Consider the following 63,956-nt stretch of genomic DNA (forward strand, 5'->3'; position numbering starts at 1 on the left):
CTCTTCATCTGTACTGTGCTTGGCCACCCAGACCCTCATGCAGTGGGATTTGTTTGCTTGTAGACTAGGTCAATTCAGAAAGGGGAGAGATTATAGTCTTTTTTTCCATTACATTCTCCAACTTAACTTGCTTTTAAGGTAATACTAAAAGTAACAAGTAATTAGGAATGTGGAGAAACACCTCGAGGTAGTGTCGGAGCTCTGATGTAGCTCGCTTTCCAACCTGAATGGACATGTGGCTCCTCAGGATGCTTCAAGCGGGGTAAACCTCCACACTGCAAAGTCTCTGTTGAACAGGACTGTGTCTGGTAATCTGCATTTCCATTTCTTTGTCTGTAGTGGAAGTGGGTTTAGGCCAAACCTGCTGCTTTTCCCTTTGCATAGAGTACATCCAAGCAAAGGGCTGAGGCAACCCCCAGGGTCCACTGAAAGCCAATTCGGGCCTCCGTTATCCTGAGTTGACTTTCAGATCCATGCTTCGCACGCTTGAGTGCGTCACAGCACCCTTCATTAAATCACGCACCACCACACGCTCAGCCTGCTAGATGACGCCAAGCAGCCACAAGGCCCGTTCTTAGCAGACCCTCCAGCTCCATTACACAGGCGGATGGGACCGGGGCAGCTTCACCTCCGATGACAGTCAGTATGAGACAGGTAGAGGCAATAACCTGCGCTTACCCCTCCAGACCAGGCGATACTTGAGGGTAATGGATGTAAACCCAATGGGAGGGTTTCACAATGCTATCACATCTAGTATAAGATCACACAGTGAGGCTATATTCTAACTAATGCAACCAATACCTATGTTACGTGTTCTTTTCATTTGGCTTTATGCTTCATACATAAAGTGGGAGGGTTGGGTGGGTTTTTGTTTTTTTTTTTGGTGCAGTGGCAGTGCTCAGTTGCTTGCAACTGTATCAAAACCCTGCCTTTGCCCACCCTCCCTGCCTGCCCTTCAGCACCTCTGGTCTCCCCAGCCCCTAAATCAGCCTTACAACCGAGGGATGCAGCTGTCCCGTGACATGGGACAGGTACCATGGCATATAAATCAAAGGACATTGGGGTAGTGATAAACTTCCAGACAGTACATGGCTATAGACTGCCTTTTTTTTCTTGTGCATATGTCCTGGTTTCGGCTGGGATAGAGTTAATTTTCTTCCTAGCAGCAGGCATAGTGCTGTGTTTTGGATTTAGTAGGAGAAGAATGTTGATAACACGCTGATGTTTTTAGTTGTTGCTAAGTACTGCTTATGCTAGTCAAGGACTTTTTCAGCTTCCCATGCTCTGCCAGGCGCACAAGAAACTGGGAGGGGGCACAGCCAGAATAGTTGATCCAAACTGACCAAAGGGCTATTCCATACCATATGACGTCATGCTCAGTATAGAAACTGGGGGGGGTTGGCCGGGGAGCAGCGATCGCTGCTCGGGAACTGTCTGGGTATCGGTCGGCGGGTGGTGAGCAATTGCATTGTGCATCACTTGCTTCGTGTATCATTATTATTATTACCATTATTATACTGTTACTATTAGCATTACTATTTTACTTTATTTCAATTATTAAACTGCTCTTATCTCAACCCAGGAGTGTTTCTCACTCTTACTCCTCCGATTCTCTCCCCCATCCCATCGGGGTAGGGGGAGTGAGCAAGCGGCTGCGTGGTACTGAGTTGCTGGCTGGGGCTAAACCACAACAGCATAATAAATAACCAATCACTGTAAAAACAGAGTATCTGCCTAATTAGCACGGGAGCAGAAACCCAAGGGAAAAAAAAATCAGGCTTATCTGTCTCCACAGCCAAGGCATGTAAAAAATCTGAAGGTCTGCACTGTTCCTTTCCTCCCCTGCTGCTGTTTTGGCTGGGCAAGGACAGTGCCATGGCACTGCAGAGCTCTTGCTAAGCCTGCACATTCAGCCGGTAAACCCGGAGGTGAGATTTACTGATACTTTGTTTAAGTAGAAACAGTTTTAGTAGGCTAAGCTGACCTACAAAATCTCATGTTTTTCCTATTTTTTTTTCCTTAAATCAACTCCAGAAATTGACATTTTAATAATACACTAGAACAATAGATAGTTAAAATTGATATTTAAATGGCATTTGCTTCCATTTTTCTTTTTAAAAAGGAAGAAGTTTTACAAAGAAAGAGAAATGATGTTACCATTTTTCAGGTGGAGAACCCGAGGCACGGAGAGATGAGGTGATTTCGCTGATGATGGCAAAGCTGTGCTGGCTGCCAGGCCTGGCTGGCGCCTGAGCAGGGCTTCCATCCCCGAAGCAGCTCCCTGCGGTGATGCACGAGCTGCGCGCAGAAATGAAAAGCACCCCGGGCTGACGCTGCGGGCAGTGGTGGGGTCAGTCACTGGCAGCTTCTGCCTCGTCAGCCAGCTGGGCCAAGCAGCGCGTGCTTCCATCGGCCCTCTGCCTTTCCCCCATGGCTGTCAGGCAGGAAAGCTCGTATCTGAAATGCTCTTTTTGGGAGTTAACGAATTCAGCACCAAGACTGGCATTACAGTGCTCCTGTTTTGTAATAAGCTGGCTTCTCCCCTCTGTTCTCTCCAGCCACAGCCAAGAAAAAAAAGGTGATCCATCCACCCTTGTTCTCCAGAAGTAGAGATAGCAGCTCCCTCATCAACGACTGAAGCCAGCGCAAAAGGAGGTCAAGCTGGCTGTGGGTGCTTCACCCTTCTGCCTTCAATTAGGAGTTACCAGTGCCAAGGTGTGGATCAAAATTCTGATTTGTAGATGTTTCTGGATAACTTTCAGTCCACTGCACTTAAACGGTTTACTGTGCAGAAAAGCAAGGAGCCACTATACTCACTTCTATACTGAAGAGCTCACATAGCATCACAAAGTTGAAAGTACACATTAGTTTTTCTAGTTTGAGGTCATTCTTGGTATTTCCTAACTGCCCTTTCCCAACAAGCAGTATCTGCGAAATCAAAATTAGTTTTACTTTGTGCAGTGCCTGGACAGGATGGAGTTAACTTTCTTCATAGCAGCCTGTATGGGGCTGTGTTTTGGATTTGCAGCTAAACCTGGGCTGATAACACAGCAGTGTTTTGGCTAGTGCTGAGGGGTGCTTGCACTCTCTCAAGGCTGTTCCGTCCTCTCACGCTGCCCCTGAAGTTGGGAGGGGACACAGCTAACCCAGGGCTATTCCATGCCATATAACATCGTGCTCAGCAACAAAAATGGGGGGGGGGTGGGGTGGGGTGGTGTGTGTTTCTTAATTTCCATACTTTGCTCTCATTTTTTTCTGAAGGCTTTTGTCTGTAAGGAAGCAGTTCATAGCTGCAAGACTGCACCTAAAGTCCTAACTTTGCTGCTAGACTTTTCACAAGGTGTATGAAAAAGGATGCATTTGGTAAAATGATCAGCATTACACAGCTGGGTGTGAGGCAAACAAATTCAAGCAGCAGCATTTAAGCTGAACCAGAAGGATCGCAGAAGAGCTGAGGTTGGAACAGCTCTCTCAAGGCCACCCCCCCTTCCCCCCCAAAAAATATCATTATCTTTATAAATGTTTGAAAATTAGAAATATGAAGATGGCAAGAGTACACAGGATTAGGAAAAAATAAGGCACATCAGATTAAATTTAAGAGGACCTATTTGTTTTAGGGCAGTTTAGTGTATCTTTCACCAACAGGAGGGATGACGCATGCTACAAGTGTAGCAATGGCAGGCTAGTTCTGTCACACCATACAAAGGAATCTTGCATTAATATGCAGTGGGCTGACGATAAGCAGTACTCACGGCTTGCATTTCAGAAGTCTGATTTTTATTGCTAATCTTGCTCTCCTTTTCCTTCACCATATAGGACTCCTTTAGAAGTCAACAGAGGGAAGGCTGCTCCTCTTGTATAATGGTACCAGGGGTTTAATTTAGGTGCTCTGCATCCCATTTTCCCTCTTCCCTCTTTCTACCCTCTCTTTGCTGCCTATGTCAATGGCCATCTAAGGCACTTCAGGCATTTCACAGAGGTGACTGCAGGCAGCTGGTGTGCCCTTCCTCCAGGAGTTACACAGGGTTCATGGGAAAGCTGAAACTTCATCTTTCTACAGTTAGACTGCAGTGCCAAGCTCCAAGGACCCAAACATCAGCTCCTTGCTCCCTGCAGAAGCTGCGTGGCTGCTCTCTAGTGGGCAGTCATGCCTCACGACAAGGCATCGGTCTGCAAGAGAGGGCAAGCTTGCACATCCGCACCTGGACTTCCAAGTTCCTGGCGAGCAAGTTAGGTAGACAAACAGCTCTCCACCTGCCCCGGCAACAGAATAGCTCCAGCTGCCAGCCACTTGCTCCTTCAATCTCCTATTCTGTAGACCAGAAGGAAGCTAGCTAATTAAAATATAGCACTGATAAAGGAATGGCAGAGATGTGCATTACCACATTTTTATACTGACTTTGGTACCAGAGCAGAAGCACTCAGGTCAACTTTACAGTTGGTATATTCTGACTCTAATGCTTCATTTCTATTTCAGGAAGGAAAAAAACCAGAAAAGAACCCAAACCATAAAACTACCTACACATCATCAGAAAATAATCGTATTCGCTATTCCACAGTATGGGTAACATGTTAGCTGTGCCTGTCCTTTTAAATAGGTGGCCACTAATCAGACAACGAGCTCCTGAGGAATACATCCACATTTTAAGTGACTTCAGGATCTCAAAACCAACATATTGTAAAGCTGAAAATTTCAAAGCCGAATGTCTCTCTACAGTATTTTTGTACCGTGAAAACAGACAATTGAACTTTTAACTTCATAATATAGAAAGGAAAAGAAGAAAACATCAAGGGGAAGGAAAATCATTAGCAAACTGAAAATGTGATCCTGCTGTTGAAAGCAATAGTCAGAATATATTTGGAATCAGAGCTTTGTTTCACTTTAGTGATGCTGAATTTCCATTTTAGGTGTTTTACATCATCACCACAAAATAAGGTGTATAGCTTAAATCAGGGATAAGGAAACTAAAAGTTTGTCACAAGTGATCCAATAATTACCAACTGCTTGAATAGTCAAATAGTGTCTCTCCTAGCAGATCTCCTCCCTGCAAGGTGTTTTTATCATGCCCTCTTCCACTGTGACTAATAGCCTTGAAGAAATTAGTTATTTTTAGACTGAGAATTAATATCAGTTTCAAAATAAACCACATCAAATAGGTATTCATGTCTTCTGAATATCTGTACCTCATGCTCATCTCTCCACAGTTTTAGAAAGTATCTGTTAATTTATTTCACATACGTGTATTTACATTGGAGGAAATTCACAACACTGAAAATACAACATTTACACATTCACAGATATACAGTTTTGCACCCTCTCCCCTGTTAAGACCAGGCACTCAGCTTTTCTATCCTTGCAATAGTGACAACATCAGTTCTCAGTAGATCAAAAACCAGGTAGGTGTGGTGGATTTTATGTACGTGGTGGTTATATTCTTCAAGCTATTAGATGGCAGGTTATTTCACTGAAGAAAAATGCCTCTTGCATGGCATTTGCATAAGCTTCTATAAATCATAAGCATATAGGGTTATCTGTTTCTGTTTTACCATGCTATTGGTGATCCTTACTCTATAGAGTTCAGTTATCCTTGTAGTAGTTGTTAAAGTTGATTCGCAGTAGAAAGTCCTCCAAATGTGGTTGGTATCCTCTATTTACAAGCTTTGTTACCACTGGAAGAAAAACAAAAATGAAAAATAAAATAAGCTTCAACTAAGATTAATATTCTAAAGTCAGTCTTGACAGTATCTGTGCATTTTAATTTAAAAAAAAAAAAAAGAAGCCTAATGCAGAAATTTGAAAACAATGAAACACATGTCTGTTTGTGCATAAGAAAGGTCCAGTATCTCTTTCTAGAATTACAAAGTATTTCAAAGAAGATGGAAGAGAAGGATTACATGTCAGTTCTAAGTGAAGCTGCATTATTCTAATAAAGAAATGCTTTCTCAAGCTGCTTTCACAGTAAGACAGTATGTTCCTATCATAATGTCAACTGACCAGGAAGCATGTTTAGGTCCCCTGGTGACCTCTGTGAAAGAAGAAGCTCTGGTGAAGTCTTCTTGAACAAAGTCCATTGTGAGAAAGAAAAAACAAAGAGGAACTCCTGGGACAAACCCCTCAAGCTCTATGAATGAACAAACCAACTGCTCTAAACATCCTTAGTAACAAAGGAAAAAAGGCAATAGAAACTCCCTAAGCTCATAAACATCCCATGCACCAGTATAAAGGGAATTAGCAAGCAGCAGTAACATGCAAGGAAGAAGGGAAAGTGTACAGTTAGAAGTTAGGGCCTGAGCCAAAGCCATTGAAGTCCAGACTACTTTGTATTGGCTTTCAATGGATTCTGGATCAACCCATTGTGAAACAGAGCATTTTAATACACGGTGACTGAAGGAACAAGTGTAGATGAACAAGCACGCATTTGTTTTGTGGTGCTTAATAAAGAGGGTGTAAAGAACTAGGTCACTTGGCAAATTTCCTTACGGAATGGTCTATTAATCTCTGTCCATGAAGCAACCATAGATCTCGTAGTATGGGCTTAGGTGGCTCCCAGTGGTGTTCTGACTTCCTGTAGAATTTGGAAGCAGCCATTCTAACTCATCCTGAAATATCTGGTTTTGGTCCTTTGACACCATTTTTGGACACCCTTAAAGAATAAAAAGGGCAGCTGATTTCCTGAAGAATATAGTCTAACTAGAAAATACTCTAGAAAATAGACCTAAGGAAAACAGTTGCACTTCCTTCAGGATTTAAGGGATTTTAAAAAAAAACACCAAACCCAATCCCCATGAACCACCTTTGTACTCAGGGGAACAATAAGTAACTTCTACTAAAAACACAAGCAAGATCTGAAAGAGAAATGGAGAGGAAAGACAGATCAACCATTTCTTCACATTACAGGCTAAGCTGACAGTGCGAAGAAATTTTATTGTGTTAAGGAAAGAACATTTGGCAAATGATCTGTGCAGCTGAAAAACACTTGCCTGGAGCACTGGATATAAGCTCCAATTAGTGCTAAGAGGCTCTCTAAGCTCTAGTCCAACATGGGAATCAGAATTTTCAAATCTCGTAACAATGGTAATATCAACTGATGCAGATATATCTAAAATTACTTCTAAGTGGTATCTAACTATCTCTCATTGCGGCCAATAAAAAGTTCCAGAACTCAATTCCAGAGAAAAGTAAAATGTAAGCACATTTGCTAGAGCTACATACAAAATACTTGTTTTGCAAAGTAGCAAAAACTTATGGTCAGTTTGGGGATATCTGTTAGATTTCTTGTGTGGACATTTTAATTCATGGATATGCAGATCTTTGCAAACCACAATAATGCAGTTTCATTTGGGAACTACATTTTCTAACACATGCTAAGGACACACATCTTCCTACTCTTACGTTATACTTCTAAAACCTCTTTGTAATTTTTTCAGTTGTCAGTTGACTTTTTCTTCTATCTAGAATGTATGCAATTTCTTACCTTTGAATAAGAAGTGGGAGTAATACTTGAAGGTATTGTATGACTGCTGCATCAGACCAAAGTTGGGATGAACAGCCATTTGCTTCCCTGCATCGAAGCTCCATGACTGAGAGATCAGCTGGCTGCGGAACTTCAAAATGAGGCTGAAGATGCTGTGTATAATGTTCATCACCGGGGCTGCCTTCTCTGTCAACAGACCCCTAACAGAACAAAAACAACTTTAGAAATCTAGTTGACATAGTTTATTGGTTGTAGGAAGAAAAATACAAAGGGGTGACAATACTTTAGGTTTCCTCTTTAATTGCTTTAAAAAAAAAAAAAATCCCCAAGATTGCAGCCAACTGTAATAGTGATTTTAAAAAATGTGCCTAAGCCTAACATAATTTGCTTGCACTTCCAAGAATCTGGTATTTGCTTTGGTGTATCTGATTTCTAGAATGACATCTGCATTTGCAAAAGAAATGATGTTTAAAAACATTATGATGCTCTGGGTTTCCTTAAACTTTAATCCCCTCTCATTGCATCACCTGGTATCCAAACAGCAGCTTTAGCCAAGTTTTTTCTTATTAAAACTGAAAGACGGAGACATGAAACAACAGATTTCTTTTCTTGTTTATAATTTCTGTTCTTCATCATCTCTTCCCCTCCATCTCCCCACTTTATCATTCCAGTGCATACTTTTTAAGAAACCAAATAAACCCTAGCTTCTCTCCTCTTATTCACACCACCCTTCTGCCTCATATACAGTAACCAAAGGGCTAAGAGCTTATGATTCCTAAAAGACAGATATCTCTTGCACTGTTCATAAATCTGGACAGAGGCATCAGGTCACATTTGTTCCTTCAAAGTCCAGTCCTAGTCACTGCACATATATTAAAGGTATATATAATGTACAGAAGAAGCATTTTACAATCCCTGAGCTAGGCTTACTTGTGCACACTACTCATGCCGAACAAAACAGCATTCATTTACAAAGGCTATGACAAGGATGGGGTGAAAGAAAAACAGAACTGCAGCAAGTGCGCCCTTAGTCTTCAGGTTAGAGCTGTCCTGAGTGGACTTGAAGCTTGCAGAGGCAGGGTGAGCAGGAGCTGGAAGCAGCTCCAAAGGAGTCTGGGGAAACGAAGAGGCTAGGTAGCTGAGGAAAAGCATCAAAGTGTGGACGTCATAACGTGCCATGAAGTTTGTTTCCCTTACATAAGAACACTCATATGTAAAGACTACTTATTATGTCAGGTAGAAGTCACTTTTGCACAAATATGTTAGGCTAGACTGGCAGCTCCATTAACCTAAATATTTGAAGCAAAAATAAGTATGGTAGCTTGCCTGAAGATTGCTTTGTTGAGGTATTCAGCATGTGTTCTGTGAATTTCTTCCAGGTTGCCTACAGAAGACAGTTTGTTTCCAAATTCACACCATGTAACATGAAGAATCTGGTTAGCAATGTAACCTTGAATAACTTTCACAAAATGCTGCATTTCATGTTTATACAGTTGGAGCTGTCGAAACTGAACGGAATTTGATGCATGACTCACTAAAGCTGAAAACAAAACCAGAAATATATTATCATCAGCACCCATGGAGACTGTCTAAAATCAGGATTTTTAAAGGTATGAGGTTTTTGTTAGCAGAGTCTGTTTAAAATGCCAGGAAGTTTCTTTAAAAAATTGTGGCTTTTGAAGCTTGACATGAATGTTCGTAAGCAATTGTCTAGCACAGCATGCTAAAAGCATTTTAAACAGGATGCTCTCTAGTTCACTCATTAGACTTACCAGTGCGTTTTAAGTGAAACCAAACATCCTTGAGAGTCCACACCATGTGCTTCAGCTGAAGCAAAAAGGAGAAGATCTTGTTGTATTTATTCATGCAGCTCTCAGTAATGACAATGTTCAGAGGCCAATCAACCTAAAAGAAATAACAGTACTGATCATACAACATTTTTGTGCTAGAAATTATAAGAATATTTCAGATACAAGTATTTCAGGGACATACAAATTAATATATGTATTTTAATAATCTAATGCAATGGCCAGGCTAAGTAAAACCGGTAATTTCCATTACGTAATGTTTTGACTCCATTCTTAAAGGTATTCCATTATTAAGAACATATTCATTCTACCACAGTACGTAAGAACCATGGCATAATTGCAGTACTACTACCATTCTCCATGCTTTCTTACCTTGTACCTTAGCTCTAAGCAACTCAGAGCATCAGGCGCATTGGGCTTGAACACTTCTGGAAGGTACTTGAGGGCAAAAGAGAGATTGGAAGCAAGCTGGGTGTCACCATGAAGGCTGTACTGTAATGCTTTATTTAGGATAGAATTAAGAACCAGTGGGTTCAGCAATTCACCAGGTGTTTGTCCTGATCCAAGCTAGGGGTAAAAGAAAAAAAAAAATCCTAATTACACAGTATAAATAGTCTTGGCTCCTGAACACAGGTGAATTAAAGCAGAATGGTAAAGTGGTGACTATCCCACCTTGCTCCACCATTCTGAGTGGAAGTTTCTACTTCTGCCGTAGGGACACATAAAACGGCATAAGAAGCAACTTCTGAACTATTTGCTATTGACAGCATGAAGGTAATCTCACACCTGTACTGATTTATTTTGATACGTTGCACTGCAGTTTGCTGTGGTTCAGGAACTGCTACACATCCCTACTGCAGGGAATACAGCCTTTAGGCCTTAGTGGGGCAGAAAGCCAGCGACAGGACTGGTACTATCTATCTGACTCCGATCCGCCTATCTCATCAACTCAGCACCCTCAGAGGTTTACAAATAAAGCTATTCATCGAGTCTAAACCCCCAAGTGCTCTCCCCAGTTGGGTCTAAAGCATTAACTATCCTACAGCCACGTATCTCCACTGGCAACACAGGCTATCCTGCCTACCTTGCTGTTTTCCCCACGAACACAGGGGTAAGTAACAACAATACAGTTTCATCAGGGGGGCCCAGCACTCTCTTCAGATGCTCTCCCCTCTGCTCTACAGGATATTTGAGGTAAGAGTAGGTATTTTGCAACACAGGCCTTTCCACTGCATTTTAGCAAATGGCAACAGGCTCTTCCAGGCTTGCTGCCAGCAGGTGGGAGGGGACAGAGCAATAGTGCAGCAGTTTTCACAGGGAAGAGTGAAATACCCTTCCATGACTACTTATCTGTCACAGTCTGAAATTATTATCCCCAATGTGCCACATCCTTGTAGTCTCTCTATTGCTGGCATTAGCAGTAGGAAATACTACTCTCTTCCTTGGGACTTCCTTGGGCATGGGCATCCCCTCCCAGCAACGACCTTCTTTTGCCTCAGTCCTTACAACACTAACAGAGTTCCTTGCTACAAGACTTCAAGGAAAACAGCACAAGCCAGGATTCTAATTCACACCATTCCCTCATTCCCATCTAAATTAATCCAGAGGTGTCAAGCAAAAGCAGACAACCCAAAAACAAGGGTTAAGACAAAGCAAATACCTTCTCAAACAACAGGTCACTGAGTGACTGAGCAAACTCCCCGTCTTCCATTAACAAAAAGTGTCTCAGTGCTTCAAAATGCTTCTCTACATTCAGTTCCACAAAGTAGTAATCAACTATTGCTTTGTTCACAAGAGAAACACTAAGAATAAAAACACAAAAAAGGTATTATTCTTACAAGCAACTCCTTCCTTACTGTTAACGTTCAGCTGTGGCTACATCAGATTAATGCTCCAGTACTTAACTGATATCCAAGACAGGATGATATTCACATAAGCAAAAAAAAAAAAAAAAAAAAAAAAAAGAGAGACAAAAAAAGCCTTCATCCAAAACATACCAGAATTAAAACCTACCACTTCAGATAACTGGGTTTTGAATGGTACTGTGGAAGTATTTTAAGACTGGCTACATATAATGATCTTTAGAACATGCTGCTGGGCCTGGAGCAACATTTTATCAATAGTCTTCTGTCTTATCTCTGTCACCTACACAAACAGATTAAGAAAGACTATTAAATCCCTGAGAAGAATATCCTAATTGGTAAAACTCTAACACTAGATATTGAGGGCAGGTCTACACTACAGTTTGCAGTGTAGTGTAGGTATTCAAACTAGCTCTAAATAATTTAACTTGCATATCAGGCATAGGCTAATTCTGCCAGTACGCAACTCAGGCTCACTTACTTTGCTTTGCTGAATACATGAATCTGTATACAGATTGTTCTGGTAGCCAATCTGGATGTTTAAAACTAAGTTAGATAATTACATCTTTCTACGTTGCACCAAACTTTGAGTATAGCATACTCATAGTTAGTAAATGGAAATCCAAACTTACAAGAAAGTAGATTTCAAAACAGGAAGCATTTCAACACATCTGTGAATAACTGCTTTCATGACAGAAGCTAATCTTGTACATAATAACAAAAACTTCTCTTTAAAATACCATTAGATATACTAAGAAATGGTCCAACATTTATGTGATTTCCCTGTACAGTCCAAAAGCAACAAGAACAGCTTCTATTAAACTTCAAAACAGCCTTGAAGCTGGAGTTCCCATAGGGACATAAAATATATCCTGAACAATATGCATGAGCTTCTACATAAAAGATTTTTCTTTTTTTTTCCCCTTATCTTTCATCTGACAAATAAAAACTAGCACAATTATAAATAATACACCTCCTTTCTACAAGAACAAGGAAACCCATGGTGTCAAAACCACTGCTGCATAATCTACTTCCTTCCAAGCCCTTGTATTTCAAATAGACCTTCAAATTTTTAATTTACACATAAAAATATAAGTTTATGTTACTATTTATAATGTAAATCTGAACTTTTTAGTCAGTAATGGACTACCCACTGAACCACTTCTGGGAGCAAAGAGAAAATTTAAGAGAACAGATCTATGAGCAACTCTTGTCTCAAAAAAGAACTAATAAAGAACACGACATTAATTGCTAAATTATGGATTCACTATTTCTAACAAATACTCACTGAGATACAAGTGGAGCAGTAATGGAACGTTTCATCAGCACTGGCAGAGATAAGAGCTCACTCAGCTGTACAGCTGTTTCATCTGTTGCTGACTGTACCGTAGGATCCACAGGAAAAGTGTACGATCTTGGTATCACATGATGCAAGAGATGAGAAACTGGTAGTTCTGCTAAATTTAAAAATATATAAACATTGTAAGTTCTTATATTTAACCAATTTGATAATCTGTTTCTATTAAACTCTACAAACCCCTCTAGGTTAGAAAATCATAACGTGTCAAAATGTGTTTCTCATCTTTGTGCCTAAAAGCAAATTGTTTAGCTACTGCAGTTCGTAATATTGGTAATTTACTGGTAATTCAGGTATTTTTTCTGGCACTCAGCTTTCTTGCTCAAGTTTACCACATCTTCTACTGATCTACTGTTCCAACAGTTCTACTCACACATCAAATCATAACTATCTTGATATTTTTCAATACAATACTGATCCGATAAGGCTTTCAAATAAGCTTGTTCTTTCTTCCATGTATCTTCCTCTCCCCCTTCTTTCTCCTTAGTCTTGGGAGCATTAGCTTCAGAAAATGAAGTTTCCTGAGGCACAGTATCTTTTGGAATTGCTTTTTCAGGTTCTTCTGCCTAAAACAAAAAAAGGGACAAATTTTATGAGAGATGCTGGCTTTGTCTACTCACATTTACTGTGTTCTTACAGGTAATTGACTAGTTGTTCCAACTGAAAATAAGAGCTTACTCACCTGACCCTTTCTGACATGTAAAAACAACATGGTATTACAGTGATTACTAGACTAGGACAGAGGACAGAAACTTATTACCTTAACTACCAGTGCGTTTAATCCTTCAAAGGAAAAGGAAGTCTTCTCAACAACTACTTTGTTTCTTACCTGTAAGCTCTGTGAGGAATCTGGAGAAGGGTCCTTGTTGACCACATCTGCAATTACTGTAATTACAAGTAAATTAAAGACAGCATTTACTTAGACCTGCTTATAATACTTGGTTCATACTTCAGATCTGCTCCTGAATTTCTTCAGAATTTCTCTACAGACTATCACTGAAACAACCACCCCAATAGCAGTCTCTTCCCCATAGTCCCACCAGGCAGTTTTATGCGTGTTCTCTACTCGAGATCACACGAGGTCCTGTTTCACAAAGTTTCAGGCTAGAATTTTTTTCATGCTCTGTTTCTTGTATATAGGAGACAAGACTAAGCTCAAGTTCTTTCCTCTGAATTCTAACAGAGTCTGAAAAGTTATGCAAGGAATTAAGTAATAAGTACCCATTTTGAACATAAACATTTACAGTTATTTTCATGAGCCCTTAAACAAATGCTGACTGAATAAACTTAATTTTATTTTACCTTCTCGTTTCTCTTCCGTTATATTTTCTTTTTTGTCATCTTTAATATTAGCATCAGAAAAGACTGGAACACTGTCAGATGATTGCGACTGTGGCAAAGTCTCTTCCTTAACGTGTGACATTTTTGCTTCCTTTCTGCTCCCTTCACCAGGTGATAATTCTTCACTGTACAGAAGTGTCTGAACTGTGGAGTCAGATGAAGGACCTGAAATGGTTTTACGATGAGGTATTGGATCATTTTCTGTAGATGGGGCCCACTTCCCTATTTGGATGCTTGACTGGGATGCGTGACCAAACGGGCTCCAACGAGATTTCAAAGGCTCTGTATCTGAAACCAGTTCTCCAATTTTGATGTGCGACTGTGAAGCATGCCCATGGATGTTCCAACGAGGTCTAGCTGAGACCACCTCTGACACGTTTTCACCAATCTTGATGTTGGCATCAGATGCATGACCATGGATGTTCCATCGAGGCCTTGTAGGAGCTACATTTGACACATACTCTCCAATCTTAATATTGGCTTCCGAAGCATGTCCGTGAATGTTCCACCTAGGCCTTGAGGGCTCTACTTCTGAAGCATACTCCCCAATTTTAATATGAGCTTCAGAAACATGCCCATGAATATTCCATCGGGGTCGGCTGGATTCAACTTCAGAAGTATAGCTGCTGATTTTTATATGGGAGTCTGAAGAATGCCCGTAAGGGCTTGAATGTGGCTGGTACACATCCACATGAGGTACATATTCTCCCACTCTAATGTTGGCATCAGATGCATGTCCCTGAATATTCCACCGAGGCCTTCTGTACTCCGTATCAAATACATTTTCTCCAACTCTAACATGTCCCTGCCAAGCTGCAGATGGTCTGAGAACTGTATTAAAATCATACTCATTTTGCTGATGCAATGGTGCATTGTCTTCTCCTTCCAATGCTCCTCTCAAGATAGGCTGATTTGCACTTACTTGAGAAGTCTCAGAAAGATCTGAGTTAATATTTTGGAATGCTTCATCTAGCAAAGATCCTTGTACGCCAACGGCAACAGGTTGCTCATCTTGTGGCTTTGATAAGAAATCTCCTATATTCACAGTGGATTCAGGCAAGGAATCAGCACTGTATAGACGACTGTATGCTGCTTCTGAACTTCGGAGACTGCTTTCAGATCCTGCTGCTTTAGGCTGAAAATGCTGATCAGCATTATTATTTGTCAGCTCTGGCATGGGCAGTGCTTTGTCAGCAGAAGCTCCATGTTCCAGTCCAGGCTCAGATTCTTTTCTGCCAACTGTCTCATTAGAATGCAGAGGTTTCACAGAAGACACCTAAAGAAGAAATAATTATTACATGGTATGGCTAGTCACATTATCAAGCTACTTTATTACAAGTAAGATTTAAAATATTTTTTCAGATGTCCTACAAATAATGTGATAACTACTCACTCTGCTGTTATAGTGAACCTTGTGTTTACTGAACCGAAATGAACCATGTAATGAACTCCCTTGAGGGAAACTTGGAACAGCAACCTGGAATTTACGTAAGAAAATAAACTCACCTGTGAATGTGGATCTTTCACAACAGGGTTTTTATCTAAAGCCAGCTGGCACTGTTTATAAGGAATAATATCCAATTTTCTCCTGTAGTTTCCATCTGGAAGTTTTTCAAGCATTTCCTGTAAGTAAAAATGACAAAACCAAAAGTTTTTAAGAACCATGTACCAAATTTTCTAAATTACATTTCTTAAATCTTTTCAGAAGATACCTCGATGCGTTTCTGATCTTCTAACAGAAACTTAAGACGGGCTGTTTCCAACTTGTGTCGCTGGATTTTCCATAACGCTCTTTGTTCCCTACGGGCTGCATCATCAGAAAGTTTGCTATAATGGTCAATTAATTCCTGCCTAAATGAAGGTAAAAATAAAGCTAAGTTACAGATTTTCACATACTGATTTTCATCTTCCCTTCTAAAGAAGATGACTTTTTAGCACTTCAGAAATGAGAAGCAATTTTTTAAAAGTAGAAGCCAGAGGCTTCAATCACAGAGAATAAACAGGTGGAGAAAACATAAGGAGAAAACATAAGGAGAAAACTGTATTCTCAGTCAATATGTATTTCTATAACTGTTTTTAGTAGGTCACTCATTTATCGTTGTGTTTTTAGATATAACAGAAGAAAGTGAAATACAACTAAATGCACAAGAGCAATTCAAATAATTATAAATCTAACTCCTCCATCTGCTTTTTACTTCTGCTTTGACATACATGTGACCATTTTTGCTGTGGGCTCAGCTTTTAATTGTAAGACATAGTTAATTTTTTTTCCTGAAGTTCTGATCATAACAAAAGACAGACTGGATCGGCTTGGCGCAAATCAGTGGGTCCCAGATTTTTGGGCCACTAACCATTCCTAAATCAGAAAATTCTTCACAGATTACCAAAAATCTTCACATCCATCTTTTAACTGCAAACACTACCCTTGTAGAGCAATGCCTGGGAACTGCTAGTACCATAAATTTTAATATACAGGAACTTTTCCTGAGAACTTTATGAAGGTTTTGGAGTATCTAAGCTTTGGGTGACTACTCAGAAACATTTACCTTGCCTTTTTTTCCAGTTCTTCTTCTAAAGCTTTCAGTCTTTTTTCTCTCTCTCTGAGCTCTCGGGCATAGCTGAAATCATCATCAATCTCTTCTTGCTTTATTGCAAGGCGACGCTGCATAAATATTTAAACACTTTTAAAAGCCACTCTCAATACCAGCTGTAAAGCACACATCTGCAAGAAGTTCTTATTTGTACCGCATGAGCTATTTATTCAACTTCACTACAATAAATCAAGATATTCTTTCAATTATTTGCCTAAGAAATACAGTTGGCCTTTAGAAACACACACAGAAATACCTCTTGGTCTTTTGCAAATTGCTCTTTCAGTTTCTGAAACTGTTCCCGTTTCTTTGCATCCAAAGCCATTCGTTCTGATATTTGTCGATCTGTATTAAAATAAAGATACTGTTAGTTTACATTAACACCACCAGAAAACACATGAAACACCACCACAACTTACCATTAATGGCTTTTAGTACTTTACTAGCAGTTTCTCGAGCATGAACGATTAATTCTTGTTTGGCTATTTCCATGCGCAAATCCTAAAAAAAACCCCAAACAAACAAAAATACAGGTGGGAATTTTTTCTATTTGAAAATACACTTGAAAATACACTGTCACAAAGACAGGTACACACTTTATAACGGTTATTAATCTATGATTACAGTACAGAAATATGAATAAAGAAATTAATTAAATGGAAAGTCTATAAACTAATATTGAAAGTTGATACTCCAGACCTTACAACAAACCAAATCCACCTATATTGATGGCGTCTGAAAGACTCTTTATAGTCTGAAGTCTCTTTATAGTCTGAAAGTCTCTTTATAACTAAAAGAGTTTTGAAAAAACAATTAGCTATGCAAATTATTAGAAGAGTCTTATCTGGCTACTAATTAGCTTGCCACATTTGTTTAATTAGAATCTAACAATCTTTTGAGCACCTTTTAGTGGGAGGGCAAATCTGCTGCTGCAAAGAACTAAGATGGAAGTCCAAAACTCATTTAGTATATGAAAATCCCAACAAATGACAAGACACCACCTATACTTTTAAAAGCTACGTTAAATAAGTTTATTTGCTGCGATAACAATCAAACAGCAATTGACCAATGAAGAAATTTTGACCATAAATACAAATTCTTGCAAATTACAACAAAAATGAAAAATTAGTATTAAAAAAACCTCCCATCAATCAGGTCTTTATTCTTTTATTCATTTACCTTTTCCTCCTTGCTTATGGAACTGTATCGGGCAATTCTTTCCATTCGACCTACATACACTGCACAATCTCTCTCTATTTCTTTCAGCTCCTCAAGCGAAAAAATAACTGAAATCCGGGGAACAGGTATATCTGACCAACATATATAATGCTGAAAAATGAGAAATTTCCTTTTAAATACATTTTTTTAATTGTAAAATGTTAGATTATAAACTCACATTATATACTTTTTTTAACTTAGCAATTCTTCTAGATACTGAAACAAGCCTCCACACAGGATCTAAAATTTTTATTAATATCATCGGGTTCAGCATTTATATCATTCAAAGTAGGAGACAGAGGTATAATGTTCCAGAACTTGGATCGCAGGTCAAATTCTCAGGGTCCCCTCTTTCCCACTGACTTGGACAGGAATCTAAAATCTGATACATACATTTATACTAGTCATGTGCCTGAAATTTTGCTTTTCTGAATATCCAAATTAACTGAGTCTGAGTAACTCAGCACTGAATGCATCTCTTCTATCAAAAGTTAGGTTTTGTTCACTTATATCCCCCACTGATCCCCACTTAATCGGAACTGTCTGGAACATAACTAACACACACCTACAGGAGAGAGCTCTACACAAGACAAAACTCTCAAAAATATGGCCAGTACACATCACAGAGTACCTGTTCTCTAAGCTAAGTATCTTACGTCTTTCTGCTCCACCTCAACAACCCTAAGTCTCTGAAGCTGTTCTACTCAGCGCAGAAAACAGACATGTGAGCTTTAAAAAAAAAGAGTGCACAAGCATGCTCACACTGGATTCCCCAGTCTACTGGTAAAAGCCAGAAGATGGGATGCCCAGAGCTGTGTTCCTGGGACTGTGTTAGCCTAAGCAAAAGGGAAGAGCCAGCTGTTTAGGGCATTATCACAGAAAGGGATGAAATGTGACTGGTACTCTGAGACAGACAGAAGATGACTGAACCTGGTGCTACACATTCTGGGGGAATGTTCTATCTATTAAGATACTGCGTTAGTGACTAATAAAGCTGTAATGCAGAATGGAAATGATGGCTGACAGTGTTTTTGACAAAACCCAATACTACTGGCACACCTGAGCCACAGTTTGAGAATGCTTATCAGAGCAGACTGAGAAGAACTAGCAGAGGGTCATCTCACTTGAGATATTAGGCTTATGCCTGATATCTGGCATCAGATATCTGATACTGAGCTGCTCAGCTCTGTCAAGACTGGGCAGCTCTGATCTTAAAAAGAAAGAGAATACTAGTTACTTGGGAAGGAGTGCCTATAGACTTTAGACACTGCTATGGTTGTTTTACTTATTTATTTATTTATTTTTAGACATACAGAGAAGAGGGAAGACACAAAGTAGTTTAACAGGTTTTTCTTACCAAGGACAAGACTTCTGCAAAATATGAATAAACAGAACTATTTAAGCACTTGTAGTGATAGAGCTGAAACACAAGAGCTATGCAGAACTGAGTCAAGACCTGGTAAATAAGGCATCTTTAAACCAAAAAATAGTAGTGTGAGTTGTGTGAAAAACGGAAGGCACTTGCCTGGACACCTAAAACATTTCTGCTTTCAATACAAAGGAAAATAAGAAATATAGCACATGCATTGGATACAATAAATTTGACGCTGTTAAAAATTTATATTTCAGCAGTGAGGTGTTAGCAAGTAGAGTGGATAACCAGCTCACAAGTATCTGAGAGCAAGTAATTGCCTTTCATGAATCAACATCCTACTTACGCAATACCAGTTTTCAATAAAGGAGCAAACTTGTTAAAAACCTAGAAACTTGCTCTAAAGAGACCTGATTTTCTCAAGGTAAGAAGGACCCAAACTAAAACTTACCCTAGGACAGCACAATTTCAGCAAATTTATGGTTTTCCCGCATATGTATACATCATTAGCAATATGTTTAAGAAACACAGGGACACAATCTTCTACTTCTTTTGAAATCAAAACGTAGCCATGAGTCCAGTAATGTTTATCTACATATCAAACAAAAAGATAAAAGTATATCTTCTTAATTATTTAATTAACTGCACAAACTATATAAATTAGAAATGCTCCATATACATACTGTACCTCTGAAACAAAGATAATCCTCATTCACCTGGATCATAAATTCTCCATAAACGTCTCTGAATACACCGCTGTATACCCAATCATAGATAAATCTAAAAAAAAAAAAAAAAAAAAAAATTTATACAATATTGAGAATTAATCCTCTCGCCTTCTCAACTTTATTATAACCAAAGAGTAAGTATATTCTTTAAAACATTGAAACACGCAAGCTATAGGCAGGATAAAAACCAGCAATTAAGCGCTCTCACAATGGTATTTAAAGATACACACAGGACTGTGTCCCTACATTTTTCTTAAAAGACACCACCTTTATCTAGAACATTTCAGTGATAATTAGTTAACATGAAAGAACATTGCCTTAATTAAAACAATCTTTTTATTTCTGTACATTAATTTACAAAGTTTATATTAAAAATTGCTAGAAATCTTTGCAGCACCTCAAATGCATAGGGAGAGATAAGCAGGAAAGATTTATTTTAAAGAGAGGTAACTTTAGCAGGGAGAAACTGAAAGGGTATAAAACAAAAATGCAGTAACAAGCACTTTTTCCCTGGACCTAGAGACATTTTTAATATAGATGCAATAATGAGAACTACTATTTTGGAATATTTATTTATGCTTTTTCATATTTCCTCTGTGTGAAACCAAACTTTTGAAGAAATAAAAAAATACAATTATCTGAAGCTATAGATAAAAAGGCTTGGAGCAACTTGAAGCTAATCTTTTCTTTTCTTACTAGTTGCAATACTAACACTGTTTCTAGACCCTGGGTCAGTGTAACAAACAGGAAGCATTTAGCACAGGAAACCACTGTTAAATTTTAAGGTTGTAAGTAAAAGATTAAGAACTTTTAAAGTGTTAAATCTCATGTTTCTATGATTTATGTGAGCAACAACTTCTATTATTTAATTTCTTTCAGGCTAATAAATGAGTGGGATAACACTTTCTGCCGATAATGGAGGCCTCCTTCCACAGCAGCCCTGATCATATATGATTGATGTTCGATAGAGATCTGCAACAAATTTAGGAGTCAATGCTGTAAGTATCACATACTAGTAAGCATACTTTCATATTTTTTACGTTCCTTGTGATGCCATGACATCCTGCCCTTGATATTTCAGAAATCTGACTACCTTCTATAAATTGAAGGGCAGGAGCTGTAAAGATATTTCAATGAGTCTTCTGGTAAATCTGAAATTAAATTTCTCTGAAGAACACTTTATGTAGAAGGAAGGAAAAACAAGAAGGGTGGCCATGGGAGAAATCTTAAATTTAGAGCATTTTGACAGATTTTGGTTTTCTCTTTCTAGTATCATTACATCTATTAAATACCATCGTAAACTGGTGACGGACTACAGCTATAATCCCTATAAATAGCTATTTAAAAAAAAATTAGCATCTCTTCAGAAGTCTATCAACTAACAGTTTCTAAATTGATGTGCACTGCTTGACAAATCTGTTGCAACCCAAGGAACTCTACTTCCTATTGTTAGTTAGTTACATCTACTTAATGAACAACAGAATTTTTTTTTTTTTATTTTTGCTTACTGAAAAGCCCACAAGAAAAAGACAGTGGAAGTAAGCATGAACTTTCCCAGTTTGTGCAACACCAAGAGAAACCTGTTAGTTGCCAGTTTCAGGATTTTACTACAGGTATGAGAAGGAAAAAAACCAGAAGTTTATCAGTCTTATATTCCGGTATGAATTTTCAGGACCAGCAGCAAGAAAGAAGTCTTATTTATATGTATTTATTTACTAATCTAGTCATACATAAAACCTTTATGTTGTTACTGAGCTGGAAAAGAGAGGGAAAGGAGGATTCAGCAAAACGAACTAATTTTAATATGTATTTTGCAGATACAGCCACATCTTACATTTTCTCTAAAAATGTTAAAAGCCACTGTTAAATTAGCAGAGTTACTCACCAAATTACTAATTCAGAACTGCTCTTAAACACAATTATGCAGAGAACAGTATGGACGCACCTTGTGTACGGTTCGCAGCTTGTCTTCAACAAAGACAGAAGAACTGGATAATGCTCATTGCTACAGTTGTTGAGAGCCTCTTTGTACAGATATGAAAGCAATTTAACACCCTAAAAAAGTTGAAAAATATTCTAATATTAGGCAACAAACTTCACTACAACTTGAATAACAAGAGAGTCATAAATACCACAGCTTTACATGTTTCACTAGACACACTAGGCAGGATTCATCTCACTTCCTCTAGCTATCTGCAGTTAAGATCACTTTGTCTGAGCTAGTTACCTCAAGCTCACTTTACAGTCACTGGAGGGAAACAGGTATGTTTAGAGTTGGATTCATCCGACTTGCTACAAACACCTCCTTTAGAATGAAATGAAATGCACTCTAAGGCTTATTTTGAGTCCTTTGTTTACTTTAGGAATTGAAAACACGGGACAAAATTCCAGATTTTAAAATAACTGGAGAAAGGATCATGGCATTCTAACTGGAGGTCCAAGGTCAAATCTTTGGTAGCAGAGAGAGACCAAAACTAAATATTTTATGTAAAATCCTACCTAATTTTGAAGAATATTAACATTGTAACCCAAACCACACATAAAACCATCAAATTAATTATCACCGTAGGAAATGAAGCACCAGCTCCACCACTGATCCCCAGCGCTGTTGTTCCTATGCCACAAAGTTCAGCTAAATACCTAAAAAACAGTATTAAAACATATGTAACAATTTCAACCAGAAGTCTCTGAGATCACAGTGATGAACTTTAGCAAAGTTGAATATCATACAACCACCCTACTGTATCAGCTGAATGATAACAGGGATAACAAAGAAACTGAATATAAAGACCTTACATGCTTTCCCTAGAATCTTTTGGATATAAAGAAATCTTTCTGTTAAAATAGAGGAAAAATACTGAAAGACTATGTAAGAATGCCCATGTAATATTGTTTCTTTTAGTGTATATGAAGAAATAGATTGCATTTTTTCTTCTATGAAAAGTTTAAGTATTTAATATTATTCTCTTACCTCAACTGACGACCTAATTTTCTGAAGAGAAAGCTGATTGTTAGAAGAGTTAAAGTAGGAGGTGTTGACAAAACACAGGCTCGGTAATATTGAAGATACTTTCTGAGCCCACTTGTGAATGCCTAGTATCAACAGAAAACATTTTAAGTCTTACTGTTAAAGCTGTTAATAGTCTATCTATGTCTCACATCAATTGCATTAGCATGAAAACAAACCTTTTACTAAAATAATTTGCATATGCAGGTAAGAGGGACTTGTATACCAAAGTAAGGGCAAAGTAAGAGTCCATGCAACTTCAGACATTCAGATTAGCCAGATGACTCCTCTATACTCTTTATACACCAACGCATGGAGCCTGTACCCAGGCACAGTATAATAAAGCACCTTAGTTCAGCTTGTTTGAAATGCCCTTTGAGGAGCTCCTCATTCTCTAACAGATATAATACAAACCTAGGGAAACCTGTTTCCTTACTTTCATGCCTAAATCGGATACTGGAAAAAACTCATCTAGAACTTTTTCTAACAAGACAAGGACAGACAACTTCTTATTCAGTTTCTATTAACATTGCTGTAAATCAAATATTCAGAAGGAATACATTTTCATAACCAATCCTAACTTAATTCTATGCATTAGAAAGAGATGAAGTCACCTGATAATTCACAGTGTACGTACAGTTCAGCATAATATAACAGAGGACTGACAGGAAAAATCTGCACTTAATTCTGAACTGAGAAAAAGCAATTAAAGCTATTAAATATCATATTTCTTTATTGCAATTTTTATTTTTTAAAAATATATATAATATATATACTATATTAAGAAAGTTCTTGTATTTTAATTTTATACATCTTAATGTATAAATACAAAATGTTTTTAAAACATCTAAAAATTATATTCCTTTAGTCCTCAACAGAACAACATGACTAAACAAATCACACTTCAGGTAATAAAGACCTTTTATCATGTATTTCGGTGCAAGCAAGCCCTAAGCACACAGAGCTGTGATTTAAACACAGTGGCACTGTTCACTGCTGACCTGGGATGAGCATTACACTTAAAATGCTTTGCAGTTTTGCAGAATGCAGAAATTCCAGCTTTACACCAAATCAAAGTCACCTTGTCTACCTAAGACAATTGGCCCATTAAATCCAGATGATTTAATACAATTGTTTTACCTGAAACACAAGTCCTTTGCTGTATGAAGAATCTAAAACTGGCTGAAGAGAAAAACGACTTAGTCGTGTGTAATAGGTTCCATACTCTGCAACTTCCGAGAGTAGGCTGTGCATTGTCTCTGGTGAAGTTCCAGATACATATACCCCCTCCTTTATCACAAACGTCTGAGCAGCCTAAAAGGATATAGGGAGGAAAAAAAACACCAATTCAAGTATTTCATAGCTGGATTCTGATTTAAAAAAGCAAACATTTACACACAAAAATAACAGCAGACAAATTTTCAGTTTAGACACTCTGGTGACTAAGACTATATAACTATGACAGTGTGATAAACATACTAAATTGTAACAAAATTTCAGGAGTATGAATGGTGCTTTCAAATATACAGAATAAGACTCATTATCTAATTTCTTAAAGAAAATCCAACCTACAAAACTATTTACACATCTATTTTCAAGTATTCATAAACCTATTTTCAGTTAGAGGACTACAAATACTCTTAGCCAATTGCAATAATATCATTATTGCAATATATAAATACTGCCTTATTGCCATTAGATCACATTCAACTTTTTAACAGTATCCACAAGTCTCAAAAGAAACAAACGTATTGAAGAGGAAAGCTTTACAAAGAAAAAAAGAAAAAGATGTGACTAAGAAGGACAGTTAAAAATCTTCCATACCTGATTGAGTGAAAATGTAGTGGATACCACACCAATGAGGACATTCAAGACATCCTTCACCAGTTCAGGTTCTTTCATTAGCACAAGCTGTGGAAGCTGAAGTACAGTATTACTGAACAGCTGCAACTCCCCTTCTCGAAGTTTGTAAAATTTGTCAAAAGCTTCTCTCCCAGCTTCAGTAAGATATGGTTCCTCTTTTTTACCAGGTGGGCTGCGTCAGAGTAAATACAACATTACAAGGTGATTATACAAAAAAAAAAAAGTGTATCTCCTGAAGCAAAAACCAGGCATTTCAGAATTTCACACAGCCAGTACTGACCACAAAAAAAGTGGTCAGTATATAATACAATACAATATAATAACTAGTAATATAGTACATTTTCAAGGGAATGTGCATTCAGCCAATGAAACTGTAGCCCAAAATCAGTACAGTAAAGAAATAGGTAGATAATTTGAACATCAGTGCAGAGACAGAGAATTACCAGCTTCTTTTGTGGCCTTCCCTGATGCAGTTTTCCCATTAGGAAAATTAGGTCAATATATACCAAATTTCCAGGGTCCATGTTATACTAATATTCAAATATGTTAAAGAGCAATATGCTCAAAATGCTATAATGACTTGTATTAACACATTTTAGCTCTTCCCAGTGAGGATTCCTATCCCCTCCAAAACAATTTCTCCTTCCAATTCTTCCAAAAATTCTGAATTCTATTAGCATGTATTACAAGAAAGCTGTCAGACATACGGTCTACATTTGACTCTAAGATCCTTACAGTCGAAATGTTAGCAAGGAAAACTGTCTTGCACTAGGAACAAAGCTAGAGTGTGCTACAGTGGCTCTGAAAAATCGGATCAGGGAACTTCTGAGTTTCTGAGCTTCTCCGGCTCAGAGTTGAAAAACACTGTATAACACTGCAACAGACACATCACTACGTTATTACTTAAAATTAGAGAAAACATACAGAGCAAAGTTCCTCCAAGAATGAGGCACACCACTGTCCATCAGGAACGTAAGGAAGATACCTGCCATACTTGCCTTTTTTTTTTTTCTTCCATTTTAGAGAAGCTATGAAGTTTTAACAGGGCTATATAGAACCTTCTCTCAGGAGACGCATCTTCTACTCAACAGCCAAAAGAACTAGAAGTCTAAGCTTCAAGAAATCTGTTACAATAATTCCTGTTTTGGTTACAGACAGGGAAAAGGAATACAATACTGTACGATACTGGGAGATACGGGTTTAACTATTCTAGTGCTCTACAACTACCACTTTCTCTTCTGAAGCTGAAAATACGGAATAATTTCAGACTGAGATAAATTGCATAGTGCATAAGAAGTCAGATTAGGTAGAAAAATATTGCATTTCACACAAACAGCAAGTGTTCCCATAATCCCTTCAGTGTTTTTGACAAAGATGTTTTTGTTTTACCTCTTCCTATGAAACAGGTGCAATCTAAGAACTAGTTTGTTGAAACTGCATGACCTTTATTTCTTTCTCAATCATTAATGCACTATATTGAATTCTGTGAACTAAATATACACATTTCACTATTTATACTGAGGTAATTCTGAACTAAGATGAAATGCACCTTCATACATTTGCATACGATGCATAGTAAGTTTGTCAGTAACATCAGACACATACTATCCAATTCTTTCCCAACATCTTCGTTTGCTGGGTCCATACGTAAGCACTGCATCCCACAAGTCTATGTCTGGAGTGATGCTTGGCTCTGACTGAGAATCGGGAGTCAGATTGGATGCTGACTGGAATCCCTCATCTTCTGACTGGTCTATACTTTGGGGAACCTGTCAGAGAGAGTTCAAATGTTATACATGAAAACATTTTACTGAAGAAACATATGCTAATAAAGATATTCCGCAATCATTCGCGATCAAGTGACTCTACATGACTCGGCCTGTGTCGTCCAACCTCCCTTTATATCTATTTTAAGTTTTTCCTGTAAGCACTCTTTTCATTTGGTACGTCTCTACAGGTATTAATGCCTATACATAAAACAACAATCACCATCAAAATAGTATACTAAGTTTGCCAGTGTTAAACTTGAAACTTACTCCTTTGGTAAGCGTATAGTTCTACAAATTGAGAATCTGAGGTCTGGATATTCAACAACATGCAACACTAACAAAATCATTCTGCTCAGTATTTTTTTTGAGCAAATGATTCAGACCCTAATTCTTCAAATTTGTAAACATTTTATTAACTATGACTAACATAATTTGTTCCCTTACACTTATTCATATGCAGAAAATCTGCAGGTGTCCAAATAGTGTATATGCCACATCTGCAACTCCCACTCAACAGGAGTTGTATGTGCAGAATAGTACTCCATGTTAGTAAAAGATAATCACAGCCACGTAAAAAGCAGCATGTTCTTCAAGAAATCGCAAATTTTCCAGTCTGATGAAGAGAGTACGGCACTTACTCAAAAAGGTTCTGCCTCCCCTAAGCTACAACTTACATCTGTGTGTGCACATTGAATGGCACAGGAGTTTTCTTTTGCACATGTCTGCCTTCAAGTTTCAATTAAGACCCTGAGTTAAGGGAATTGCAAGAGCTATCCATATGTTAAGCAGAGGGAACAAAATGAGGATTAGAAGTACAGAAGTATAAAAAACCTACCTACACAAAGTAAAAATGTAAAGAAAGAATAAAACACAGCAAAAATAAACAGAATGGATAGCAAAAGGGGAAAATAAATACAGTACAAACTATATGCATTGAAAAGGTAAAAGGTAAAAGGACAGTGGGAACTAGGAGGTTAAATGAAATGTAGTAACTGAAAAGAATGTTTTAAGATACAACAAGCCAAGAGAAAAATACAAGTTAGGTAATATAACGCGAACAGCAAAACACATACATTCAGACAGGAATGCTTATGCAGTCAGGCTGAACAGTAAGCAACAACACAAAGGAGTTCAATATACAAAGCAGGCAAAAACGCAAGCGAAAGATTACTAGCGTGGGAAGGCACAGATAGAGCTGATGGCTTAACTTCATAAAGCCTACGGCCACATGATGGTTTTTCAGAGTTTTAGGACAAAAGCTTATCTGGTTCTCAGAAAAGAAAAGGATCCCTGCTCCATCTTAAATTCCAACGCTGTATGCTTCTATTACAAATCAAACGACTACCTATATTTTAAACTATAGTTTCAAAGCGGCATATTGAAAGCATGCATACACTCTTAAGTCCAAAACAAACGATAACATACTTTAATTGCAAGTCCGGACAAATCTGCGTTGTCAGGCACTGGTGGTAAATCCAGCTTGATGTCCATATCATACGTACGGCTATGGACAAGAGCACCAAAGAGCGAGACCCGTGTTTCTTTCTCAAACTTGTCACCTGCAGGATAGTTCTGTGAGAACAACCCTATGGCAGGGAGTCCAGTGCCAGGCGCAGCCTCCATGATCTGAAGCGTCTTTTGAATTGTGTCGTTGAACTGACATTCTTCGTTTGTTATTAGAGATTGTATATCAGCTTCAAATACACTTACATCATAATAATCATAACCTTGATACTTGACATTTCTCCCAACGTATTTGTTGTTCAGAAAATAGTCCTTTTTTTGTGGTACAAGCTGAGGAGGACCTGTTCCAGCCAGCTGTACTAAGAGATCCAAGACAGAATTAACTTCATTAAAAGGTAAGCATTCAGCTGTTTCCAGTTCCTCCACAAGATTCTCCAGTCTATCCGCTTGAGCACCTAGGCCACCAACTCTCAAGTTGAAAGACAGCATCAAAATTTTGTTTTTCACTGGAAGCCTGGAAACGTTTGATTGCAGCTTATGAGCCTCATCTTGAAAAAGGTTTATGAACAGGGCATTATAAGCAACCCTTTTCAGATTTCGCTTAGCCCTTCTCTTGCTGATCTTCTGCCTGCCCAGGTGGACCTTCCATGGCAAACCCGTCAAGTGTGCTTCACACAAATCATTGAACAACTGCGTGATGCTCTCCATTTCAAATCAAATTCTCAAGTTACAGCAGTTACAGTCTGGGTCTCTGGTTTCATGCGAAGACCTGAAAAATACCAGGAAAAGGAAGAAACACTTGTAACATGTACGAGAAACTGATGAATATGCTTTAACTTGAACTGAGACATCCCAAAATGAGAGAGAAAAAAACTGACCTAGCACATATTTAGGACGTGAGTTATAAAAATAACACTGTGACTTTGATCACAAGCAAGGCGATGGTGGTGCAAGCCTAATTCCAGACGCCTGGCTCTGCTCGGCAGACTGAACTAGAACAGAGAAGATTGTCCTGATCTGATACAGGATCCGTGCGGGAACACTTCCGAAAGCTTTGCCACTCCAGCTTTCCTCAGGAGCCGGCCGCCGCCTGCTCCCCCTGCGCGGCGCCCTCAGCAGAAGCCACGGGGCCACGCAGCGGGGCGATGCGGGCGAAAGGAGGTGCGGGTGCCGATGGCGGCGGGCAGGGCGGGCCTGCGCGACAGCCGGCCATCCCCGCGGCGGCTCTGAAGCACCCACCGAAAAGGCGCGGGGGTTGCCCGCGGGGGCTCCCGGCTCACCCGACGGACCGAGCTGGGCCCAGCCCTTCCACCCCCGAGGAACGCCTCCCACAGCCGCCCCCTCGCCCCCGGCCAGGGCACGCCGCGGCACCCGCACCCTCCCCGGCACAGCCCCGCACCCCCGCCACCCCCGCCCGCCGCACCTGGGCCGGCTCCGCCCGGGACCGGCGGCAGCGGGGCGCCGCGCCCGCCTCCCTCCCTCAGCGCGGCCCGCGCAGGGCGCCGCCACGTCACGCGAGCGCGACGGGCCGCGGTGCGGCGGGGGGGGGCGGCGGCGGGGGGGGCCGGGGGGCCCGGGGCGGTCGCTGCGGAGGCGCCCAAGGCGGAGCGGCCCTTCCCCGCCGTCCGCGAAACGGCGACAGCCCGCAGGGGCAGGCGGCACGGAGCCCCGCGGGCCCTGCCAGCCCCGCGGCGGTAACGCGGCGGCCGCGGCCGGGGCGAGGGGCGGGAGCGCTGCCGCGCCTCACGGCCGCCGCTACCACAGCGCGCTGGAGGCGCCGATGCGTTAAACGCCGATTTACCATAGAATCATCACAGAATGCTTTGGGTTAGAAGGGACCTTTAGAGGCCATCCAGCCCAACCCCCCTGCAGGGAGCAGGGACAGCTTTAACCAGATCAGGGTGCTCAGAGCCCCATCCAACCTGACCTTGAATGTTGCCAGGGATGGGGCCTCCACCACCTCTCTGGGCAACCTGTTCCAGTGCTTGACCACCCTCAGTGTAAAAAACTTCTTTCTTATGTCTAGTCTAAACCTATTCTTCTTTAGTTTAAATCTGTTACTCCTTGTCCTGTCACAACAGGCCTTGTTAAAAAGATTGCCCCCATCTTTCCTGTAGGCCCCCTTTAAGTACTGGAAGGCCGCAATAAGGTCTCCTCGCAGCCTTCTCTTCTCCAGGCTGAACAACCCCAACTCCCTCAGCCTGGCCTCATAGGAGAGGTGCTCCAGCCCTCGGATCATTTTGGTGGCCCTCCTCTGGACCTGCTCCAGCAGGTCCATGTCCTTCTTGTGCTGAGGGCCCCAGAGCTGGACGCAGTGCTCCAGGTGAGGTCTCACCAGAGCAGAGCAGAGGGGCAGAATCCCCTCCCTCGACCTGCTGGCCACGCTGCTTTGGATGCAGCCCAGGATACGGTTGGCTTTCTGGGCTGCGAGCGCACATTGCCGGCTCATGTCCAGTTTTTCATCCACCAGTGCCCCCAAGTCCTTCTCCGCAGGGCTGCTCTCAATCCCTTCATCCCCCAGCCTGTACTGATACCGGGGGTTGCCCTGTCCCAGGTGCAGGACCTTGCACTTGGCCTTGTTGAACCTCATGAGGTTCACACAGGCCCACCTCTCCAGCTTGTCCAGGTCCCTTTGGATGACATCTCGTCCTCCTGGTGTGTCAACCGCACCACTCAGGTTGGTGTCATCTGCAAACTTGCTGAGGGTGCACTCGATCCCACTGTCTATGTCATTGATGAAATTTAGGCAGGTCACGATTTTTAAACCATTCCTGCGATGCTTACTGTTGTCACTCAGTTCACAAGGAATAGCGTGCTATAGCCAGAGAGCACCCAACCGCGCTTGTATCGTGTCCCATCCGTGGAATGCGGCCGCAGTCTGCTGACAACAGCGGCAAACCAATTCTAGCAAGGGTTTTCCCCTCTTAACTCACATTTTAATAAATCTGATTGGTATCTTAGAAAAATACGTATCAAAGGACAACATTGGTATCATTCCAACGCTGGCTGTAGAAATTCAGTTTAACAAAGGCAGGTAAAAGGGAATGAGCTGAGCTATTTCTGAGAAAATGCTTTTTCCTTGAAAACACTGAATTGTGCAAAAAAAACCATACTTTTTTTTTTCCAGGGGAGAGAGAAGAATAAGCCAACAAATCTCCCGTTCCGAAAAGGTTTTAAGCTAAACTGTGGCTGTTGCCCAGTTTCCAATTGAAAGTAAGTAACCTCAAACTCCAAAGACTAAGTTTAAATAAATTCTGAACTGAAACAGAACATCGTCATGTTCCAACTTTTGTTTGTGAAAATGATTTGACATGTTTTTTTGTTTCTTTTGAAAGATTTTCATTTCAAAATGCTCAAGGATTGGGTATCATTTCCCATCTAGCAATAGCTGAAAACCAGGATGAACAAGAAGGAAATCACTGGGAACACTTATAAAAAGAGAACTGCAAAGAGATTTATTTATTTATTCAAATTATGTAAAGTTGATCCCAGTAGCAACACCAGTATAAACATAAGTTGAAGTTTTTGAAATCAAAAAGTAAACATTATTGAAGTCACAATCACAGAAAAGTGCTCTTGAAAATGAGCCCAACATCTTATCTGGAATACTGCAAAACAGGGCACACTATGGCTATTGCCTCGGCATGTTTGTTTAATTTTGAGAATTCACATGATGTCAGCCTTAGGCCACTAACAAATCTCTGGAGGTTCAGGGGGGTTATTTGTTATATAGACAATTTAGGTTTGAAAAGGGGGCAGAGTGAAGTCCTCTTTACACTGCTTTATTCAATTATGTATTTTATATATTTATATTTATATATTTTATATATTTCTATATTATATATATATTTATATATTTTATATATGCAAAATATTTTTCTTTTTTTCCTCTCATGCCCTGTATAGTTCAGGAAATTAAAACTTAATCATCGCAGGTGTGATACAGGAAATGCATACACTATAGCTGTTCAGCTGCTTTTCATTCTTCTTGCAATTGACAATTACTCATTAGAAAAATTAGAAGACTAGACCATGTTAGGTGAATCCTTTAAATCGGATTATGGAATGAAATTGCATTAATCTGAGGGACCTGTTGTTAAGTTTAAACTCCCAATGAAATGGTGGTGGTGGCAGCAGTGCAAGCACTCTGGTATTATGTTGAACAGTATTAAAATGTTTTGGCTGTTATGATTGCTCATTTCAGATGCCTGTCTTCTGGATGACTTTAACATTCATGCAGTCACGCTACTGCATATGCAAGCCTGACTTTACAATGTCACAAATGACATAGGCCCCAATTTGCAGTAATGAAGTACAGGAGTTGTTTTCAGGTGTCAGTCTTGAATAATTAGTGCCAATATAGAATTTGCAAGCAAGTTCTCTAGCTGAAAATACAAATCTTAAGTATTTTAAAAACAGGAGACAATTGTGAATGGCTCCTATTCTGTTTAGAGATAGACCATCTCTTTTCCTGATGATTTAAAAGGCAATGTGAATGGCAACACTTTTTTTTTTCTTCTGCTGTGTAGAATGATTCTGAAGTGAAGTCAATTTCTTGAAATCCCATCCTTCACTGAAAAGAACAAGAAGAAAACCAGTTATTCATCAAGCTTATACCGCACTTCCCAACCCCATAAGAACATTTTTATTGGAACCAGACCACTGCTCTTGGCCATTTCTTCTGAAAGAGAGCAGGGCATTTTCTTTCAGAGAGAGACACCCACCTTTATCATTGCTTTTTCTGTTGGAAACCAAAAGTTATTTAGTAGAGAAATGTTTCTAGACAAGTATGCTTAAAAGCATACCTACCTGCCTAATCTGATTCCTGTACAAATGTAGTACCCGATCCTCAGCTATTTGTGAATGTACTTTAAGCATGACTAATCACTATTAAGTGAAGTTATTTGTGGACAAGTTAAATGTAAATAAAAATGTAACCTGATTCTGCACTATATTCAGGAAACATGTTAGCAATCAGAGCCAGTGCACATCTTATTAACCATTCTTAAAGCACATAATATTTTGGTAGTTTCATTTCAAAATTTTGAAATAATGGTATTCAGTTCCTAAGGGTACAGCTGTTATGCTATGAAATTTGGTGCTTTCTGGCTCAAGTGGCAGAATTAAAAATAGACAGCTTACCTGAACACTGAAGCATTTTCCATTCCTGCTGAAACTGGTCTCTTAATATTTTTATTTTATTTACTTTTTCTTGGGTAGGGGGTACATAAACTCCAAAGTGAGGTGTAGAAGCACCCACTAATGCTTTGGCTACGCTTTGCATTAAGTTTATCTCTGTGTCCTATTTAAGAAGAAAAAAAAAAAAAAATACTCCTGGGAACCAAACTTTCTTTGTTTCAGTAACACATGAAATATTTTAAAACAAGCTTTTGTAATTAAGTTGCTAGTATTAGTAGCAAGAATGAGCAAATACAAATATGTCAAAATGGAGAAGTGTTTTTCTGAAAGAAGTAAATTAATTTTTATCTCCTGCAAAACTTGTTTTTTTCAAATAGAGAAAGAATCTCAGTTTTCCTTTTGTGATTGAAAAGAAACAATGCTGGGTTAAATGTAGAAAATGTTAGGAGGGAAGGGAAGCATGGAGCTTGTTTACTTCATGCATCATTTATTTTCTCTCTGTAGAAAATAGTGATACATTTTGCTTCATCAGGAAATGACAGTTTTTGGACTCCTGACAGTCTAAATCAATGTCATTTGCTCACAGAAATTATATTGTGAGGTGTCCATAGTATATGAGGATTACTAACATTTATTTTGAAGACTCTAACTCTGTCTTATTTTTAAAAGATAGAAGTCTTTTTTCAGTTATTCTAAAAAGCCCAACCCATGCATTAGAAAATCCCCACACATTAGATAATCCTGTTATGGAGCTACCTGCAGAGTACCAATATAAAAGTCTCAGTCATTTCCTAAAGATGTACACCTAACTTGCTTTTTATCTCCGAGTCTACCCTTCAGAGTATCAATAATGCTTTCCATTTCATACTCCTAATTAGTAATGTGCAAATACATTATTTTTGTATACTGTGTATCAATGTACAGATTATATTAGCTTAGACAATTTACCTATCAGCACTGTAAATTAAAACAAATAACATTTGAGAAGACTACAGAATAAAGTATGTCAAAATCCACTTAATTGGCAGCTTAATGAATAGTATGTCTTTAAGTGGATACTTGCTGGGAAACAGATTAGAATAAAATTGCATACATGAACAATTATTCATTGTTTCTCATTACAGAAGAACTAGAAGGCACAAACCCAATCAAAAGTTACTGCTTCATTGAACACAATTGTGTTACTCACAGCCACAAGATGCTGCAGAGGCCAAGAGTGCAAGCTGTGTTCTTTAAGAGATTAGACAAATTCATGGAAGATAGGCTCACTGGCACTTACCACACACTGGTCTGGATACAGCCTCCGACGTCCTAAACTTAGAAACCCTTAATGTGGTAGTGAATGGAAAAAGTAGACTAGGGAAAGATCCATATATTCTTTATTTCCTTTCCCATGCTCTCTATCAGAAACACAAAACTGGGGTAGATTGCCCCTCAGTTAGGCATTATGGCAATTACGTTCACTTAAAGGATATGTGCCATTTTGATTTATTTTCTGCATGATGGAAGTTGTGTGTGCTGAAGTACAGCATGGCAGAGAGGAGAGGAAATTTAGTGGTTTATGATAAACACGACAATGGGCTGCTGTCAATATACATATAATTAACAGACAACAAGTGTGTCTCTTCAGAAGACAACTCTGAGCTGTGAATCCCAGGTGGAAAGGGACGTTAATCCCCAAACTGCGGCAAACTGTCAGAACATGTACGTGTTCAGAGACGGGCAACAAGGCTGGTGAAGGGTCTGGAGAACAAGTCTTATGAGGAGCGGCTGAGGGAACTGGGGTTGTTTAGCCTGGAGAAGAGGAGGCTGAGGGGAGACCTTATCGCTCTCTACAACTACCTGAAAGGAGGTAGTAGTGAGGTGGGTGTTGGTCTCTTCTCCCAAGTACCTAGCGATAGGACGAGAGGAAATGGGCTTAAGCTGTGCCAGGGGAGGTTTAGGTTGGAAATTAGGAAAAATTTCTTTACGGAAAGGGTGGTCAAGCATTGGAACAGGCTGCCCAGAGAGGTGGTGGAGTCCCCATCCCTGGAAGTGTTCAAAAAACGGGTAGATGTGGCACTTCGGGATATGGTTTAGTCTAGTCTACTCTTGATTGGTTTAGGTGGGCTTGGTATTGTAGGTTAATGGTTGGACTGGATGATCTTAAAGGTCTTTTCCAACCTAGACGATTCTATGATTCTATGATTCTATAGATATAACCATGGGCTTGCATTCACGCCTCAGCTTCTCAATCACGCAGGCTGCCTACAGCCGATATGCATCTGTGTCTGGTCTTGTTCTCAGGCCGGAGAGAAATGTGGGCTATTTGTGTCGTGAACTCGGGGGTACCAAAGACAGTACGGATACAGCCAGTATGTTCATACCAAGCATGCTGCTGCTAGGCGGAGTTCTGTCCTAGGCTCTTTCAAGTACCATGGCTTAGCACCACTTCTTACCTCAATCACTGCAAAAATTCGAGACTCGGCTAATCCTTGTAGTAAAGCAAAAAGCAGAGAAATTTCATTTATTCCAAGGCTCCTGTTTGGTCCAACAGCTATTACTGTCAAGTTAGGTTGATAACTATATGCTACAGGAAGAATGAATCCAAGTACAGCAGAAAAGAAGTCATTTCCTTCAGCATCCTTTAACAACAATGAGAAACTGTTTAGCACAAATGTCAAGCCCCAAATTCCCAGATATAAAACAAAACAGTAAGGTGAATCTCAAAGAGCTTTTGACTGACCTCGGAAACAGGATACTGATTTATTTGCACAGCAATTTTTATGTTAAACATGCAGATTATTCATCTCTTCCTTAGTGTCTTTGCATTGCAACTCTGCCTTCTTGAAGATGAACTACAGTAGCCCCTGAAGGTTTCCTCAAACCTATGCATTCTAATACACTCTAAAGATCTGTGAAGTAGTAGTACCCTGGCAAGGGCAAGCAAAGGAAATATTTTCAAAGGTCCAGATTGCAATGAGGGCTGTAATTCTCAGTATCGTTTTATGAATTTGTAAATATATTCTATTCTTTTTGTTAAAAAAGTTTTTCTTTTAATGTCGTTTCCAGAAAGTGAATCTTACCTCTTTCCAGTTTAGAGAAATACAGTGTTTTGAGGTGGTCTTTCCAGATTGTTCTTTCTCACAAATATGTATCCTAAGTATTTTTCTGTAAATAAAACCCACATCTGAGTATTTAACCAACAACTTCCAGTGAGATAAAAAGATCTCTTCTTTCATCATTCTTTAAATACCAATTCATAACACAGGAGCAAATAACTATTTGCATTACTACATGCCATATGTAAACACCAATTAAAACTAAAATCCTTTTCTTAAGGTATTTTTAAAAAGCATATTAAAGACTATGACCAAACTACTTTTAAGAAAAAGGGGAAGTAGCAAAAAAAAATTATAGGTAAGTAAAGATGACTTTCAATATGGAACTCAGCATCAGCAGTATGTGCTCCCTGCAGTTATAGGGGGGTACACCCTAGATAATTAATAATTGCCTACTTTATTACTTTCTATTTTCAATATTCTATTTTCAATATTCTATTTTCAATAACAACCTAAATTTCAACTAATATAGAAGGAGTATACTTTAAACCTACCATTAAACTCATGAAGTGGCAGTTAGAGATAGCAATTTGTCTATAGAGGTATATTTGGGGATATTTTGTATTTTGTTTCAAGCTAAACTTAATGAACATAAGCTCATGACTGATTCCTTAGTGCAGATTTCATCATACATATGGACACTTATGAACATTTATAAAGGCTCTGGGATTTGACTCCCTGAAGTAAATAGAAACCTCACCCATCTTCTGTGTTCGGTATGATTTCCATGTCTCCAACAAATATACAAAGCACTCTGCAGAAAACAAAAATATACATAGATTTACATCTACAAGTAATTTTTTTTTCAATTAGTGCAATTTGTTTAGAGTTTGCATGTAGATTAGATGCATAAAAAAGGATGTATATTGTTTCTGAATTTGGCCCATTAAAAGTATAAAGAAAACACATTTATGACAGCTCAAGGGAACTCCTTTTCTCCCACCAAATACTGGGGAGAAAAAAACAAAACCAAAAAAATGTCCTCAGGCCAAAGACAATCGAAATCTGACAAAGAAAACGTAGGCTAGCATAGCAGCCATCCTTACAAATGTTTTGCCTTCGGTAAGACAAAAGGTTTTTGCTGGCATATACAATATTGTCTGTACTATATATTGAAAATGCTATGCCTATGGAGATGCTATTTGTTTTAAAATTAAGGTTTCAAAGGCAACTTGCCATATTTCACACACTTTTGTCTTATTTTTATATTTTGCCCAAGGGCCTCAAATGCAAAAGATACAAATTTACCTTTGCAATCCAAAACGAACGGAATGTCTTAGTGCAACAGCAACAGAAACAGCAGCTGTGGGTGATTCTGCAATTCCATTGCATACCTACAAGATATGTTTTTAATTCAGAAGTAATTAATGCTGCACAAGATCGTGTCATTTTTTATCTGTAACAACTGTATTCTTACTTGTTTATATGTATCATTCAAACAAAGCTACAGCTGTATGAAAGAGATCTTAATGATTATCTATCACAGTAGGGTTAAGAAAATGTTATTCATTCATTTCCTACAGAAAGGCCGTATTTGATCATTATGCCACAAGCTGTTCTATTACTTCAGAAGTACGGTGCTATGCTGAAAGGCAACTATAAAAAATAGCTTTTGCAGGGGAAGGTCATCTTTACTGGTTCTCTCCATAGTCTGCAGATTGGATACATTCAGTGTGCCAGCAGGCAAACTGCACCAGAAAAACAGACCCTATGAAAAGGAGGTTGTCCCTGAATTCTAATTCTGACTCCTCCTTTAATCTAGGCAAGCTATTCCTTTCTGGAAAATACTATGACAGTGTTACTCAGTCAACCTTTCAGTGTTCATTTGTGTTGTGTAGTGCTTTGAACACTACATGAAAGCTAAGCAAAAAGATAATGCATGCTCCCCCTCCTTACTCCTCTTTTTACTTGTCAACACAAAAAGCTCAGCTCAGCATCTGTGACTCATGAAAAGTTCTATTTCTTTTTGCCAGTTACCTTTTCTTTTTTAATCTATTTATAGGCTCTCCTAGAGGTATGTGCAGTCTATAAAGTTAGAAGTTTGTCCCTGAGATCTACATACGTGACATTCAACAGCAAGAAGATGGCTTACAAGAAAGAGGCCATTCTGGCAGCTACTCTTTCTTGCAGGCCTAGTACTTTAAAGAGAGCTTTTCATTCAAAGGGAGAGACTGATTTATTATGATGTAATAATGCTGCAATTACTACATCATAATACCAAGTTTCCTTAACTCATTTGCGTTTTTTTCTCTTTGCTTCTCCAAGTTTTTATACAGAAATACAAATGTGCACCCTCTAAGCCTGCCTTCTCTTCATTCCTGACCCTGTAAGAATCCAAATGCTGAACTGGAATGACTCTGTTCAGAATCACAGCATGCAGTGGTGCTTTCAGGAGCTCCACTAAAGCAGTATGTGCACGTGTGTGTGTAAATCAAAATTTACTCTGCGTAAAGTGTTGTACAAATAACGGTAAGTGGATGCAGCTGCACATAGCATGGCATCATGTAATAAAGGGTAATGCAGAAGTAAGCTCTGTCCTAAAGACAGAAGGCAAAACTCTATGCACTGAGAAAGGAAAAATTTTTGACATTTCTCACTCAGATTTCTTGCTGCTGCTCACTGGTGCTTGGTACACCACCTTCTGCTCCCCTTAAATGGAAGAGTGAATGCCCGTCTCACCTGTATGTCTGAGAGTGATGAGAAGGTTGTTACAGACTCATATGCTGCGACTGCAGAAAAGCAGTACAATGTCTTGTCCAAAGATCATTAGAAAGATGTCTTGAGGTTAACAACTATCCCTAAATAGTTGTTTTCTCATCTTGCATACTCATTCTTGTAGCTAAGCACATTCTAGCTGAGATTAACAATATAGCAGAAGCAGAAATCAGAGGACTCCAACTCTCCACCCACCCTCCCCAGATTGAAGCAGTTTATTATTACCTCCTTCTTAAGTATTTTTTCTAGGATGGCCAACATACTGCCAAGAGAGAGCAAAGTTTTGTCCTCTTTCACGAGGTCTGCATAAAAGCCACTGTAAAATAAATTATATGAAGAAAAACTAGGTTAGACGCAATAATGCTTTCAAAGAGGACACAGATACGGTACTTTGCAGTTAGTACTGACAGGGTACATTTTCTATAGGTGCTACACATTTATTCTCAAAAATCTAGCTCTAGCAGGAAGATGACAACACTGTTGCTTGACAGTCTTGAGCTCTATAAACCTGTCTCCATTTTGTTTTCTTTCCAGAGCAGAAATGTCTGACGACATTCAGGAAATAGAGTTCTGTCAAAATTAGACTTTCTAAGACAAAAGGTTGAGCTTCTCAAATCAGACCAGTTTGGTATTTTTTTCAGCTAAAAGTGAACACAGAGCTTTAAGGCACCTTCCTAGAAAATCTCTTTCTAAGTGAATACATTTGCACTAACTGTTCTTTCTCCATTGAAATAGTTTTCTCAAAAAGTATTCTGATTAGTTCTTTAAAGGACTTCAAGGCTGAGAGTGATAACTAACACCAATGTCTTTATTTTTCAAAGAAAAAACCTCTGGCTATAACTGAGTAGACTAAGGCCAAAAAGATGACCATGGCAGAGACAGAGCTAGATGCCAGTCTGTACGGAGAACTCTCATCCTTATAATTATGTTGAAAATCAAATGGATAGGACCAACCTGACAAGAGCTTTCATTTCAGTTTTGTCCATTTCCTTCACCAAATGAATGGGTACAGGGAGCAAATGTGCTGAACGTTTAGAGTCAGTTGTTGCTGTTTTAATGGGAGGCACTGGAAATAGAATATTTTTCATGTGCAGTTCCAAAAACCTTTCTACTTTGACAGTTTCATCATTGTTAGTCATCTTAGATTCCAGTTCTGTGGAGGGATTTGTATTAGCCTGCTTTAGCAGGTGCGATTTGGTGCTCAAATTTTGTAAAAATGATGTGTCTAGAGGGGAAAAAAAAAAAAAAAGAGGGGTTTCACATGTATTAATTCCTGAGCAGTGTGTTAACATTTGGTTACATTTATTTACAAAACAGAGTACATCTGTATTCATAGTATGCATATTTATTTCTGTGTACTAGCTACAATGTTTCCTGCCACAGATGTTATTTTTCAGTGCTGCTACATTTGTTTTAATCTAGCAAAAGGTCATACGCGATCATAAATCTTATGCCCATATTTTTGACACAGAAAACAGCATCCTCAAAGAAAGATATCAAAGCCCTACTTTTTGGTGTGATGTTTGCCAGCTTCAGAAGTTTTTTTTCAGACCAGCAGAAGACATGGCCTTGAATGAAGCCTCACAGTGCTTCACCAGTCACTTGAAGAATAACTGGTAGTTCAATTATTTTAATCCACTGGTGTTAATAATTTTTAATTTCTGTATGAATCCATTTACCAACCCCATTTGCTTGAAGAAAGAGAAGAGTAATTACCTTCATACAACAGCCATTTCCAGTAGGGTTTATGTGCTGCTCTCACATTTTGAATAGATTCAACAGCACTACAAAAGAAAGAGGATTAACAGTATCAGCACTAATGAAAACACAGGAAACAAGATTTACTTCAATGAAAAAGCAAAACAAAAACCCCAACTGAAAATGAACAAGCTCTGATCTATTCCAAGAACGCAGAACAGAAAGATAAAGAGAATGAGAGTCAATGGGCAGATTGCTTAGAAAGATTAGATTCAAGAGTCAAAAAAGAAAAGTGAAGAACACATGTAGTATGTACACATGTTTACACACATTGAGTGAAATCCCAGCCCTGCTGTTGGAGGAAGCACACCTGTCCCTGACTTCAGGAAAGGCAAGATTTCACCTGTCTGTCTTTGCTCTGTCAGAGATTTTATCTACGGAATGTAAAGATGTAATTAGATTCACTCAAAAGCAAGACTATCTGTTCAGGAACCAAGTAAATCACATTCCTTGCTATTCTTTCGTGTTGAAATGTCTTTTCTTATTATCACTGGTATTTGCAGCACTACAGGCAAATGCTCCTATTATGTTAACTATCATACAAACATAATTTGGGTCATGTTAAATCCAGGACAAATTGTGTGTACTTGGAGATTATTTGTAAGGTGTTCAGGAGCTGGACTGACATAATGGATAAATATACAATCAACTCTCTATTGCCTAAGATGATAGCAACCCGAGACACTACAGCTGGTAGAGAAGAAAAAGAGGTGATACAGGGGCTATGGGATGTAGCGGGAACAAAATAACCAGCTTTCTTCCATCACAGTTTACCAAACCCACCTCTGCCCACAGCCTGTTTATATCGACACTGCTTCCCTGACTGATCTGAGCTCCGAGTTTTAACTAACACAGCCAACTGGTAGGTGTTGCCTTCTACCCACGAAAATGCATGAGGTGCCTTATTGCTGAAAAAAGCATGGGACAACTATTGAGGTGGAAGAGAGACTGAGGATGGAACATGGACATGCGGAGGAGATGGTACAGACAGGGAGAGAGAAAGACGCTGTTTAGATGTGGGACTGATTCAGGCCCAAGGTTCAGAATGCTTTACTAGGTCAGATTCACCACTGTGCAAACACAATCTTACTGTCTCCAGAAAGAAGTTTAATTATCTTCGTAGAGGTCCACACAGTGGAGTGCTTTCGCACCCCAAGCCTCGATGCTCCAAATTCCAGAAACACGAGGAGTCATCAAGACTGGCTCTGCTCAGCATCAGCTCTAACTGATGAGAGAAAGCTTAGCTCCAGATATTGCTGTACTACAGCAACTGAAGTGGCTCTGGAGTCTGAAGAACTAATCCTTGCAATTACACACTTTCCCAAATACCAGCTGTTACCAACTGGCACTGCCTTGATTACAGCAGGATTGTCTCAGCCTTGAGTGAGATGGATCTCTACAGGATAACAAGGCCCAAAAATAAATAGCATGAAATTATACACCATTAAGAAGTTCTTGCAACTTGAAATCATTTCAGAAACAAAAGCATACAAAACTGTACCTTAGATGACTTTTTTGGAAAGCAAGTTATCCAAAGCAGAAAGTAATATACAGTAAAGCATCATATTAAAACCTTGCTTCAGCAAAATCTTCAAAGCATGCATGTCTTTAGTCTCTTTGATAAATACATGGGTTGTCCTAAAATTCTTCATATGCTTACCTTAGGCAAGGTGCCATTTCTCCAGTTACATGAGGTACAGGATCTCCAAGCAAAGTTTTTACAGTCATGCAGACTGATTCAGACAATGACTTTAAGTGGTATCCACCCTAGAAAAAAGTATTTTGTGTCACCTAAGGAACAAGTACTTGTAACATCTATCTGAACATCATCATGGAAAATAAATTAAACTTTTGAAATAAATCTGAATTTACAGAAATGGAAGATGATATGCAAGTACATCTGAGTCAATGATTTTCAATATGAAAACCGTAAGTTAGAGGCTACTTGCTGAACCTCACTGGCATCCCATGATTCAACTCACTTTATCATGGTTCAATTCATTTCAGAAATCAGTCATGACTTTGCCATGAAAACCCTGGAAACATACACCTTCTCCATTCCTATCCATATTATGCCATCTTCAATGACTCTTGTGGAAGACTCCTTAGAAGGCAAATACTATCACTGTCCTCCAAAATGTCTGTACGAGGAAAATCTCCCACAGCCTGACACTTGTAAGATATGGTTGTCCTGATGGTTTGGCAGAATTTGGAGAACAACTGAAGATAGTTTTAAGACTGCTAGCTTGCAGACTGCTTCCTGCATACCACCTGTGGAGCAGTCACATCGTATGTATTAGAAGGGGATGCTTATTTGCACTTCAGCTAGTAGACAGAATTATCTATAACAACATGATGGAGAGAAGAATGATGGAAGACAGGTCATACAAAACAGACATCGAGAGAATCAATGCATAAACAGTTCACTCTTGGAGACCTTGTTGGCAGTAGTATTTCCACACACTTATTTACCTGTTTTTCTAACATGCAGCAGAAATAGGGAGTTGAAATCTAGATTTCAAAAGGAGGAAATATTTTTAATTTTTTTTTTTTTTTTTAAAAAGAGCTCTTAAAAAAAGAGCTTGCATAGAGGCTTTTAATCAAAAAAGATGGAATTTAGTAAGGGCTCCATTACTAAGTAAGAGTATATTTAGGTTAAAGGTTTTTTAAACTCTCCTGGAGAAAGACATACTTGCAAAAACATTGGTAATGTAGCTTGTTTACTAAATACATTTTAATGAGTTGGGGACTGTCCAGAGCAGCAATCTTGTCACTGTTCACAAGAACTGAACATATCTGTGGAGGATATGCTTTTTGAACCATGAGCATATGCTCCTCTGTTTCAAAATTTTAAGTTAAAAAAAAAATCAGGCTTTAAGACATGCATTTCTTTTAATGTACAAGAGCATTGTCAAATCTTAGCCGATTTTGCATTCCTGATTCTCAAAAGAAAGATAAAAAGAATAAATTCTTTTGTTAAGAAGTTTTGCTTCCTAGGTTCTAGTTTGCCCTATATGGCTGTAATTCAAAGACCCTTCCCCTGGGATTACATTTCCAAAGTCTTTACCTCTAGGATGACACACAACTTTCCATTAGCTAACTGCATCAGGAAATGGGTAAGGTGGGCAAAAACCTCAGGAGTGGCATTCATCTGACCCTAAATCAAAGAAAAAATTTTAAGAGATAAAACCCTGAATCAAAAACATTGGTAAAAAACACCCCCATACAATCTGAAATACATGAGTGAGTTAGAACACTGGAGCACTTGCCTCTCATGGTATCTAACAAAATGCTGAACCAACTGCTTCAAAGGAAGGTGCGAAAAACAGCACAGTAATTACGCCTATGGGATGATTTGTCTTTACATGTCTTGCGGTAGTATTTAATCAGCTGGGGTCAGCTTAAAGACTCAAACATGTGTCTTTAGCTTGGCCAAAGTGAATTTCACCTAGCAATCACAGGACATTTAAGAGGTAGGAATATTTTGCAAGCAGATTCATGACTGACAACACAAAGGCCACAACAAGTTACTTACTTCAGGGTCTCCAATTCCAGAATCATATCCAGAGGAGACAAGAACCAGTTCAGGATCAAACTGTTATAAAACAGACAGAGTTGTAGCACATTCTTATGTCCTATTTTCAACTTTGTACTGGATTTCAACTGTATCATGTTCAGCTGTTTTTTCAGCTAGAATATGAACACGAATAAAGACTTTCCTTGAATAAAAACTATGATTACCCCTTTACACTATTTTCATTCCTGCTAGAGAAGTTGCAGATCATTATATTGAATATTTAAAAGCTAACATTCCATAAATATTATTCAGTTGATCAGGACATTATTCATACCAGCAGAAATAATGTGTTAACTGTACTACTGGCAATTACTGCATTTCTACAAAATATTCAATGGTACCTGCTTAAGAAGTACTTGGGAAGTAGTCTTTGGTTTTGCTATTCAAATAGCAGAGCAGTAAAAAAAATTACCTCAAAAGCAATTGGAAGCAACACATGGAAAAATGCAGCAAGATAATCTGAATTTCCCATCCCAACCTGCAAAATGTGAGAAATATAGGTCATGTTGTCCTGTTGGAATAACAAATTTTCAAGACTTTAGGGAAAGACAGTATCAAAAGTTAAAGGTACGGGAACCTTATGAGGTCAAGTAAAACAAACTGCATTTAAGTAAAGTGCATAAATATCCACCATTTTTCTCTGCTGAATGAGGATGGATGTAATCACCTCCTGAAACACTTTCTGTTTTGATGCCTAGGCAAGATATTAAAGAAAAAACTGAAGATATGCATGTTTCTCTCTCTCTCTTTTTTTTTTTTTAAACATTATCATATTCTGAGTCATATTTCTCAGCAGAGATTCCACTGACAGGAAGGAGGTACACTGTGCCAAGATATCTGCCAAGCAAGTGAAGCAGTGCACTTCTCAGAAATTGTTACATAAAGCATGAGATAGAAAGCTATTGCATTTGTGGTGTTGTGCTGTAAACAACATTTACCTTATTCCAAGGCAAATTTATGTTAAAACCTTTCCCTTTTCCCAGACCCACAGCATCATAATCAGATTCTTTGAGTGATGGCCAGAATTCCTGATGTTCATAGCGATGCCAAGAAAAATACAAAACACTGGAAGATACAAGAAACAAATCCAACTTGACAAAAAGATTCTGAAACTGACTTTATATCCTGAGCCTGGTGGCTGTACTGACTAAAAGCATAAAGAATCGTCCTTTCCCCTTAATCCTCTTAATGGACTTGGACTGTGAAACTTGGTACCACAGGTCCCATGCCAAAATTAACCTAGGACAACTGCTAAAAATTTATTGTATGCATGCAATCCCTTCACATCAAAGACAAGGCATTTTCAGAAGAGCAGACCTCTTTCTAGAATCTAATTGTGTGGCTTTTCAGAAAACAATGTATTTTATCCAACTACTAGTTCAATCCTTGAGCTGAGAGATTCCTGAATAGAGAGAATAGAGATATTACCTGAACACTGTCACAGAGGGATCTTACCACTGGCAAACCAAGGTCACTTTGTTTGTTATTCTTTACAGTAGAATAGATTTACATATTTCTTTTTGTTAGAATTTTCCCTCTATTTGATAACAAGTAAAAACAAGAGTGACTAAAATAGCAAGGAGAATGTTTTGTGTTTTGTATAATTCTAGTTTCAGAAAGTTAAGAAATCTTATTCATGACAGAGGAAAGCAATATTTAACCAGCTAACATAAAAAATAAATTAAATGTCCTTCAAACCTTGGATCCTCTTCAAATATATATTGAGTTCCTTGCCCGTGGTGCACATCCCAGTCAACAATTAGGATTCTGCATAGATCAGTAAAAGAAAACATTCAGCGGAAGAACCACAGCATCTTGATCTGAATGAGGTACCGATGAATAATGTTGTTCTGTCCCAAGAGTTAAATGATACCAAGAAAGCTCTAGACATTAATCTAAAACAGTACAACGTCAAACAGTGTTCTAAATGCTTTTCTAATGTACTTGCATATGATAAACTTCTCTAGGGTCAACCATGCACTTACCTCTGCAGACCGTATTTCAGTTTTGCATATTCTGCTGCAATAGCAACATTGTTGAACAAACAGAACCCATTAGCTGCATTTCTCTGGCTGTGATGACCTGGAGGTCTAAAACAAAGTTTTATACAGTTACTCACAACAAGGAAATTTTGAGGAGAAGTGAAAACTTTCTCACATATTTTCTTACCTTACTAATGCTATTCCATTGCACACTTTTCCTGACATCACGGCATCCACCAGCTGCAAAGTTGCTCCTACTGCTAGTCTGGCACAGCGGTAAGTGTTCTGAAAAAGAGAATCGCTTAATTGTCATCAATCACTCATCAGCTTGTTTTAAACTAATCCCACATGATATGCTTTTGCATCCCAACAGCTAATTGTCTTGCCGTAAGTCTACCCTACCAAGGTTGTGTGCAGATAGCTGAAAGCAGAATTTTACAACACAAATTCCAATGTGCTTTTTACTAGGTTTACCTGTGATTCCCATATCCTTTATAAGGATGTTCTCTCTGGAGCAGTTAAAAAACATGAGATGGACATATTGAACTGACTAGTGGAATAACATGGCATCTCTGAAACCTTACAGAAACAAAACACAAAAGACTTCACCTTCATTGCCTGGTACAACATTTAAGAGCGACTGTTACCAAAATGTGATTTCCAGGTCACTAATGGTCTACAGTGACATAAAATTACAAAAATAGAGCTAAAATTTGAGTAGTGCGCTATACTGGCATGATGCAAATACGCAATAGATGACAGGACACTTAACCAATTTAAACTACAGCATTATATATAAACTTTTATATATATGAAAGTGTATATATATATCTAAACTTATTATATATAAACTTGAAACAGATAACAATAATGTCATAAATATACGTAAGTCTGCTTAAATAGCAAAAAATGCATTGCTAATTTTTCCCTACTTAGAAAAGTGCCACTCAGATGCAAAAACACAAATACTTGTAAGTCCCAATAGAGGAAACTGTTTAACTCACACACCGGATGAAAGAAAAAAGCATCATAATTTCCAGAGACTTTTTTCAATTCCTCTTCATTCATTGTCTGGGTGCTTTTTGCCACTTCCAAGTGTTCTGAACTGCAGAGGACAGAGAGATTAACACAACACTTAACTAAGCAAATAGGCCCATGAAAGTTTTTTTTTAAATGCAAAATGTAATTAAAAAAAACAGAACATATCTTAAAAGGGGCTTTCTGTGAGACTTCAGAAGTCCAACAGGTACTCTGGAAGGCTAGTTACAGGACATAGTGAAAAAGTAAGAGGCACTATGAAAGCAAGGGTTCTTGGATGTCTTAAGAATATGACATTCTTCTCCCTTTTCCAGTGGCAAGAGCAATTAGTCTTGCTTTCAAAAAAAGGCTCTTTGTTTGTCATGCAACAATCTATTTTGCAGTCCACGCTACATATAGATACCATCTCAACAAGAACTAAATTAGGAATCTGAGAGTCATTAGAGTGTGAATTACAACTCTGAGAATGCGTGTCTAGTGCTGCCTTGTTCTATGGAAAATAAGTATTTGAAAGAATCCCTTATCAGGCGTGTACTAACTCCTGCTTTTCACTGGTTTAAGAGTGCAGTAAAGTACAAAGGCGCTAGAATCAATGTTCCTCCAGTTCTCTGTCACTGCTCTCCTGCCCTTGTGTAGTGAGCCGGAAATGGAGGCTGATGGCATCTACTCTCCCACCTGTGCCCTAATCCAGGACACAATGACCATATGCATTCCTCTAGGTGGACAATGCCAAAGCAACCAGAATTTCACAACAGAATGAGACGCACTACTGCTGCCTAATGGAAATAAAGCTAAACAGTGGCTTCAAAATGAAGGCGTTAACAGGAATAAAACCATATGAACCTCAATGACTGTATAATTACTAGTTTAAGTTCATCAGCAGCCTCGTAACTAACTGAACACATATGAAACATTTTTATAGGAGTCATATATTTGTTTCAATCTAAAAGTGTTTTAGAAAGGAAAGAGCTCTATTGTCTCTAGCTTACCTACGGAAACCAAGATAAGACTTAGCAGAGTCATTTGTCCCCAAGTCATCTAGAAGGAACAACTCAACTGGGAACAATGATCAAGTCTCTTCAGTACCCAATCAGCAATATATTTACTATGAAAATAAATTCTATTGGTACACAGCACCAACTACATTCTAACAAACAAGTCTGTTCTGAGGAAAAATACTGTTCTGGAATCTGAAAATTTAAGCACGACTTGGGATCAAGCTATGGTCCTTGCCAGAGGTGTCAGGGCCCTGAGTGCATCCCTTCCCTCCTAGGGTTTGGCTGCCGGGTTCAGAACGAGCTTACAGGTAGTATAGCTGGTCACCTTGCAAGAAGGAGCCTCAGCAGTGGTCCCCTGCAATCAGCTCTGCTAAGAAGTCTCAGCAGGGGCTTCCCTTCCTTCCCTTGGCACTTGCTTTTATGATAAGGCTCTCACCTCTGGCTACACTGCAGCTGTGTTGCATAGCCATGCCTGCGTCTGGCCATGAACCCCACAGATCTGGGCCTGGACCTGGACCCTGACCTGTGGGCTGACTCTCCCTAGCTTGACCTCAGACCTGCCATGTCACTATGGCCTTGTCAGGCAATTTGAACTCACGGCTGAATCCAGCTACCATCACTGGAACTGTGCCGCTCGACTCGCTTGGGTATTGTGGGATTGTGCCTTTGTCCACAAAGCCACTGCTGCCTCCGGCTGCTTTGTCGTCACACGCTCTGCTCCTGACTGCCCTCCCGTTCTGAAAGGGCTGCCCTTGCCGCTCCCTGACAAGGCCAAACAAGCAACACGCAGAATCATCGCACTGAGGTGACAAATGCCAGAACAGACTTCACTGACATGACTTCAGAACAGGCAGGCTACTGTTCCTTTGAACTCCCCCCTGCCAGCATTAGCTGCAAAGTTTTTCTGTTTGGTTGACTCTGTCTCAAAGATGCTTAGGAGAAAGAGAAGGTTATTATCTTTCTAAAGGAATACCCATTTTTCTACACTTTTTAAAGTCTTGTCCCAATTTTTATTAGAAGTTTACTTTTAATCCCATGTATAAATCAGCATTCATTGCTTAAGAACCCAAAGAGTGACAATGAGGATTTAGTGCAATAGCAGACTAATACTTCAGCACCACACACCATACTCAGCGTTATTTGTCTAACTTTAAGTATGACACATTTTCCATTCAAATTACTGGAGGTCATTGAGTTTTGGAGCAGACCTTTTCAAACGGAGCAAAGTATAACCTGGAGGTATGAGATCTGTTATTTCATTGAATTAATCTGAACGGTGATGAAAGTAAGTTTCAGACCTGTGAACCAACAGGATCTCCTCCTCGCTTCCTTCTCTGGCAGGCACACGGACACATCTTTCCACAAGATGGTAACGTTTAAGCTGCTCATAGGAGCATGACAGTCTTTCTGGCACTTCAATATCACAAACAGGACTAAAAATAAGCAATAATCATATTACTATAATACCACACCAGCACAGCTAACAAATACACTTTGTAATGCCTAGCTTTCAACATCCCATTGTAAGAATATTCATTACCCTCCTGGAAGGACATGTGAGAGTAAAAGAAAAATAAAATCTTTAAATACTTTTTGTTTCGGAAATGAGCCAAAAATTGGTTCTAAAATATGTAAGCAGAAAAATATATACAGTTCTTAAATAAAAAAGAAAACCAATAGCATCATTTTTTGTTAACTACAGACACAGGAATGCTGAAATGAAAAGCTGTAGATTACAATGAAAGTGAACAGAGGAGAAGCGGGTTTGGGAAAGAAGACAACAGTGGACTGTTACTCCAAGTACTGCAAAGGTACTGGTCTAATTTATGTAAAATTAAGCAAGTGGCATATACCAATTTCTAATTGAATTTAATTGACGGGTTCCAGCTAAGTGAGCATATCTACACACTTTTTTCCAGGATCAGTGATACTTTAGCTTTATAAACAATTTAATTAGTTTAAAATACTTTATTTAGGGGGCTACTCAGATGCCTAAAGCTAACACTTCTTGTTAAGGCCTACCAGACTGGAGGCCTACAGCTTCTCAAATCCAGCTTCAGATTATCATTACGGCATCTGGCTACAAATTGGCAATAGAATAAAAATTTTTCTGCAACAGGCAAGACTTTCTATTTACCAGGAAAATTACAGGGTATCTATCACTAGGTATTTCAGATTGCATTTACAAAATCTGCATTTGCTTGGTACTTCCCTCAGAAGTCCTAATAAGAGTCCATTCATAAAAAAGATGGCAGTGACTTACTCACTCCAAAGTAGTTTATGAGTGGTCATCTCCTCATCATAAATCAGTGCTGTTCCCGAAGCCATTGCTACAGACAGAACAAAACAAAAATCCCAAGACACATACTTCAGGCAAGAAGTAACCGTATATTAAAACGAACTTAGTTTTATATTAGCTAGTGAGATATTCGTACACAGCCTATCTGCTTGCACGATGATTTTGCACTTTAGACTTTGTACTTACAGAAAGAAATCAAAGAAAATCATTTAGGAGGAGCCCTGACGAGCCCGAGGCAGCAGTGCAAAGCTAATGGCACAGACCTCAAAACTGGACGCAGGCCAGCGGGATTCACAATTCTCTGAATTTTCAAAACCTGGGCACAGGTGTTTCTGGTGCGGGCGAAGGGGTTACGCCATCTCCCCAAGCCCCTCTAGCCCACGCTCAGGGCCGTCCCAAGGCTGTGGAGGATGCGAGCACAGGCCCGCCAGGCCTGCCCATCCCACCATGTGAAACAAAACAGCTGCTTGGGAAAACTTAAGTTAGAAAGGCACAAAGTAGGAAAAATAGGATTCCATACACCACGGACAGAACAATTACAGGGATCTGTTGTGCGTAAAACTTCGTCGGTCTTTCAAAAACCCGAGAGAGAGGTGTAAGAGAAACAAAGAGACCGATGCGAAGCGAGAGAGATGCCACCGCACGGCTGGCCGCCCGGACACCTTACCCAGGCCGCGGAGCTCGGCGCCTCCCGCCCGCCGGGCAGCGCCGGGCAGCGCCGGGCAGCGCCGGGCGCCTCACACGGGGCCGGCCCGGGCCCACGGCGGCGGCGCCCCAGGCCCCGGAGCGGGCCGCGGCCAGGCCCCGGCTCCCGGAGGCGGCGGAGGCGGGAGGCCGGGGCGCCTCAGCGACGCGGGCCCTGCTTCAGCGCTTCGGCCCCGCCGCGGGAACGGCTCGGCCCGGCCCGGCCCGGCTTGTCTGGGCTCGGCCCGGCCCGGCCCGGCCGCCCCTCCCGCGGCGGCGGCTCTGGGAGTGCCGAGCGGAGACCCCGCCCCGCGGCGGGCGGCCCGGTGGGAGCGGAATTTGAATTCCGACATTGAATTTTGGCCGGCACTAGCGCCGCTGCGCCTTTCACCGGGCTGTAACGGGGGGGCTTGAGGGGCTGACAAAGACAAGCTGCTGCTTTGCCAGAGCTCTGAAGTAGGCCCGACGGCTCTAGGTACATTTTCACGCCAAGGAGAGTTCAACCGCAGGTGTTGTTCTTAGTGTATCGCAAACGCAAGAGCAGCAAAACCCACGCCCCGGCACTGTGTGGTGCCCTCTCGTGTAAAGAGAAATGAAATAAACCCTCGAAGGAAAATGATTACTCTTTCATTTTTGCGGAGTAACAAGACCCCGGCGGGTCCCTGGCTGCCGGGCCGCACACGGGCCCGGGCAGCCCCCGGGCAGCCCCCGGGCAGCCCCACAGCCCCCAGGCAGCCCCCGGGCAGCCCCCGGGCAGCCCCACAGCCCCCGGGCAGCCCCCGGGCAGCCCCACAGCCCCCGGGCAGCCCCACAGCCCCCAGGCAGCCCCCGGGCAGCCCCACAGCCCCCGGGCAGCCCCACAGCCCCCCAGGCAGCCCCACAGCCCCCACAGCCCCCGGGCAGTCCCCGCAGCCCCCGGGCAGCCCCACAGCCCCCGGGCAGCCCCACAGCCCCCCGGCAGCCCCACAGCCCCCACAGCCCCCGGGCAGCCCCCGGGCAGCCCCACAGCCCCCCGGGCAGTCCCCGCAGCCCCCCAGGCAGCCCCCGGGCAGTCCCCGCAGCCCCCGGGCAGCCCCCACAGCCCCCCGGGCAGCCCCACAGCCCCCACAGCCCCCGGGCAGTCCCCGCAGCCCCCGGGCAGCCCCGCAGCCCCCGGGCAGCCCCACAGCCCCCCGGGCAGCCCCGCAGCCCCCACAGCCCCCGGGCAGTCCCCGGGCAGCCCCACAGCCCCCCGGGCAGTCCCCGCAGCCCCCGGGCAGCCCCTGCAGCCCCCTGGCAGCCCCCGGGCAGCCCCCGCAGCCCCCGGGCAGCCCCACAGCCCCCCGGGCAGTCCCCGCAGCCCCCGGGCAGCCCCCGGGCAGCCCCGCAGCCCCCCGGGCAGCCCCCACAGCCCCACAGCCCCCGGGCAGCCCCCGCAGCCCCCGGGCAGCCCCACAGCCCCCCGGGCAGCCCCCACAGCCCGCGGGCAGCCCCCGGGCAGTCTCCGCAGCCCCCGGGCAGCCCCGCAGCCCCCGGGCAGCCGGCAGCCCCGCAGCAGTGGCAGGCTGCTCTGAATATTCGCCAGTTTTCCTGCAGGGACCAGCACAGACTCAGCAGGATCCAATGAACTGAGCTTTTGAGCAACCTACTTTTTTTCTAAGCAGTGACTTCATTATACAACATAAACTGAATATAGGTTGTTTCAGCTTTTCTTCCTCAGTTTTTATTAGTTTTCCAGTTCATGGTAGAAAGCGATGGAGCAGGTGTCATCAGGAGCGTGCATACAAACCTGCACTTACCCGGGACTTATCAGGAACACAGAGCATTACAGATGGGACTTTTAGAAAGCTACTGACCATAAGCTTTTCCCATATTTCTTTCAAGAAAATATTACCATAAGAGACACTGTATTACTGAAATAGCTTCTAATTTATGTATTATCAATTACCTGTTCTTGGGTCTATCGTACATATTTACAAAACTACAACTAAGTCAAGTTCTGTCCATCTTCATGTGGTCTTTAATGTCAATGTATTGCACTGACAACGAGGATGCTAATCAAGTGGCCACTGTAGTATTTCGCATTTCTTGAATATTATCACTCTATTAGTTCCCTGCAGTCCACTTAGACAACTGGTAAAGATTCTGCATTGCCTTTTTTAATGTGTCTGAAAATGAAAAGGGGCCTTTCAGTAGGGGGGGTCCCGATTTAGATTCCAGTTGAACTGTGTTACGTTCAAGATGGTCACACAAGAGTAAAAAGTTTCAAAACCTGTGTTTAGCCTATGCTCTCAGGTGTTACCAGTGAGATGCTTGTCAGCTCTGTCATTGTAAAATGTAACTAAATCTTCTTGTAGCCGGGGCCAGCCATATCGTGCTTACCAGTTACTTGTTCCTACCGTTACTTTATTCCACTTTGATTCCAGCAAAAGTGACCAGCAGAGGGCTGCCTTCTTTTAAAATAATGGGAGAAAATGAGGTGGATTAATGAAACATTAAGCAAGGGAAAGTTTAGGTAACTCGAGAAAATGGCAGAGCGGGCGGTATAGAAAAATACATTAACGGTAGCCAGCTGGATTAAAACTGTTTTATGCCAGGTTTTGCACTTATTACAAAATATTTTTGCAATAACTCAAACATTTATACATGCTCGGCCAAGTTCGAACTTGATGTGAATAGCTGGAACAGTACAGAAAGGAGGCCTGTTAACACTGGGGTTTAAGTTCAACTCACAGTACAATTTAAAAGGAAATTAAGACTTTACATTTCACTTATAGTACATTCCTATTTACAAGATAGGTTTGGCATGAGAAGTATAATAATCTTTTTACAAATAATATGATAGCTATTTACAAGCATTTATGGTGTCTCCACTTCTGAGTGGCCAAAGTCAGCTGGGAGTCCCTCCTCTGCCAACGATAAACCTGATTTACTGAAATGATGCCCTCTTCAATATTCCCCACAAGGAGATACACCATGGGACGGTGGGTCGGAGTCATCCTCTGCGTACAGTTTTCATTGATAAGCAGCCACTGTTGTATCATACTCTGAGTTTCATGAGGCAAGAGTGAACCCTGGGTAATGAATTCCACTTGGCATTCAATGTTATACTCTTGGTCACCAAGTACTGTTCTCCTTTTGGACAGCTTTACTTTGACTGCTAAGGAAAAAAAAGGAAATATGTAAGTCACTCTGTTTACTCAAATACAGAAACACTACCAATGAAAGCCGGATGATTCCTTAAAAATACTATCATAATTTATGCTGATAGAGTACAGCAAAGCCTTCCCCAGCAGCAGTATACATTTTAAAATATTTTTTAAAAATAAAGGTTATGTAGTAGAGACTTTTTTTCATGGAATAGTAGAGAATTTTTTCACAAAGGTGAATAATGTATTTTTACCATCACCATGTATGTTAGACTTTGTGGATAATTAGATATTGTAAGCTGTTGGTGGTGTTCTTGTACCACGAGGCTGCCCAGCTTGCCCAAGCAATTCTCCTGAAACTCACTTTGTCCAAGTTGTGAACACCTCAGCAAAAATTGCTAGTAATGCTTGCTGATGGCACCCTTTTAGATATTCCCTTTTCATTATAGGCATCTACCTACCCCACTTGACTCCACCAATGCTTTTTAGCATGAAATTTCTTTATACTGCCTGATCTAAAGCCAGCCAAAGTCGCTGAGAGTCTTTGCACTCACTTCAAAGGGCTTTGCAGGAAGTTTCTAGGGCAAACTCAAAAGTATTGTCTGTCACTCCAGTAAGACAACACGAGGTAAGAATTTCTTTTACTGATATGATTTTCTGAGTCTCCTTTTCAGTAAGCTATGTATCACCAACAACTCATGCACACAAGTAACAAGGACACGCCATTCACTGGTGGAACAAACAAAGCTTTACTTTGGGTTTAACCACTAATAAAAGGCAAACCTACTTGTTTGGCTGCTTTTGCCAGAAATATTTTCCATAAAGCATGTTGTACTGCAATGTAGCCAACTAGACAGGAACAGAAAGGCTATCTGGTTATAAAATAGACCATTAATAAATCTTTCATGCAAAATAAGCCCTCCTTATATTTTGATTAGAAAGAACATATTCTGATAAACAACCTAAAGTTAAGTCAGCAGCCAAACTCTTAGGATTAAGGCTTTGAAATCCCAGCAGAAACTGTCAGTTATTTTAGAAGGGGAGCTGTTAGTCTCTTTAATAGCAGCCATATTAGCAAGGACTTACCGAAGTTACTGTCACAGAAAGCTTCAAGAACTCTTTTGTGCGTAAAGAATTCCTCCACTGCTGGGCAGGCCTGGCAGGCAGGCTTTGGTAGGACTGGTAAGAAATGACAAAGTTTCACTGTTATCTTTTAGAATCTTTTGTATTAGTTTTCTGCTGTCAAAGCTGAGAGCCCACTGTTTAACCACAGGGATGACAGGGAAAATACACAATTGGTCGGTGATAACGTAAAGGTCTGCACACTTCTCTGAAAACATGGCTAGGGATGAAAAGAAGTTTCATTTTCCATGCCCATTCAGTCCTTGTTCAGACCAACAAGTTCAATGATCAGCATCAAATACAGCATCAAATACAGTATTGTTTTTACTGTAGCTGAGGTGGGTGGGGAAGGGGTTAGGTGGATGGTTCTATCAGTGATGCTGCCTTCAGCTGCACTAGGATTGTGAATATATGAATTCGGGTGTGCCATTTATCCGTGATAAGGGCCATTAATAAGTCTATAAAGAGACCTCAAAATAAAGCAAATACAGTGTGTTGTCGGGGGTATGATACTGCCCATAGCCGTGTGCTGGGTGATAATCGCTCGATCTAAGCGTAGCCTATCTACACTTATTTTATTGAAGCGATGCTGATTTACACCATCTGAGGTCTCCTGCAGCTTACACTGCAAGTACTAGCACTTCCCCTGCCATCTGGACAAACAGGATGAAGCAGTACGGATAGACAGGACTCCATTTACAAAATCACCGGCTGTCTGGGAACAGTGTCCCTTGTATCTCCTTGATTCCCAGGAACACAGAGTAGGGCCACCCTCCCCTCCGGCATCTTCCAGCTACCTTTCTGCAAGTATTTATATTCCTTTGTAAGAGATGCCAGGCACATGTCCTCGTCCGCAGGGAATCGATCGCAGTCCAGACTGTCAGGCCAGGGGTGTCCGTGGCAGGCGAGCACGGGGGCACAGCTGTCACGGACGGCAACACACATGCTCCTACAAGGGTGGATAAACCTGTCGCCAGAGGAAATACCAGGATCAATCAGTTAAACTCACTCAGTGATAACAGAAACTATTGCAACAGTGATTTCTGTGCAAAGACATCGTCTTGGCTGATACTTAACATCCTTCAACAATAATATAGTTCTAGAAGCGGCAGCTGTGCGAACTGTGAGTGGTCTGTACATGGACTGGACTGTGCTTACGGGATTAAGTCACAGTTTTAAAAAAATGCTTTCATTGCAACCTGAGAAAAGCTTCAGCGAGAGCCCGATTCTATTCGTAATACGTGTGTCAACCCTAAATTAACAAGAATAAAATTTCAACTGTAACAAAATAAAACATGATATTCTTTGACAACAGCATTCATTTCCCCAAAGCAAACTGAAGTTGAAGCAGAATAGGTTTTCAGTACTTTTCTTTCTGATAAGTATGAAAAAGTTAGCAGAATTATTTCAGATGAAGTGGAGATCACCCTTAGATTACGATAAACATGCATTTCATTTGATCCCTGTTTTGGTAAATAAAGGCTGGAGTTTTGTACTGTGCTGTGGTACTTACGTATCTAAACAGATGGGTGCAAACAGGGAGCACAGGAATGTCCTCACGTGAGGGTGACAGTCCGTGTGCGCAAGGTGCTGCCAGGTGGTGGATTTTAGGATAACCTCTGCCATGCTTGTGTGTCCCATCAGGTTAGGAAGCCTCATTTCAGAGTACCCAATCTTGTGGCACATGTCCATCTCCTTGGGTATCACTACACATTTCGTGGATAATCCAATGTCAAAGCCTGTTGCCGCTCTTAGGAAACCACTCAGAGCAAAAACAAGTATTTTTGCGATCAAGAACATCTTCCAGTGACTCCTGGGCGGCTGAGCAGGGAGCTGTCAAACCCCCCAAGTGCAGGGGCACACTGAAAACCTTGTGGCTTATATACCCCAAGAGCTTAATAAACCATTGGTTATCAACTGCTTATCAAATCACTCGCGACAAGACCAGGTCTTATTGCCTATTCAAGGGATTGTTGTGATAACCAGGGAGGTGGAGACAAAAGTATAGAAGTAAGTTCCCTTAAAGACGGCAATTTGGTATAGCCTTTCACGTGTCCCACGGTGTCAGTTGCTGCAGCGTGCTATGTGGCATATTAAATTTTGACACCTAGAAGGTTTGTTATGTGCTTTCTAAAACAAATTAAGAGATCCCCCAAAATACGGTTGGGCAGACAAGCTGTCTCCTGGGGCTGCTGTGTCTCCTTTGTTTTCAGACACTGCTGACAGGGCAGAAAAAAACAGCCCAGATTGACTTATCAAGTGAAAATGTTTTGTTTGTGCTAATTGCTCGCGTCTCTTCCACTGCTTTACAATGTAGAAGAGGTACTTTCTTTATTTGGTCAAGTGCTATAAAAGAGACAGCCTCCCGCTACTAACCAAGTATTTTGTCTGGAAATTTGGATCCCTGTCCTGTGACATGCTAAGGGTCCCAACTCCTATTAATTTTAATAGACACCCGAAAATACAGAATTGTTTTACTGATTGGAGCATGTGCCTATCAGATGGCTACAGAACTCTCATCTTCCATTTATTCAAGTTCAGTGGTGTGTTAAATATTGTAGGACTATTGTGGCTGTCCGTATTTATTCAGAGTGAAAAGGCAGTTGCACATATGGAGAAACATTTTTGTCATTTCAAATGAACCTGGCTACACTTAAAATTGCTCAGATAATGCAGCGTTTCACCTATTTATTAACAAATTATAATTACATGAAGCTGTATGAAAGCAAATGATACCAGATGTGTACTACTTCTGTTTGTAGCACAAAAATTAGTATTAAATTTCTTAAGTTAAAAGTTAACAGAATTATTGACTGAAAGGTTCATTACTGTTCTTAGTATAGTACTGATAAACAGATCTTTGCTATAGAGAAGTTGGGGAATCAGTTAAGGTGACAGAGGGGTTGAGAAATGTGTAGCTTACCTATTATGAGTAGAAAAGTCAGATTATTAGTTAAAAGAGTTGAAGATCAAAACATTTTGTGGAAATTTTTTATCTGATGAAAAGGTTTTTCCAATTAGTTATGGGTGTTAATTTTTATTTCTGTTTCTTATTAAATGATTTATTAGCAGAGATGTTTAGATATTAATAATACGTAGGTGGATCTACTGTAAAATATCTGGCTGGATTATTAGGCTAAAATGAGTATGTTCATAACAGTACATCAGCTAGTATTACTGATGATTGAAATACATTTTTCAGAAAGAGCAGTTTTTTGTGCTTATACCTAGATGCAGCACATTTAGACAACGTGCTACGTATCGTTTACATGTTTACACCTAAACGTTAGGTTATTAATCCTAGCATCTTTGAAATCAATGACAAACCGCCATTGATTCCTCCTTAGCTGTCTTCTTTAGTCTAAGCTACTGGGAAAATTACAGTATCTGTTTAAATAAGCCAGAAAAAAATGACAGCATGCAAGGTTCCAGGAACTAAAGGCAGATTTAAAAGAATTGTCAGTTTTTCTTTTCATGTTTTGTTGCTAGCTCTGTGTCTTTTCCAATAAATGTGGTTTCTCTCTATCCGTTATCTCACTTGAAAGCAGAGGAACTGAATACCTAACCAGGTAGGCCTGATGAAGCACCTCATGGCAGCATCCCCCTGCCAGGTGCTCCATGTGTTCCATACGAAGGTGAAGAGCCTTACTAAAATTCAGTAATAAGTCCCATTCTTGCTAAATCTACGCAGGTATCCCTGGGGGCCACACTTCCGCATAGCTGCTCTGGGTGCCATTTTGCAACGAAAAGACATCACGGCGCTGCTCAGCGCAGGGAAGGGGGCAGGCCCGCAGACGAGGCCAGCTGCGCGGCCTTGAACGGCTCCCTGGAGTCACCTGGCTCCCACGCGAAGCCGAAAGCCTCACCTCCTGCGCGCCGGCGCAGCTGCCCAGTGCGCAGAGCCCAGCTCGCACAGGCGCAGGAGATCCTGCAGGCGCCCTGATGTCTCTCACCTGAGCGTCACTTTGGCGTTCAGCAACGGGAGTGAAACTGGACTGCGTATACGAGCGGCCCCCTTACCCAGCAGGTTTCTGCATTGTCAGGGTTTAGCCCCAGCCGGCAACTCAGCACCACGCAGCCGCTCACTCACTGCCCCTGCCCCGGTGGGATGGGGGAGAGAATCGGAGGAGTAAGAGTGAGAAACACTCCTGGGTTGAGATAAGAACAGTTTAATAATTGAAGTAAAGTAAAATAGCAATGATGATAATATAATAATCATAATAACAATAATAATATACAAAGCAAGTGATGCACAATGCAATTGCTCACCACCCACCGACCGATACCCAGACAGTTCCCGAGCAGCGATCGCTGCTCCCTGGCCAACCCTCCCCAGTTTCTATACTGAGCATGACGTCGTATGGTATGGAATAGCCCTTTGTTTGGATCAACTCTTCTGGCTGTGCCCCCTCCCAGTTTCTTGTGTACCTGGCAGAGCATGGGAAGCTGAAAAGTCCTTGACTAGCATAAGCAGTACTCAGCAACAACTAAACCATCAGCGTGTTATCAACATTCTTCTACTAAATCCAAAACACAGCACTATGCCTGCTGCTAGGAAGAAAATTAACTCTATCCCAGCCAACACCAGGACACGCATCCATCCACGTTGCTGATGTCTTTACCGAGTCACCCCATAATTTTATGAAATTAATCAAATTGCCTCTCTGGGCCCAACAGTATTCTTCCATAGTACTTTTCTCATCTGGTTGTTATCGGAAAGTAGGTGGCAAGATCTCTGGTGAAGGAAGCCCGTCCGTTGCATATGGGGCACGGTATTACATGCACATTTCTGAGTGGTACAAAATATATATTAAGAGAGAGTATTTGGTCTCTGAATTATTTAGATGTTTTTCTCTGTGACTGTCTCACAATCTACAAAAAGACTTGATTCACCCTAAAACCTGAGTCAACTCTGTTACTCCAGATAATGAGGGGTTACCAAGTCGCTAGCTGTGCTGATGCGGCTCTGCAAGAACAAGAACCAAGAACGGCCCCGCGGTGCTGCCAAAGGGGCTTGCTCTGCCCCTTCCCACCACGGAGGGCCTTGCAAACAGCCCCCTTGCTAGGCCTGTGCTTGGCCAAGCGCCGGCTGTACCCGAGACCAGGCATGCTGGGTTGTGGTACAGCAGGTCTGATTTTGGGAGCTCCCTCTGGGCCACCAGCGATGGACAGAACAGAGACAGGCGTAACAAGAGCGTGTGAGATGAAAATGATCTGATAAGAGCTAATACCTCTACTGACAAACTTAGTCTCCATAGGAACTGTCTTGAAATAAATAATTGTGTATCTCTGAGTCTCTGTTTCCTACCGGGGCTTCGCAGGGAGTAGGTCATTTATGAGCCACCACAGAGCTGTACCTTAAAGTTTCTTTTAGCCTCGGATAGGTCTCAAAGGAGGCCAGCTATCTTTTGATGCTTTGCTTTTGGCGAGCTGACTTTCGGTGGGTCATCGTTTTGTAATGCTAAAGAAAAGAATTTTTCTCCGTGTGAGCACAGTGCCATCTTTGGAGGCTGAGGGACCGGCCGGGTGGGAGGGTTGAGGCCTCCGTGGGTCAGGAAGGGGCTGCACGCCGCTGCTCGGCCCCATCCGGCACAGTGCTTCAGCAGGGAGCCCAGGGGATTCGAGGGCATGGGGGAAACTCCATGTTTTGGCCATCAGAAGAAGGGCAAGGCATCTGCTTTGCTTCTGCGTCTTCTTGTTTTCTTGCTGTTTTGAGTGAAGTAGCCATTCACCCAGGGAACAGCGAGACTTTACGTGTTTGTCAGGAAGGACGAAGCTCACTTGAGGGCTGAAGGATCGCCACCGGCTCCGAGAACAAAATGTGGACAAATGCCTTTGCTTGACACCTATGACTGCATTGGGTTTAAGGCTGGATCTGAAGCCAGAGCATTATCTGTAAATTCAGTCATTTCTGCTAGCTGTTGTCTGTCAGGAAAGAGCGTCATTTATGGGAGCTTCTGATTCCTCTCTCTTCTGACAGTCACTGGGCTCAAGATGTTAGCTGGGTCAAATTCCTCACCCTGTGCTATTTTCAGTGTCATCATTTACTAAGGAATTTGCCAATTTGATGCTTCTTTTCGCTACACTCACAAGCCACTTTTAAGCAGGGGAATGACTTTGGTTGTGCTTCTGTTCAGGCTTAATTATTTTGATGTTCTTTGTGAGCAGATGCTACCTTGAAACTTGGTTTGACAGCAAGTCATTATCATTTATCATTTTTAGCAGGAGTCTTGCAGAGCAGTTATTAAAAATGGACATGCAAAGTAGATCGCCTTTGCTTGGAGAGTGCTTCAGGTCAGTCAGATGTTGGCTCCTTGGTAGAATCGTGAGCTGCAGCACCTGCATTCCTGTGCCATAGGTTCTCCTTCTTTGCAAACGCTCAGCTGCTCATTGGCGTGGTGTGGAAAAAAAGGTCAGGCAAATATACACACAGCTTGCTTTTGGGAACAGAGTAAACTGTGATTTACTGTTGCCAGACCAGCTAAACATTCCAGTTACACAAAAGCTGTTGAGGCCTCAATATTTCTAATCGTAGAGATATATACTCGTAGAGGTTGCTTGAATAAAGACTGTTGAAAATGAAAAAAATGATTAGTTTAGCAAACTACCGAGAGAATTGCAGTGTCTGTATACATTTTGAGTAGGCAGCATAAAATACAAGACCTGAGGGGTTTAGAGAAACTTCTGTCTCGAAGTCTGGAGTGCAGCTAATGCTCTTTGAAACTTCTGAAGAAAGCTGCGTGGTTGCTCCCTCAGCCACGGGCTGCATTTATTGGTCCTGGATATGAGCGATGGTCACCTGCTGATGGACCCTGATAACAGGAACCGCGGCTGGAGGCTCGCACCCTGCCCACCTCCGGGTCATCTCCTTTGACTGTTACCAAGGAGACAGACAGAGATTAACCAGGAGCCACCCAACCAAATTCAATGGGACTGAATTTTTCTTCAAAGAAAGTAGGGGTCTGAGAGCAAACTAGCAGATGTAGGGATTTTTGCGTTTAATCTAAACATTTGTTGCGATATTCAGCTGGAGTCATTTTTATCTGAAGTCTAATTGCAGCGATGCAAGGCGCTCAGACAAGGATCAAAGCTGTTAACTGTGCACCCCGAGTCGCCAAAGGAGGCTGGGGAGCAGTGGTCATCACTCTGATGACAGCTTTGCTGGACCAACGTCCTTACTCTGTGAGGCAGGATTTATTTCATAACGTTTCCTTTGCTTTATTAAAAAACCAGTGAGGCGCGAATGGTATCTGTAAAACAGTGGAGGAAGAGTCATAGCTGGTTTTGAAAAAGCCTCATTAATTTATTCGTCACAATGGCTTTAGCATCGCTTTAATTTTTACAGAACAGAAATACTGTATTTCCTTATAAATCTGTAATGCAAATAGTTAAAGGCTCACTGCCCTGGCATGCTGAGCTCTGTCCTTATGACTGTTAATTGATTAACTGAGAGGAAAGTTTGTTTTAATAGTGAAAGAGAAAGTCGATGCTTTGGGTGACCCAGACTTAGTTTCTGACTCTGCCACAAGCTTCCTGCTGAAGCTTTAACCCTGCTGCACTGTACTCCTCCACACGTAGACTCTCCTGGTTAACACTGCGGTGGGGGGATGCTGGAAGTTAAATGCATTCGAATATGAAGCGTTCGGATGCTACAAGAGCAGGGAGGAGGCATGTAAATACCTACGCAGGTTCTAACAGTATCACAGTATCAGCGCAAGGGTGCTGAATACTGTACAGAGACTGCGTAAGCAGCATTTCCTAAGTAGGCCAGGTACCTAAGTCAGGGATGGAAAAAGGGCATAGGAAGATGAGATGACTTGCTAATCAGCTAGCCGCTAACACAGGCTACGACTCTGAGCTTTGCCATCGCAATATTCATTGACCCACGCAGCTTCCGGGTCTCCTGCCCAGCAATATTTTTGTCACTGCACAGCAGGGCAAGTCGCATAAAGAGATTTTAGGGGAAGAAGTGAAATCCTGTGCTGACTTACCAGTGGCACGCTCACAAAACTGCATTCAGGCCGTATCCTGTGCACTGCACGGCAGGGCCTTTCAGTGAACATCATATTGGTTAAACGCTGTGTGAAGCCGTTTGTTTTCAAGGTGGCTGAAATGAGGAGAGAAACGCTGGAATGATTATCGTGAAGGAAGTGGAATTTTGCTCTTCAGTCATAAGCAGAGCAGCAGGCTCAATAGTGTTGTTATTTTTGCTCCAAGGGTAAGCAAATTCCAAATTATGGCTTTCACGTGCGAGCAAAATACAGTCTCTCTGAATGTAGGTTTTTACACTATTGATCATGTACCAGATGAGCACCTTCCACAGATAGCCAGTAGTAATAGCCACTATTCTCTGTTTTCTCCCAGGTAAAAAATTAAACTTCTTAGGGGTTGGTGGTTTTTTTTTTTGTTGGTATTTGTTTTCTGGTTTGGCTAATACTGCCTATTTTTCTTTTTAGTTTTTAATCAGTTTTACTGGGTTTCAATTTAGTTTTGCTCTGATTCAGTTCTGTGGAAGAAGGACCATTTGACAAATGAGGTACCACGTATCTCCGGCACAATC

At 40.8% G+C, this 63,956-nt stretch overlaps 3 protein-coding genes across 3 annotated transcripts; all 3 read right to left on the reverse strand.

Moving 5' to 3' along the window:
* Positions 1-6,492: 6,492 nt before the first annotated feature.
* Positions 6,493-28,569, reverse strand: TUBGCP6 (tubulin gamma complex component 6). Its single transcript, XM_075710736.1, has 26 exons — positions 27,817-28,569; positions 26,228-26,391; positions 24,584-24,794; positions 23,900-24,073; positions 22,724-22,845; positions 22,549-22,587; positions 22,317-22,392; positions 21,698-21,807; positions 19,713-19,804; positions 19,476-19,615; positions 17,614-17,763; positions 16,854-16,935; positions 16,691-16,779; positions 16,390-16,505; positions 15,556-15,694; positions 15,350-15,466; positions 13,805-15,119; positions 13,332-13,387; positions 12,876-13,068; positions 12,434-12,602; positions 10,944-11,085; positions 9,656-9,850; positions 9,248-9,380; positions 8,802-9,015; positions 7,476-7,675; positions 6,493-6,644 (listed from the first exon to the last, which is right to left on the reverse strand). Exons 1-26 carry the CDS (start codon positions 28,561-28,563, stop codon positions 6,493-6,495), a joined length of 5,337 nt encoding a protein of 1,778 aa, XP_075566851.1. The 5' UTR covers positions 28,564-28,569.
* A 3,833-nt stretch (positions 28,570-32,402) lies between these two features.
* Positions 32,403-50,491, reverse strand: HDAC10 (histone deacetylase 10). The gene is made up of 20 exons (XM_075723378.1): positions 50,427-50,491; positions 49,462-49,596; positions 47,136-47,232; positions 46,315-46,412; positions 46,131-46,235; positions 45,844-45,912; positions 45,084-45,210; positions 44,558-44,623; positions 44,104-44,163; positions 43,636-43,725; positions 42,229-42,335; positions 40,527-40,594; positions 39,765-40,035; positions 39,036-39,126; positions 37,344-37,429; positions 36,796-36,849; positions 36,060-36,144; positions 35,433-35,618; positions 32,998-33,157; positions 32,403-32,428 (listed from the first exon to the last, which is right to left on the reverse strand). Exons 1-20 carry the CDS (start codon positions 50,489-50,491, stop codon positions 32,403-32,405), a joined length of 2,046 nt encoding a protein of 681 aa, XP_075579493.1.
* A 3,483-nt stretch (positions 50,492-53,974) lies between these two features.
* LOC104028278 (secreted frizzled-related protein 2) lies at positions 53,975-57,196 on the reverse strand. Its single transcript, XM_009479273.2, has 4 exons — positions 56,910-57,196; positions 56,194-56,363; positions 55,361-55,453; positions 53,975-54,285 (listed from the first exon to the last, which is right to left on the reverse strand). Exons 1-4 carry the CDS (start codon positions 57,194-57,196, stop codon positions 53,975-53,977), a joined length of 861 nt encoding a protein of 286 aa, XP_009477548.1.
* Positions 57,197-63,956: the final 6,760 nt, after the last annotated feature.

Source organism: Pelecanus crispus, chromosome 1, assembly GCF_030463565.1.
Source record: "Pelecanus crispus isolate bPelCri1 chromosome 1, bPelCri1.pri, whole genome shotgun sequence".
NCBI classification, from domain to species: Eukaryota; Metazoa; Chordata; class Aves; order Pelecaniformes; family Pelecanidae; genus Pelecanus; species Pelecanus crispus.

Bases quoted from the DNA above. Each gene is read 5' to 3' on its own strand.
- LOC104028278 (XM_009479273.2), bottom strand. From the start codon at position 57,196: ATGTTCTTGATCGCAAAAATACTTGTTTTTGCTCTGAGTGGTTTCCTA. The intron at 56,364-56,909 runs GTAAGTACCACA...CTCTGGCGACAG, and splicing joins GCACCCATCTGTTTAGATAC to GTTTATCCACCCTTGTAGGA. The intron at 55,454-56,193 runs GTAGCTGGAAGA...ATTTCTTACCAG, and splicing joins ATATAAATACTTGCAGAAAG to TCCTACCAAAGCCTGCCTGC.
- HDAC10 (XM_075723378.1), bottom strand. From the start codon at position 50,491: ATGGCTTCGGGAACAGCACTGATTTATGATGAGGAGATGACCACTCAT. The intron at 46,413-47,135 runs GTGTGTGAGTTA...TCTCTTTTTCAG, and splicing joins ATGCTTTTTTCTTTCATCCG to AACACTTACCGCTGTGCCAG. The intron at 40,036-40,526 runs GTAATTACTCTT...TTTCCCCTCTAG, and splicing joins GAAATGGCTGTTGTATGAAG to ACACATCATTTTTACAAAAT.
- TUBGCP6 (XM_075710736.1), bottom strand. From the start codon at position 28,563: ATGGAGAGCATCACGCAGTTGTTCAATGATTTGTGTGAAGCACACTTG. The intron at 9,381-9,655 runs GTAAGAAAGCAT...TATTTCTTTTAG, and splicing joins GCTTAGAGCTAAGGTACAAG to GTTGATTGGCCTCTGAACAT. The intron at 6,645-7,475 runs GTAAGAAATTGC...TTATTCTTTAAG, and splicing joins CTCCCACTTCTTATTCAAAG to GGTGTCCAAAAATGGTGTCA.